The sequence below is a fragment of the Colias eurytheme genome, chromosome 24 (assembly GCF_061535395.1).
Source record: "Colias eurytheme isolate Ceu_HAF_F1 chromosome 24, ilColEury1 Martin Lab GWU primary, whole genome shotgun sequence".
NCBI lineage: Eukaryota > Metazoa > Arthropoda > Insecta > Lepidoptera > Pieridae > Colias > Colias eurytheme.
Window position 1 is genome coordinate 1440028 of NC_143003.1, and position 51181 is coordinate 1491208.

Below are 51181 nucleotides of genomic sequence, written 5' to 3' on the forward strand. Positions count from 1 at the left end.
AATCTAGTTTTAAATGATTTTAATAACTAGGTACTTATCTTTGTTTTCAAATACATAATTATGCAGACCGTATTTAAAGTAGTAGATAATATTTAGTACGTTCGTACTGAATACAAATAATATGTTAATATTTATTATTCCAAACTATAGGTCTTTCCCTGTGGTCTTTCCAATGTAATAGATAATTACATAAATCATCTCAATGGAATTCATAAAAAGTAGTAGTAAAGTCTACTTTTTTGCCATTTTAAAATATGATTTGACGTTAATCTTCAATTAATATCAGTTAGTAGTTGTGAAGAGATAAGCCTTTCCCATGGGCTCAGCTCGCCTGTCAACAACTTCGATTCATAGACTCTAGAACTTTCCAGGATTGTTCATTCGAGCTTACAGTTTGAATTAGGTTTTACTTGTTAGTCTTTGGAAAAATTAAGTTTTGTTTTTCAAAATGCATTTAAGTTGTAAAAATGTTGGGGATTGGAAAATTAAGAGGTGAGGCGGTTAGAGATTCTGAATATTGCATTAAAGTGATTATTATTCAGATCAGATTGATCAAAATTATATCTACGATGAACAATGTAACATTGGATATTTGTAGATTTATTCATAAGAACATAAAAGGAGAATTAGGTATAACTATTGCAATACCGTCACGTCATGGAGTAAGACGAAAATATATGGTATCTTTGCATCTTGCCAAAGAAGTTTCACTTCTGACACGTGTGCTCAGCAAACACGCTCTTTTTATATGGTTAAATGAAAAGATGAAACCAATATTTTTCCGTATTTAAATTTTATATTTAAACCATTCTTATCTACAGGATAATATAACAAGTTACAAGTAAAATGACTTGGATTCGCAAAAAATCGTAATATAAAATAATTGTTATAAGGCCGGAGTCCCCGGGCGAGTCGTAATGATGTGACAGTTTTGAGCTGACTTTGATAAATCTTGTGATAACATCCCTTGGGAGTTGGGACTGTTCCTTGTTTTAGTTAAATTATTATTGTTTTACTTATTTTTAAACGAGGTTGTTAATTATTTTTTGCGCAGACAGGACAGACAGTGAATTATTTTTATTAGAATTAAATAGTTTTCTTTCTTCTGGGTTGCTATTATTTCTTTATTACTAAAATCTATAGCTTTTACCTCTTTTTATCGAGTTTAAAGTTTTGGTTGGTTCTCTGTAGTAACCGATGTCCACAAGTTGTAAGATAAATAGGCATAGGTAGATGTTATGTGCAAAACATTAAAACAATACTAATAATTCTTTAAAAATCAATTAATTTATGTGCATGAACACTACCTCATTCTGTTGTGAGTACATAAGGTAATCACTTAAATTAATCTCGTTTTAAAACCTCCTAAAGCCCGCTATTTATCCACCCCCTTTCACAAAGCTCTAAAATCCTTTTTTCAGAGGCTCTTATTAGTTTTTACGAGTGCAAAAACAGTCGCTATCAGCTCTCCCCTCCCAAAAGATTTCCCCTTTCGTAATCTAAAGGGACAATATACACTTAAAAAGTTCTATTTAAGTCATTTTTGCACCTTAACAAAAGGTTTTCTTTTAATGAATGCGAGGCTAACGAGCGCCCTGAGACCCCCCGCGATGAATATTTTGACAGCTTCCAACTTGTCCGTCTTATTATCTTTTTTAATGATTGAAAATTTAGTCTATTGTAATGTGGAGTTGGGTTGTTATTGCAGACGTTAACCGCCGTTCCTTTTACAAATGGTTATAAAGCGTACGTAGTTCGGTCTATAAGCTTTTGACTTTTATATACTTAAGTTTAACAACAACTCAACTCGAAAATTTTCATTATAACCTTTGTTTGTTCGTTTGTCAATAAATACGTTTTTCGCCCGCATGTACCTACTGTATTGTTGATACTTTGTTATGTAATTTTAGTAAGATAATAGTTGTTTATGAAATTAGTGACATAGGCATAACTTTAGGCTTCCATGTTATGCATTAGGTACCAATGCAAAAAGCAGAGTTTATTGTCTATCTTAGTCTAATGTATGTGTTATACCAATCCTTATTTTCTTTCTCTTTCCTATCCTAGCTAGTTAATAACCGCAATGCAACCGTTTCCACAATATCTCATGAATAAGCGAAGGGATTTCGGCGCCATGACAGTTTGAATCCGCATCCAATGCCCTTTATACACCCTAATTAACATTTTTATAAGGTCTCCTTTGAAACAGTTCTCAGCAATTGAAGGATAATTGCTTCATTAAAATTAAAACTAGGCGTTTCTGGGCCTTTGTCCCGTAACGAGCAAGGTTCTGTATTGTTGCGTCTTTATAATGTCGGCGCGCAATTGTTTAAATTCTTGAAATATACCGGCTCAAGGTGCCAGCCTGAGATTGCTATTGTCCGAGCTGACGAGACCGAATGCGGGGAAAATTGCAGGCTTTCTGGATCACCTCATCAGATAAGAAAAGGTTGGATTTGATTTCGTATTCGGTTTAAGTATTAAGTTTTCATTGCGTGATTTGCAGGAGTATTTGTTTGGTGTAGGTAAGATTAGGTGTTGGTACGAGCTACATAATTATGGAATTTGGCATGATAGTTTTATAACGATGTTTTCCTTCATCAATTTGAGAATTTATTCTACTTCCTGAATTGAGTTACTATGTACTACGTACTAGAGAGGACATCGCTACTACATTATGTGTAACACGAGTTAGAGACAATCGTCTCAAACCAATATTTATATTTTGTTACATTGATTAGTTTTAATTTATAAGTAATAAGAGGCAGAATATCTCAATGACTTCCTGATATAATTTTTTCACAGTTCTATATTTTAGTAGGTAGGTACGAGTATATAAACCTCGATTTCAAATTGAGTTGAATTCAAATTCAAATCAAAAATTCAAGCAAATCAAATTGAACTGCTGCTACTTTTAATATTGATTTTATAAATATCTTAATAAACACATTCTTTGCTAATGAAACGAAAACATCGTCACCGATATGCCTTTAATGTGGCGATACGCATTATTTTATATCGTTTCCCATTTTGGTATTAGTAACGCTAAATTTGACCTAGATTTGTGTAATATTTTGTTTTATAAAATATTTTAAACAAAGACGTGTGGCACTCGGGGACTGCCGCGGAGCTATTGCATAGCATGCCTTCAAGCCACATCTCGGCCGTGTCCGTGCGAGTGGGGAGCGTGAGATTTTTTCGTTACGGAATTTCTCGATTCGGTCCCCGCGCTCAAGGCCCGCGATAGAAGTTATGCAATAGCTTAAAAATAATACTTAACTACCCACTCATTAAGTAGAGACAATCTACTAAAAACTTAATATATTATTTTACAACAATAATTACAATTTTCTATCCACTTTGCTCTCCATAAAGAAAAAATCATAAACATCGGTCAAGCCGTTTCGGAGAACTTTGAGAAGTTTAGACACAAACACTGACATAAAAATATCTTCTATCTTATATCCCAGCACCTTGTAAAATCTTTTGATAACCAACAAGCATGAATATGAACAAAGCTACCAGCGGAAATTAATATAAAATCATAAATAGAAATCGCAGATATGTCAAGCGCTTTTCATTCCTTGTTTTGCGACTACCCTCCATATTGCAATATTCAAAATTAATAATTTCCATTCGACAAATGATAAAATGTATTGTTCCTCATATTGGATAATATTTGACGACTCGTAGTCCAAATTAACATGGCCGGAGGCTGTTTCCATTGATCCCGTAATTTGTTAGGCTTGAATTATTTCGATAAAGGAAATGAAGTTAATTTATCTACTTATATTATACTAAGATGAGGATTTATGTTTGTTTGTGTATAATCAACTCGATATTTTATTTATTAATAATTATTAATACAGAGAAGAGCCCACACGCATCTCTACCTACCTATAGTCTAAAAAAATATATAATAATGAATCCCTATTTCCATTGATCACAGCATCCTGCATCACGCGTGAACGGGTGGACCAATTTTGATATTTTTTTGTAATATTCCTTGAAGTACGAGGATGGTTCTTATGGAGAGAAAACGTAAACAAGTACCACGGGCGAAGCCGGGGCGGATCGCTAATATATAATAAATATATATTATATTTCTTTCTATTAATTTCTATTCTAATATATTATATTATAAAGGCGAAAGTTTGTAAGGATGTAAGGATGTATGGATGTATGGATGTTTGTTACTCTTTCACGTAAAAACTACTGAACCGATTACAATGAAATTTAGCACACATATAGAGGGTAACTTGGATTAACACATAGGATAGTTTTTATCCCGGAAATCCCACGGGAACGGGAACTATGCGTGTTTTCCTTTGCAAACGCGGGCGAAGCCGCGGGCGGAAATCTAGTAAATTATATATAGAGCGTATGGCTTTATTGCAAACGCCAACGAGCCATATGAATTTGAATATTATATTTTATATTATTATTATAACACAATAATATGTTATTATATTCAGACATAAAAATCTTTAAGTGGAACTACTCAAGTTAAAAGACCATACACGTCAAGGAGCTGCCATAAAACATGTAATCAAAAATATTGCACCATTATTTCAATTTAATGACGTCTTATTCCATAAATATGAATAAGTTATGGTGTAAATAACATAATATTTAACTATCAAGCTCTATATTATAATTTATACTTTTACGTCTTGCCTTAAAATCGTATTAAGTTAGTTGATCATTTGCAAATGGTTTTTTTTTTGATGTGACAACGTCTTATAATTCGATAGAGCACTCACGAAAAAACATGACTCATGCTGCGTTACCTCGCTCTGAGGCGTTCCATGTAAGGCTTGAAGTGCAAGCGAGAGCGCGGAACGAGCGACAAAGAAGCACAATCGGACGTTGTCACGTTCAACTATCGTCAGTAAACCGACTTTATAGACAACCAATTTTTTTTATATTTTCGGCACAGTTTTAATATGGTTTTAATAAATCATTCATATTCTGGAGAATGCATAATGCTATTTTTCTTTTAATATTTTAGTATTTTTATGAAAAAATCATACCATGCGTATTTTTTGCTTTAGCAAAAAACACGATTGAACCTAGATTTAGACCACCTAGATTTCAATGAAAGTAAGGACAAAATATCCCTTCACTCATAGAGCATACAGGCCAAGCTAAAATAAAACCAGTGAAAACATTGTAAAAACACAAGACCATTTCTATTCAACAATCAACAATACAGTTTACAATCCCCAAATTGAACCCCAAAAACCGTGTGACAATGGACACAGTCACCCATTTCCATATTATTTTGATAGTTTTTCAACATTTTGTCCCGGGCTATTGAAACCGTTTTCGGTTTACGATGGTCCCTAACAAAACGCCTCTTATCTCAGATATCTCCCCTCCACTTTATTTTACTGCTTTCTGACGGTGGATAGCAAATTGATTCCTGTTTAAGGGACTATGGTATACGCGTGGGTGAGGCGGGTTTTAAAATTGACGTTATGTTCTATTGTGTCTTTAATGTGTCTCTGAGGTTGGAAGAAGTTTGATTTGAAAGAATAATGCAAGTAACCATATTTAATACTTATAATGTGATGAAAACGTTATGTGATGTATCAACACTTAAACATTAGATAGGTAACTGTTCTAATAGCTAAGTAATTTTACAATTAATGTCAGTTAAATGCAATAATTGTACACCGTACCCATATTTAATGTCATACTGAAAATACGCTCTTTTCAATGATTGTACAAATAAATAATCAAACATCCCCATTATATCTTCTTATATATAAAATTCTCGTGTCACAGTGTTAGTCTGCATACTCCTCCGAAACGGGTGGACCGATTCTCATGAAATTTTCTGTGCATATCGGGTAAGTCTGTGAATCGGCCAACATCTATTTTTCATAATGTACCACGGGCGAAGCCGGGGCGGGCCGCTGGTCTTATATATAAAATTCTCGTGTCACAATGTTAGTCTGCATACTCATCCGAAACGGGTGGACCGATTCTCATGAAATTTTCTGTGCATATCGGGTAAGTCTGAGAATCGGCCAACATCTATTTTTCATATGTAGGTACCACGGGCGAAGCCGGGGCGGGCCGCTAGTTTTGATCTAATAAACACAGATACGTTACAACAACTAAAATATACTTACCAAAAATACCAACCATTACAAACAACGTAGATATTAATTTACAAGAAGTACATGATAACGGCTTTCACGAAAACTTTGTGTTATTAATTATTACTAGCTTTCCGCCCGCGGCTTTGCCCGCATTTTCAAAGATAAAAAAAAATCTTTATTGACATAATAATTATACAGGTCTAGATAATGAATCCTTCGACTCCTGAACTAGTTAAAACTGTGTCTCAGGAGCCAGAGGCTTCTCCCAATATTGATCATAGTATTATGTCTATAAACTAAAACCCGCATAGTTCCCGTTCCTGTGGGATTTCCGGGATAAAACCTATTCTATGTGTTAATCCAAGTTACCTCTCTCTGTGTCTCTATATGTGTGCTAAAATTCATTGTAATCGGTTCAGTAGTTTTTGCGTGAAAGAGTAACAAACATCCATACAAACTTTCACATTTATAATATTAATAGGATTTTCTATATTACGAAATTAAAGACTCGACTCGAAACTAAGTTATAAGCAAACTGTGAGGTTTGCTATTATGTATTCGATTAGGATAAAATCACTACATAGTATAAAACAAAGTCGCTTTCTCTGTCCCTATGCCCCTATGTACCTATGCTTAAATCTTTAAAACTACGCAACGGATTTTGATGCGGTTTTTTTTAATAGGCAGAGTGATTCAAGAGGAAGGTTTTAGTATATAATTTATTATGTTTTAGACAATGCGGGCGAAGCCGCGGGCGGAAAGCTAGTATATTATAATGTTTGAACATGTATCTAATGAATATTTAATTAATTTGTTTACAATTTCTTTAAGAAAATTTATTAATATTTATGCGTAGTTTTTAGTGTTTAGTTTTTAGTGTACATAGCGACGGACGGACAGTATAAACAACTTGTTTTATACTATGTAATGATTAGAAAGATAATAAATTCCGCTCTCTCTTACAATAAAACCGCTATCTAAAACAAGAACATTGAAAGCACTCGTACATTCGTCGCGATTTCAGTTATGGCATATCGAGGGTTACTTACGAGCTGAATGTATGGCCTTATTCCTTTTTCTTTATTTACGGTGTCATTAAAATTGATGGGCCAACTTGCTAACTCGCGCTTTTCTCATTTCAGTATTAGGTTTTATATAACTAGACTTCCTAGAAAATTTTTATATCATAATCTACAATTTGATATTTTTGGTTTAATGGCATTCAAATGCTTTATAAATATAAATTTATAAAGAATAGAATAAATCGATCGCTCTGGCGGGTCACGAGTGGTTGAATTATGGTCAGGCATCCATCCGCCCCGGTTTGGCGCGAAAGGATGCGGGTTTGAGTCCCGGCTCGTGCTCGATTTTTTCTAGTCTTTATAAATTTATGTCATAATCTATACTATTTTTGTAGTTTGTTTGTTTGAACGCACTAATCACGGGAACTACTGGTTTGATTTGAAAAATTCCTTCAGTGTTTGATAGCCCATTTATCGAGGAAGGCTATAGGCTATATATTATCATCACGCTAAGACCAATAGGAGTGTTGCACTGCGGGTAAAACAATAGGGCTAGTGTTCGATAAAAAAGCAAGGAGTTTCTTGCCAGTTATTCTCCATAAATACTGATTTCCGGTGGTAAATGTTTAAAAAAACGTTATGACGATTCAAAAATGCTTCTTCAAGAGGTCTAATAAAGCTTCATGATGGACGATTAATTGTCTCATTGTGAGAGTGACATGTATAAAAATTGTAAAATATAATGGCGCATTTAACTTCAAGAGTCATAGCTGTAGTCAGATGCCTAGTTTCTTTTTTTCTTCGGATTAAACTTAGGATAAAATATGCGATGTTTTCCTCCAATTTTCCAGCTATTATAATATTATATTATATAATTTCTGCATAAGTATAACCTAAAATCACCCGATTCAGTAGTGAAAACATAATATCAAACCTTCAGACGGATTAATATATTCACATTAGTAATACAGATTTACAAGTAAAATTCATATAAATTAAGCGCATTAGCTATACAACGTAATCAAAACTTTTATTAGTTCATTTGTACGTTTTTTTATCTTTAATTACCTATTATGTTTCCATAAATTTATTTTTAAGTAATTTACGTCTTAGATTTTTATGTTTTACGCGTTAGGATACGCTAATAAATTTCAACAGAAGCGTCATTGTAATCATGTGATTGATGTATCTGAAACTTTGCTTACGTCACTATAATAAATACATATATACGGTAATCGATTTGTTTGTACTTTTGTTCGTAATTAAAAAGATTTTTTTCTTTTTATAAAATTTTCTTCAATCGTTTCCTTTAATTCAATTTATTTTAGGGGAAAACTTTTGAAACATTCTAATTATTGTTTCACAAATGAGTGCCACGCGGTTTTATCCGCATTGCTCCACTCATATTGGTCATAGTGTGATGATAAACAGGGTGTAATCGTTAAGTGTGCACAGGCGATTATTCCGTAACTATGACAGATATCAAAAATCTTTAAATATCTGATATCGAAAGTACTTAACCTGAGTAAATTTTTAAAAATAAAACTAGAAATAACGAGATACAATTTTTCAAATCACACCAGTGGTTCCTGAGATTAGCGCGTCAAACAAACACACTCTTCAGCATTATAATATAAATAAAGATTTAGCAATATTCGATGGTCATAAAGACATCTCCGTCCCTTTGCTGGTCCATGAAAAGGTATTTCCAGAAATCCCATGTAAATCCCTGTTCTTTCATAGAATACCATAAAAGATGCTTCAAGCTATTTCCTTAGAGTCGTGAATTTTAATGCATATTACTGGCCCTTTCCAGGAAAACTAGCTTACATGGTAATAACGGTTATGAAGAGAACTAAACTTTATTTAAATGGATCCATCTTATTTGGCGTGATCGAGCGACTGACTTAAAAATTATTTACATATTTCTAGTTTTTCGCAAAGAATAATGATTAGGAATTATTGTATGACAGATTATAATATTAAATAAAAGTTATTTAATAATTAACTATAAAAAATTAGGCCCATATTTTCAAGAATGATATGTCCCCTTAGAAAATATTTGAAGCAAAAATAAGACCTTCATCTCCCTAACAGCTTTTGTAATTTTGTATCACGTATAAATATTCTGATAATTTTATACCTATACTTAATATGTTTTCTTCTAACTCTGCGATTTAATTATATTTCTTATGAGTAAAGATAGTATAAATAAAGATAAATTGCTATTTTATGAAAGGGAAAGTTCAAAGGTAATGTTCGGTAATTAATTTTATTTTGGTTAAAGGTTTATACCTCTATAGTTTAGAATATTATTAGCTCTTGAAAAAGTCCCATGTCCCCTAGTGGGGTAAGGGGCAGATGAATTATACATCAGTTGCACTGATCGGTTTTCTTTAGGGACAAGTAGGTGATCAGCCTTCTGTGTCCTGCCAGACTGAGACATTTTTTTTTTCGTCTCCATCGGGAATCGAACCCAGGACCCATCGGCTCTACGCTCATGCGTCAACTACTGTACCAAGGAGGCAGTCAAAGACAGTCAAGCTCCTGAAACTAAATGTTATAATGTACATTATGTACGTATGTACATTTTATGTATCATGTACAGTGTTATGTATTATGTACGTATGTACATTTTAGTTGATTTCTCTATTTCATACACGTGTCAGAGTTTTAAAGTTTTAATCATTCTCGATTTTAATTATCTAGACTTAAATGCTAAATACACTCACCTTCAATTCTCGGAAAAACAATAGGGAATAATAATTTTGCTATGGAATTTCTTGGTATTCCCGTTTATGCAGGAATTTCTTCATTATAAGTATTTTTATAAGAAAAGTTGATGCTTGAGCTTTGCAACGTTGTTCTTAATTTTTTTACATTTTTTCAAATATCTTGACGCATGTGCTGCAAAATGTTTTAATTGTACTTATATTATTTTGCATTAAAAATTATTTAAATTATTGATTCGACACGATTTTAATATTTGATACCACGGTTATTATATTGATTGCGAAAATTTAAATTTTTCGACTTATTTTCAAGCCCAAAATAAAGGAGTGTGTTGTTTATGAATTAGGTATGAAGTAACAAAATGGATAAAGGAGTGTGTTGTTTATGAATTAGGTATGAAGTAACAAAATGGATGAGGTTTTTAGGGAAGGTGCAATCTGTTGAAATAGTTATTATACGTTTCATTCGTGCTTAATTTGATATTAAAAATAATAATAAACTTAATGCCTATAATGATATAATATACATACTTTCATTTGTTGATATTTTATATGTCAATTTAATGCGACAATGATTTATGCAACTGTTGATGTATTGAAAAGTTAAAATTATGTTATGTTTATTTCAATAATAGAGCCTTAATAGAGGCTAGAGCTACATTTCATCGGAATAATTTTCTATAACAATTATTATATTTTTGTTTTACTTTGAACAATTAAAGAGTAAACAATAATATGTAGTTTATAGATTTTACTAGCTTTCCGTCCGCGGCTACGCCCGCGTTTTCAAAGAAAAACCCGCGTTGATCCCGTTCCCGTGGGATTTCTGGGATAAAACCTATCCTATGTGTTAATTCAAGTTACCCTCTATTTGTGTGCTAAAGTTAATTATAATCGGTTTTGTAGTATTTGCGTGAAAACTGAAAGAGTAACAAACACACGCACACACGTCCTCACAAACTTTCGCATAATTATAATATTAGGTAGTATGATTATATTTTACTTGTTTAATTTTACCTAAAACAAAATGAATAGGTACATAGAAAATTCATATTACGCTTGTCCAAATAAATGTAGTTGTTGCCAAAATCTGTTGACTTTTCATAACCAAATAAATACATTTTTATAGATCTTTATTTTTAAAGCATCATAAGCTCGATTAAGTTTAATTGAAATTAGGGCCGATTTTTCAATGCTTGGATAAAAACATAGAAATCTAAATAACAAGACACTAGAAGTCGTAAGCGCGCGTGACCTTGTCGCCACTCAGGTGACTTTCACAACACCAGCGTGTTCGTCACTGTTCAGTTGCTCTGGAGACGTATGTGTATAAACATGGTGTGTTTCAGCATATCCCATTGCGGAAATTCTTCCACAAGTTGTAATTATACTAATAAAGGAATAATATTTCATCGGTAAATACCTATTTCTTTTTTAGAAATAATGCCGTTTTTCCTTAAAATTATAGAATATTTACAAGTATTACGAGTGTCACCATAGTAATCGAAATAACAATGATGATATCATTGATATTAATAATACCTCTCTCCGAACTGTTCGTAAATTGTTTGTATGTAAGCTTAATGGATAGCATGTAGTCATAGTTATTAAAAATTATATTATGTTCTTAGCCTTATGTTCTAACACCAAAATAGCAATTTATTATAGTTATGTGTTAGTAATGAGACGCAACTATTTATTGTTTTTATTATATACAGGTAAATTAGCTTGGAGAAATTTTTGCGTTTGTAGTAGTGTATGGTCAGCAAATAAAATAAAACAACATTTTATTTTTAGTTTTTATTTTATATATATAAGGGATTTTAAATTAAACTATATGTGTTTCTCCTCTGAAAAAGATGAGACTTTATTTTAATATTTGCACATTTTAACATACGTATAACTTTTACATTAACTAGACCGGGAGATATTGACACAAAATTTCGAGTCATTTGTAACAGGATGGCGGTTCTACAGGGGTCTTAGTACGCAATGACAAAAAGAAAAACGATGGTGTGAACGCTGGTACCGGCGGCTTAGTCGCGTGGGCGTTAATCGAACTCGTCGGAAAAATAGCGAAGTCAAACAATTTGTAACACAAAAATTTTATAATTTACCGATAGCCCATAAAAAAGAAGTAGGCGGTAGTGTCATGCCATACTTTTCCGGTGTGACTTACAGCCCGCCATACCGACGCGAATGTGTTGATTTAAAAAAAAAACAATTCAACCATTTGTACCAGGCTAACTTTTGCACAGGTAACCATCGTCGTGCAGCCATTTACGAAAATCGCCATGCCATACTTTTCGGACGATTCCAAATGGTCGCCATACCGCCGAAAATCTGCAAATTTTTTTTTTCGCCGAACCATTTGTACCACCCTAAATTTTTTTTTTCAACAACTCCTGAATGATTATAAATAGAAGTGTGATAATGCCATACCTGTGGGAGGTGGCGAATGTGTATAAGATTTTTTTTTATTGTAAGATTTTATTCGTATTTTGAACGATTAGTAACAGTATGGCACTAATTTTTCCTGTAAGTTTGAGGTTCAACGAATATAAATACAAAATTTCAAAGATCTAGGTGGTGGAAATCTTCACTTATATAAATTAATACTAAATTAATTTTTTAAGTATGGCAGCACTTTTTCCCCCGACTAGAAGTATGGTAAATATAATAATGGTCACATTTTATCAAATACTCTCCAAAAATCCAAATGCAATACTGGTACAAAAAGTTTGGCGAAAAAAAAAAATTTGCAGATTTTCGGCGGTATGGCGACCATTTGGAATCGTCCGAAAAGTATGGCATGGCGATTTTCGTAAATAGCTGCACGACGATGGTTACCTGTGCAAAAGTTAGCCTGGTACAAATAGTTGAATTGTTTTTTTTTTAATCAACACATTCGCGTCGGTATGGCGGGCTGTAAGTCACACCGGAAAAGTATGGCATGACACTACCGCCTACTTCTTTTTATGGGCTATCGGTAAATTCTAAAATTTTTGTGTTACAAATCGTTTGACTTTCGCTATTTTTCCGACGAGTTTGACTAACGCCCACGCGACTAAGCCGCCGGTACCAGTGTTCACACCATCGTTTTTCTTTTTGTCATTGCGTACTAAGACCCCTGTAGAACCGCCATCCTGTTACAAATGACTCGAAATTTTGTGTCAATATCTCCCGGTATATAAGTACGTAATAATTATAATTTTTGAATGAAATGTGTGCTTTATGTTCTAACGGTACCAAATGACTGCACGTGGCACCTGCGGACAGCGTAAACTGGTTTATTCTGGTTTTGTGCGTGTTTCCACTTTCCACTATCAAGTGACGATTTATTTATTTGTTTTGTTTCGTAATTATTATGGTCAAATATTAATTATGAAACAAATTATTATGGACACGATATTTTATTGTTTCACGGTAGTCGCCTTGTCGTTTGCTCAAGGACGTGAAATTGAATGATATATTTTTTTTTATAAAGTCAAAACCATTTTCTTTCAAATAAAAACTTGTTTTTATTGAAAACAAAAGTGTTGCTAGGAATAAGACGTATAAAATTAAATAGTAATGTTAGGATATCGAAACATTTTTGTATAGGCCAGAATGATATAGTGGAAACGCGCTCTAAGATCTGAGTAATATACACACCACTACATATGCAAAAATTTCTCCAAGCTAATTTACCTGTACATTTTCCTTTGTTCTCTTTATAATGTAATGTTGTTTTTTCTCTTCTCGCTGTTGAGTTTACAATTAAAAATTGTCAGTTTGTGTAATTTATATTTGCATGTTGTGAATACCTATAATTGTTTGTTACATTTAGAAGAATACAATAATTCTGTAATTAATAATTAATGAAACAATGTAAACAAACGTTGGTATTTCTAATAAATAAATAAATAAATGACACAGTCTAGCATTCTTATTATCACGTTTAACACAAATTTCAACCTTATTTCTATGAGTTTATGTTCAAAGTTATATCTATTGAAAATTGACAACTTCTGTTGTAGAAAAGCCGAATTTTTTCGTATTGGAACAAAAAGAAACAAAACGTCTCATATACTTAGGGATATTATTCTAAAATAAACCGTAAATTCGTGCGTTAGGATACATATTAAAAAGCTTAATTTAATATTTAAGTTAGTTTTCACTAAAATCAAGCTGTCCAATAAAAGGCATAGTTTACTTGTGTGTACTGTTTAGCTATCGGTTTAAATGTGTTGATTTTGGCGACAGCGGTTTTCATATGAATTATGACAATTATGGCACTTCTATGTGTCTTGTTATTTAGATTTCTATGGATAAAAATTATCCGTCCAATAAAGTATTCCACGATAATATTAAAATGTCATGTAAACTGTCAAATACGGGCAATTAGAATACGTTTTTAAAATAGTAGTTTTATACATTATTCAACGAATAAGCATTGAAAAATCGGCCCTTATAGCTATTATTTTGACATATCTACGTATAACAAAAAAATATTAATTGATCATTATCCTTTTCCTTTTTTTTCAATTTATCTGCGCATGTTGTAACATCACCACTGCTCGAACGGTGAAGGAAAACATCGTGAGGAAACCGACATGTCGAAGAATCAAAAGTTCGACGATATGTGTCATCCGCCAACCCGCACTTGGCCAGCGTGGTGGATTATGGCCTGTACCCTCATAGGAGGTCCGTGTCCCAGCAGTGGGAACGTATATGGGCTGATAATGATGATCCTTTTCCTACGAGATATAGTTCGCTAGATTTCTTATCGTAGCAATTCAAAATTTAACAATATGTACCTCTGTGCATACTTATGGTTGTTTATCGATATATATTCAGCTAACTATTCTGATTTTTATGATATTAAAATTTTGTATTTGATTTTCGACATAAAAACTATCCTTTGTGTCAATCCACGTTACCCACTATGTGTGTGCCAAATTTCATGAATTCGGTTCAGCAATTTTTACGTGAAGGAGTGGCAAACAAACAAACATAATATGTATAAACTTTCGCATTTATAATATTAGTAGGAGTATTTATCTATACACGCATGGAATAAAACTACAATTTTCATACCACATTGTCAATTATTCTCATAATAAATCACTCCTCCAATAAACAAGTACATTGAAATAATAAAATATTTCTAATACAGTTGAAAAATTAAATTATATCTCAAACAGAAACACATCATGAGCTTGTATATAAATATAATTATATAGAGAGGCGTTAAGATTCCATTAGTCACATTACATTTAGTTCGTGTGTTTGTTAACATGTGCAAGTGTGTGCTGGTTCTGTTCGCTTTGTTTATTTCTTCTTTTTGTGAAGATGATAAACCAGGTTAGTGTTGCATCGGATAAAATACATAGGTTTATCTATTTAAGGTAGAGCTTTGCGGTGCTGTTTTGTTACAAACAAACATGTTATTTTATATCGGCAAGGATTTTCAATGAAAATATATTTTGAGAAAAAATAAATAAAAAGACTGTGGCACTCGGGGACTGCCGTGGTAAAGCTATTGCATGCTATGCCTTCAAGCCACACCTCCGTGCCCGTCGGAGTGAGGAGCGTGAGGTTTTTTGGTTACGGAATTTCTGGATTCGGTCCCCGCGCTCAAGGATAGAAGCTATGCAATAGCTTAACTGTAACCTTTTCCAGTTATTTTTTATCGGAAACATAAAGGTAAAGTAATATTTTAAGGAAATAACACTTAAAATAACACATAAGAAACTTAACACAATTCGTATATTACCAATTATCAGTAGTATATCAAAATAACAAAAAAGATTGTTATATTGGTATTTTTTAATATCCACAGTTCCCGAATACCGCGGTCTCCTCACACCAGAATGTGTCAGAAAGTACCACGGGCTGTACATCTCCCGCTACGTCCCCCCGCGCACCTACCGCTACTACCACGAGGTCAACTCGCCGGCCTTGTATGATCAGGAGGACAGTGATGAACGGACTGTTGATGTAAGTTTTTTGGTTATAGTGGAAATTTATTTAGTCGTAGAAAAGGTTGTTTACTTCTACTCTGTACTTAAGTAAATACTCAAAACTCGAACTCAAACATTTATTTATTTAATTGATTTACTTTTGAACTGTCATAACTTATTTTTAAAATTTACCACCGACTCGGAAAGCAGTTTTAATCGTATATCAAACAATTGAATTACCTGAAGATACAAAATATTTCAATAAAATTTGTGCGGGCGTATAACACAGAAGAAATACATTTTTACATAGATATATTTATGTCATTGTGCCTCCTAATTTTACCGGTAAAGTAGGTAACTGCAAAATCGGAATTGCGATTGACCAACCAAGAAAATATGGGGATAAGTCAGTCATAAATCCTTATGAATAATGACGAAGATGATTTAATGATTTCCTATTATTATAACTTAATTATTGTAACTAATATAATACGAATCTGATTAATTATGTACGTGGGCGTGAAATTAGATTTGAATAATTAAAACGACGTTACATTGATGATTACAATTTAACGTGTAAATATTATGTATATACTTAAGCATAATATTTGGTAATGACAAACAATGGTTCAGTTTAGGTGAATTTTTGTATGAAATAGATATCTATTATTAAGCTTTTTTCAGAGTATGAAAAATCTGCGTGAAATTGTATAATAAATAAACGGTACAAACACTACATCAAGTTTTACTTTTGGGTCATTGCGTAAGTACTAAGTCCCCTGTAGAACCGCCATCCTGTTACAAATGACCCGAAATTATACGATTTTAATATATTTAAAGATAACGCTATGAAACAAAAAAATATTATGTTACAGATTGGTTGGAGGATAGTGGGAGGTCGGTTTGCGAGAATCCAGGAGGTGCCCTTCCAAGTCCTGTATGGGAAGTACTGTGGAGGGGCGCTCATAGCACCCGAATGGGTTATCACAGCTGCACATTGTAAGTAAGTATAGTATATCAAACATAGTATGAAGAAATACTTTTTAAAATTTTAAGACATATAAAATGTATTTGTCCTGAATGATCCCGCTGTGCACGATCTAGATTACTTTCATAACTTAACAGAATGTAATATGGTGTTGTACTATATTCTACAATATTAAAAAAAAACCTGTTAAAATATATAGATGGGATCTTATATTCAAAGGAATTTGATAAAGAAACATCTATTGCACAAATAAATCACAAATGTTATTATTTTACTAATATTTGGAAATTTTATTTATTCATACTTCCGATTTGAACGGAGAATAAACTTACCAAATAATATTTTAAAGGATACATAGAACTAAGAAAAATGGTGTCAAATTTTCAATCCAAATCCTTTATCTGTTCATAATATATTTTTCTACACATAATCATATCCATCCACAGGTCTTACGAGAAATACGTCTACATCGGTTCCACGCAACGAAGCGAGGCAGCCCCCTTCAAGGTCTGCGCACACTTCATACACCCCATGTGGAACGTCTCCAGGCTCCACAGCCACGACTTCGACTACCAGCTCATACTCCTTGAGACATCTGTTCCAGTTACTGACAGTTCCAGGCCCATCGCGATTGGAAGTATCGAGGATGTGAAGCCAGGGGTAATGGTGTCGATCAGTGGATGGGGACATTTGCAGTATAAGGTATGTTGATTTACTATGTAAAATAGCAGTGTTGCATTTGATGGTAATTGACGCTAACGCTACGCTTAACAGTTAATGCTTGCTGATAAACACTGGGCCGATTTTTCAATCCTTAAAATGTTTCCGTCTAATAATGTATTACACGAACATATTAAAATGTCACCTGTAAACTGTTATATACGCTCAATCAGAATACATTTTTAAATGGTAGTTTAATAGATTATTCGACGAATAAATTTTAACCAAGGATTGAAAAATCAACCCTAAATTGTACGTACGCAATTGTACATCTGGACACCAGTGCAGATCAAACCCATGGGTTAGGGTGTTGCAAGCGCTCCATTCTGACCTGAAATGCTAAAAAACTCTAGGTACTAACTATTAAACATAATATCCGTAAGAAAATTCCTACTCGATTCTCCAAAGTCGTTTTAGAGTCGTTTTGTCGTGTCAGAACTCAGAATTAACGTTCCTCTATCAGCGAGTACCTAGTTAAGTATTGCTTAGAATGAAGATGGATGGATTATCGATATGACATTGAATTATTTATGACAAGCTCTTCTAGATTTTGATATTTTTAACGTAAAACTAACTCGTGACAAGATTTAAAATTCATTTTCTTAACCCATTGACCACCGAGCGCCCCAATAAACTTATTCATCGAATAACGTAATAAACTACCACATCAAAAATGTATTCTAATTGCCCGTATAATATAAATTATGACAGGTGACATTTTAAAATGTTCGTGTAATAATTTATTTGACGGATAAATTTTAACCAAGGATTGAAAAATCGACCCTTAAAATAATTCGATTCCAATATTTCACTACATACATTTCAAATAATTTAATAATAAAGCCATTTTTTTAAGCTATTGCATAGCTTCAAAGAGTAAAGTAATTTAAGGGGAACATAGCTTCTATCGCGTGCCTTGAGCGCGGGGACCGAATCGAGAAATTCCCCCACTCCGACGGGCTCGGCTTGTGGCATGCTATGTGTGGCTTGAAGGCATGCTATGCAATAGCTTTACCGTGGCAGTCCCCGAGTGCCACACGTCTTTTTTTTCTTCAATAATCTAAGAGATAACCTCTTGTCACGATTTTTTGAACTTTTTTGAATCTTCAGATTAACCACTTGTCACGATTTTTTGAACAATAACGGGTTCTTCAATCTTAAAATTTACTATAAAATTTTAATTAATAGAAAAGCAAAATGCAAGAGTACCTACGCCGTGCCTACGTGCCTGTCATGGCAGACGAAACTTGCCGGACGATGCCAGATGGAAACTATGACAAGATCACACCCAGAATGTTCTGTGCGGGTTATGTTAATGGTACTAAGGATTCTTGTCAGGTAAATACCTACTATTTTATCCTACTAATATTATAAATTGCAAGTTTGTCTATTTGTTTGTACTCCTTCACGTAAAAACTGCGGAACCGATTTTCATTGAATTTAGCGTATTATTATAAATAAGAAAATGTCTGTGCCTCTTCGTCTCTTGCGCCTAAACAACTGAATTGGTTTGCACTTTGCATATAAAAATTTCTACTAAATATAGTTTAGGGTTGTTGAGGAAGTGATTAGGAGGAAGAGGAATTTTCCCACGCAAATTTAGGGGATGCGGATGAGGAAGAGGATATTTTTTTGAGGAAGAGGATGCGGATGAGGAAGCGGAAGAGGAAGCGGATGAGGACGAGGATGAAAATTTTTAAAATAAAAACAAAAGCCACTCTCCTGTCTGTACATATTGATATTCTAAATACTAGCAAAATTGCCCGTTTGGTATTATACTACAAAAAGCATCTTACTCAATGTTCATATTCAATAAAATATATTAATTTACAAAGCCTATACCTGTGCCTATAGGTGTTTATGCATATTACTCGACAAAACCTAATCTATCTCAGAAAAAAAAGTGACTCAAATGGATTAGCTTTTGTCAAGATATTATCAAACATTACCTACATACAAACAAAACCTAGCCGAGTAGAGACTAAAGCGCGTCACACACGGTGAAGATGCTATATACCCGAAATTTTGTGTCAGTGTTTCGGGTCATTTGTAACAGGATGGCGGTTCTACAGGGGTCTTAGTACGCAATGACAAAAAGAAAAATGATGGTCAGAACGCTGATACCGGAAACCTTAAGATACTGTAATATTTTATATTAGAGAATCTTAACATAAAATATTATAGTATCTTCACCGTGTGTGACGCGCTTTACCGCCATATTTATATCTGCGTTCTCTGTCTTCTGATAACATATTCTGTAATCTTAATATGTTACTTTTTGTCGAGTAATATGCATAAACAAAAGCTCATCTATTAGAGTCCGAATCGTGACTCAAATAGTATATAATATAGGTTTTGTAAATTCGCCGCCCGATCCGGCCGCGGCATCGCACTGCAGCAAGTGCGTAGATACGGCATCCTCATAAATTTCCTCTAAATTTTGAGGAAGCGATAGCGGAAGAGGATTTTTTTATTTCTATTTTTGAGGATGCGGTAACGGTTGAGGAACCCAAAATATTGCGGAACTTCCGCATTATGAGGAAGCGGAAGAGGAATCCTCAACAACCCTAATATAGTTTGATGTCTAGGATATAGGATATATTATATTTTTCCCGGTTTTTATTTTTTTAATGATTTATTACTATTTGTGATACGTCAACGCCATCTACAATTGAATTAAATGTTAAACGTTTACTGCTAAATGTAAACATTTGCTAATGATTATGTAAATTATTGTTAACATAATTAAAGTAATTAGTATAACAGTAAATAATTTATATTATGCGAATTAATTGTTTATAAATAATGCAATTATACTATTATTTGTAATGAATATAAAATCTTCAATTTAGATTCGAAGAATTGTAATAAAATAAGAAATACTTTTAATAATATATTTTTCGTTCCTGGAATCATAATACAATATTACTCTCGGTAAGTTCCATTGTTGATCAATGTCCTATAATATCAAAGCTTGCTTACATTTTAATCCTCAATTTAGATTAGATTCACATAAAATCTTTACAAATTGGTATTTTATATAATTAAGTAAAATAATGATTAACTAGGTACCTATAATTTTGTAAAAAAAAAATTGATTGTCTGTAAAGTCGGTTTACTGACGATAGTTGAACGTGACAACGTCCGATTGTGCTTCTTTGTCGCTCGTTCCGCGCTCTCGCTTGCACTTCAAGCATTACATGGAACGCCTCAGAGCGAGGTAACGCCGCATGAGTCATGTTTTTTCGTGCGTGCAGCCGGCTATCGAATTATAAGACGTTGTCACGTCAATAATGAAATTTATCCACGTATACCTAAGTAGGTAATCCATTAAAATTATGAAACCTACTGCAATAATATGTAAAACTGTCTACTTCTGATTTAAAATATTATGCTCTTGTTATTTTAAAACATACTTATAACTCATTATAATTAGCAGCAAACAATACAGTACTGATGAAACTGTAAACTTTCAACGTCAGTTGCGGCTTCACATTTCGTCTTAATTTATTCCAAAATGTTAAACATTACTGAAATATTACCTCGTGACCTATACAATAACATACATGATATAATTTAAGTGTTGAATAAACTGAAGTTTTTAACAAATGTAGACAGTGACGTATTTATGAGTAGCAGTTAAGGGCGACAGATTTTAGGGGCGTGGGAATAAGAGGCGGTAAATTTGAAGCTATTTTTTACCTCAAATAAAGAATTAAGAAACGTTTTACGATATTGTAGAATTTAAAAGTTCTTTAGTAGGATCTGACAATTGTAGAAAGGTCATCGAAACATTTTGGACGACGAAAAGAGTATATTTGATATCAATCCGGTACTGCGGTAAAAACAATACAAAATTTTGGTAATACATGTCACCGTGTCCCAGGCTGACCTACATTTTTATAGCAATCCAATTAATGAACAAACACAACTAATTATACTCCGAACAATCCCGTATGTAATTAAACTATGCTCCGAATAAAATTGCAGGGAAAATATGAATAATGCAACTGTGAGATTCTCCTGTTTTGTTTGAGAAAGTTTAATCGTGTTTTATCATTTGCGGAATTGTTATTGTGAATTCAGATTTTGATGGGATGAGTGCAACTTGAAGCTAATGCTTCAAGATTTTGCGGTCGGCTTCGCGGTTGAAATGTTTAAAATAGGCATTAAAAGAGTAAATTCTGTTTTATATTTCGAAGGAATATTTGGCCAATTTTTTGTCACAGCACATGGCTTGATGAATTAATAATATGAGTTCAAATATTATTATCTTCTTAACAGTTTTAAGCTATTGCATAGCTTTTATTTTATTGCATAGCTTTGAAGTTTGAGCGCGGCGACCGAATGTAAAAATTCCGTAACGATAAAACCTAACACCCCCCACTCCAACCGGCACAGCGATGCGATGCTATGCAATAGCTTCACCGCGGCAGTCCTCGAGTGCCGCAATATTATGTATTTTTTTTATAAATGAGTTCTTTTAATCAAAAATAGACTCCATGACCTCTGGATAAGATTGATTTTAAAGCCTTTTAAATTCACAGAAATTGGTCTAGATAATATGTGAAAATTAATTATAAAACGAATACCTTGACCCATAAAAGAATTTTGAACTTTACTGGGGCGAAAAGCTTGGAATTTTTATCTTTATTAGACGAGTATTATAATTATGTATTTAACCTGCAGTTGCGATGAATTATTTTTTGAAAAATAATTAAAATGCACATGAGTTACCATGTTGATAACCGCTGGCGGTTCGTTTTCATAACGATTCAGTATTGATATTATTTTAATATGTTAAGTATAATATTTTAGAGTTAATTATAATATTTTAGAGAGAAAAGTTAATTAATCTTTAAATCTATTTTATCATATTATAGATTGAGACGGACATCTCGATCTTCATGTTTCAATTTCATGTTATGTTAGAAATGTTAATTCCTAACTTGGTCTATCATCACTACATAGTATAAAATAAAGTCGCTTTCCCTGTCCCTATGTCCCTATGTCCCTTTGTACGCTTAAATCTTTGAAACTACGCAACGGATTTTGTTGCGGTTTTTTTTAATAGATAGAGTGATTCAAGAGGAAGGTTTATATGTATAATAACATCCATTAAATAGTGGAGAAGTACTGTTATTTTTGAGGTTTCTAATGTGATGTCGTAAAAAATTACATTGTTTCCGCTTATATTGCAAACGCAGGCTGAACCCTACGAGTTTTATCAAAATAATGTACTAAGTATTATACACATTGAAAAGGTCTACAGAAAAGTCTGCGATGGTATATGTCTATCTCTTATGGATAACCCACAATAACATTTTTTTGTCATTTACTTTTTACGACAAGTAATAGCTAATTTTCGAAGCGATTTTCACCAATACACCATATCCTTAACCAATTAAATACCTAGAATACATTGTTCATTTAATATAGATCTATATGGCACTTTACACCGTATGATTTAAGTGAATATTTTCGAAGATATTACAGATTTAAAAATTGCGGGACGTACCTACCGTAGCGTTTGCGGCGCGGCGGTACCGGCCGGCCGGGCCGCTATGTTTTTATATACAACGTTCACAGTTTTTCTGTAGTGTATTTTAGTATCAGCATTGCACCCGTGCGAAGCCGGGGCGGGTCGCTAGTTCATTCATATAATTAACCTATGACGTCACAAAATGACCCAGAATTATTAAAATCCCACTATTTGTTGAATCGCATACTTTCATATATCTTTATATATAAAAATGAATCGCAAAATGTGTTGGTAAGCGCATAACTCGAGAACGGCTGAACCGATTTCGATAATTCTTTTTTAAATTAAACTAATTGAATTAATGTTTGAAGATTTTTACAGATTTTTTGTCTCCCAACGTTTAAATTCACCATTTTATTTCCAGGGTGACTCTGGTGGCCCAGCGGTGGTGAACGGTCGTCTCGTGGGGATGGTATCGTATGGCGTGGGGTGTGGTGGGGCCCAACACCCTGGGGTCTACAGTTTGGTGCCGAGGGCCAGGGACTGGATTCGATCTGTTACTGGACTGCCTTTGTAATAAATTTTATGAAAAGATGGGTGTTTTATTTGGCATGGTTGAACTAATTTAAGAAAAGTAGTATTTAGAAGATATATAAGCTATTCTTTTAGGTTGAACCGGAAAAAATTGAAGTATGTAAATAGACATTAGGCACTTACTAAATTTTTTTTTAATGTACCTTCAATTTTTGCAGTTCTTTAAAATTATCGTCCTACCTACTTTATTTTATTTACAATAGTAGTTTCTATAGTTTCTAATCGAAACTATTGTAACATTTCGATAGCAATTTTAACAAGAATTGAAGTATCCTTTTAGCAGAAAGACGAGAACAAACTCGATCACTGATATAAGTTGATACACGTAGCTGGCCATGACGACACAGCAAGCGAAACAATATTATTTCTTCTTCTTATTCCTTTTTAATGTCAGTACAGAAAAGAATAAAGCCTGCACTGCTTAATAAAGGCGACGAAATTAAAAAATGCTACGTAAACTTAATTGAATCAAGTTCATAATGAAGTAAGGCTTTATGAGACTTCCACGAACACAATATTATTTATCTCTCGTCGGGAATCGTATTAACATCTTTTAAAAAATTAAATTGGTTCCCTCGCTTCATTAAGATAGCTATTGTGGAGGAAATTGTGTCATATTATTTTGCTAGCGAGTTTTTACTGTGTAAGGGAAATAATGTTAGTGGAGCGGGATTTATGTATCTAGTGTGTGTGTGTTTCTCGTATTTGAGTTAGGTACGGTAGTGGTGGAATCAGTAATGGTATTTAAACAGTAGCATATTGCGGCTTAACTCGTTTGGTTCCTGGTTGAAAAATAATGTTATTTTTATCTCAAAAAAGTAAAGACTCATAGATGAAGCCTTTTTTATGCAATAGGGGGCAACAGAGCAGACCCGTCACCTGGTGGTAAGTGCTCCACGTCGCCCATATGTACGCACAGTGTCAGAGACATTGTGAGTATGTTGCCGGCCTTTCAAGTAGGAATATGCTCTTTTCTTGAAGGTCCCCAGTTCATAGCCGTTTGGAAAAGCGACTTATGTCTATGATGAATTTAATCCAGATACAATGAGTCGATTTGCCAGGAAGAGTAATAAACTGTGTTCCACTTTCAGTAAATACATAATACAATATTGATGTTGCTAATAAAAATGTATTATTTAGGAGCTCAAAATAAAGAGTAATATGAGGTCATATTATAATCCACGACCTTTTAACGTATAATATAGTAAGTACATATTTAGCAGTATGAAGGGTATTCCTAAAATAATCCAATAACAAAAAATCCAATATTTTGCGTGTAGAAATACTGTCCATTTCTAAAGGCTTGTGATGGATCTCTATGTATAGGCTATAACAGATCACACTTAATTCTTATATATAAAAATGAATCGCAAAATGTGTTGGTAAGCGCATAACTCGAGAACGGCTGAACCGATTTCGATAATTCTTTTTTTATTATATTCCTTGAAGTACGAGGATGGTTTTTATGTAGAGAAAACGTAAATATGTACCACGGGCGAAGCCGGGGCGGACCGCTAGTTCATTATAAAGCTTTTATTAGAAAGCGTAAAAGGGCATGCAAACTTTCATTGCTTGTAAGTGCAAATATTGTAGTTAGATCTTTGTTCTTCTACTTTTTAAATTTAAATTCATCTAGAAAAGAAACATCGATATTCAATAACCCCTAGTAACAAGGAAAAAAACACCCATAAATAATTACATCAGCAACCTTTCGACTCCGACCTTGGCGCAAACATCACTCGATACATCAAATACTTCCAAAGGTTATCAATCACTGTCAAAAATATGAAAATAACTAGCCCTTTACAAGATCTCAGACGATATTTCATGGCATTGTCGAATCAGAGATAAATAACAACGGAGAGACACCCCCCCTCCCCCTAGATAAATCATGGTCACGTGTGCGCATACAGAATGTTATTCGGAGCGTAAATGTTAGGAAAACACTCGATCGGACTCTTTGTGAATGCAGATAGCTTTGACGATGTATGGACAGGTAAAAAGCGGTGGGACGCCGCGTTTTTTGTTAAATTTTAAGTATGGTTTATGCTATAGATCCTGTGAGGAAATATCAAAGTTAAACGTAAAATTCAGATATAAATATTATGTTTTAGTAAAGTTTAGGCAGCACGTTTTAGATCACGCTTTGTATTGTTTCTGTATTTAGACATTTTATACACTTCTTGTTTTTGTTTGCGTATAATTATTCATTTTCGTAGTACAAATTTTAAAGCTCTTTGAAATATTTAATGTTCAATCATGCAGATGAACGTTTTTCGTAACGTAACGTCCATTGTTGCGTAAATTCATGAACGTATCTTCGTCTTACCAACTTGGAAATTTATTAAAAGAGCGTAGGTTTGTTCGATTTGTTAATTTAATGGTTAGTTTCAATTTACTTGTGCTTTCATTACAAATAAGAAAAAAATCACAAATAAAATTAATAGATTGAACGCGTCGTTACCGTGTCAAACATTCTCCCCTGTGTTTCTGCAACAACCAACAAGGCTTCGACGCTTGAATATGTGAATGTGTCGATAATAGGAAAAATCAACTTTTGATCGCTCCTGGGATTCACTGCGTTGACTGTGATTGTATGTACAATAGATAAGTATGGTTGTACTGTAAAATAGTTTTGCTTATGTTTTTAACGAATAGGATAGGTAAAGTATAGACTTAGAGCAAAAGGTTAAGGTTCGATTCTTATTAGCCACAGTATCTTTAAGATGAAAATTGTGGTTATTAGATAACTTATTATATTTGACACTTAGATTTTAAGTGTGTATGTCGCAGTCATCTCATTCAATCCGCTATTTGATTGAATGACTAGCGCCTTCATTAAATGACGACATTGAATTGAATAGGTAAAGGACAACTCGTCAAGTTGTTGAATACAACGTTCAACGTCTTCACTGAACATCATTTAGTTTAGCATAGATGTTGGTTGGGAAAAGGGGGGGGGGGGTTAGGGTTAGGTTAGTTATTAAATATATCTTAGCAAAATTAGAATAGAAAGAAAAAATGTTACTAGAGCGGTATTATTTTTTCCATTGTTACAAATGTTACATTATTCTGTAACGATGTATACACACTCATACATTTTTACTCTCATGCTATTATCTTTACCATTGTTTGCAGTAATTTTATTTTTACATTATATTGTGTTAAAGAAAGGGGAATATTGTGTCACACGCATAATATATGAGCCACAAGATATATCTATCCCACAAGATATTTTCTTTGAACGCGCTAATCTTAGGAACTTGCTGGTTCGATTTGAAAAATTCATTCGGTGTTATATTATAGTCAATTTGTCGAGAAAAGTTATAGGCTATATATTATCACGTTAAGACCAACAGCAGCGGAGCACTGCAGGTAAAACCACACAGCACAGTACCTACATTATAATTATATGCAAAATTATTGAAATTTTAATTTAATTATGTTACGATAATTTTGAATGGTGTTCATAAAGTCGGATTCCGTGAGCGGTCCGACTCTCCACAATGTCCTTATGAGACGGGAACACGGTCATCAATCTTTGAATATTGCTTTCACGGCCCGTGTAACGTGTTGCGGTCATTGTGGAAACGCTTTTTAGCTTGATTGAAATTTGACTTCGAAATAACAAAGTTTTTGAGATAAATTAAAAATAAGTAAAGTATTAATTAAGATCGTAATTAACTAGTTCCTGCTATTTAATAATTACTTACGCACACAATATCATCTGCTATCAAACTATTCTTTTTTGCAATGATTGACATTTTTGCTCCGATTGTATCGTGATTCGTGAATTTATAACTTATAATAAAGAGTTTTATTTCCTTCCTTTCAATGGAAAATACGATAATTTTTCAATTCAAACCAGTAGTTCCTGGGATACGTTTATTTCAACAGAAGCAGATTACTTTCGACGTATTATTATCAGACAGAAAAAGAATATGGCCGTACTTTTGTATTAATAATCCATGAAAGATGTATAAATTAACTGTTTCGAATTGCATATAATTTGAATCACCTGCAAAAATTAAAAAGCATTTGCCCTAATACCTTTTAATTTCAAATCATGCATCGGAAATTAATATTTACATACAGACACTTTACAAAACGCCCACTTTTCACAACATACCTGCAACATGAATATATAAATAGCTTGATATTAATACATCGCGGTCCGGCTCCCGGGGGTCCACCCGGCTAAATTAAAAACTCCTCAAGCGATCCCTTGTCCCGGATCTATCAGGGAATATTACATTTAAATACAACCTTTATGTTGGTTCAGTTAATTTCGTATATGCGCCTCGTTTAATTGATTTTGAGAATCAGATAATTTAATTAATAAAAAAGACGTGTGGCACTCGGGGACTGCCGCGGTAAAGCTTGCATGCTATGCCTTCAAGCCACACCTCCGTGCCCGTCGGAGTGAGGTTTTTTCGGTACGGAATTTCTGGATTCGGTCCCCGTGCTCAAGGCCCGCGATAGAAGCTATGCAATAGCTTAAAAATTAAGTTGTATAATATGATCAGATTGAAAAAATCTTTAGCTTCCTAATAATCCGTAATACAAAATATATTTATTGCGTTTGTATAAATAATGCGTATTTTTTAATGTTATGTCCTTTGTATAACTACCATAAATTTAATTTACAATACTGATTTTCTTCCTGCTCAAAGAAATAATAAATTTCCCGTAGAAGCATAAGACTTCTACGCACTAGAATTAATCGAAATTTGATTAACAGTTCCTACATCAAGTTACAAACAAAACAGTAGTTCAACTCCAAAGCCTTGAAAATATATTTCCCACCTGCAGTAATACATTAAAAACTTACTGAAAGTGCAGTTTTTATCGTAAATCAAATAAATAGCACATGCTGAAGTGTTTATTGTTGGCCCCATCTCCAAACGGTATATAAATAGTATTTGTGGTATTATGTGCTTTTCTTTGAGTACCCTCTTTTAGTATAAATCCTTTTTGAAATATATTTTTAAATAACTTGAGAGTTGGAAGAATCGGTTGATTGTCAGTTCAATATTATTAATGTTTATAAAAGTAGTAATATTATGATACATACCAAATATTTACATACCTACCATAGTCTATCTTTATGCAAAATTTCATTCAGATATGAACCGCCATTTTGCTAATACTATATGGGTTTTGTGGCCTGAAATAAATGAATTTTAATCTATCGCATAGCTTGTATCGCGGGCCTTGAGCGCGGGGACCGAATCGAGAAATTCCGTAACAAAAAAACCTCACGCTCCCCACTCCGACGGACACGGAGGTGTGGCTTGAAGGCATGCTATGCAATAGCTTTACCGCGGCAGTCCCCGAGTGCCACACGTCTTTTTATTTATTTATTTATTACTAGCGGTCCGCCCCGGCTTCGCCCGTGGTACATATTTACGTTTTCTCTACATAAGAACCATCCTCGTACTTCAAGGAATATAATAGAAAAGAATTATCGAAATCGGTTCAGCCGTTCACACGTGATGCCGTGACAACGCGAAACGGGTGCGGACCCGCCGCCTTTTTATAGCTCCCGCCGCGGCCGCGAAGCGCGTCGAACGCGGCAACTGATACACAAAAATAATCCTTATGGCATGATTCTGTAATTCACGCGCGATGACTTATAGCGTATTTCATGTATAACTTTGGTGTTTCTACACCGATTTACATGATTCTTTTACTATAACCTGCCCAGGAGTATGAAGAATAATTGTGCCAAATTTCGTTAAAATCCGTCGTGTAGTTTTTTTTTCTATAACGAATATACAGACAGACAGACAGACAGACAGACAGACAGACAGACAGACAGACAAAAATTTTACTGATTGCATTTTTGGCATCAGTAGCGATCCCTTATCACCCCTTCATAGTTTTTTTTTAAATATATTTCATGTACAGAATTGGCCTCTCTACAGATTTATTATAAATAAATATAAATAATAAATAATAATAAATATTATAGGACATTATTAGGGTAGACTGGGTACGATTGAAACAAAGGACGGTTGAAACAACACGAATATCTCGCAAACCGTTGGTGGGGGGGTTAGGGGTCCAAGGGGAAAATGAAGCGCACAACTGTTCTAAAAACGAACCACAATGTTGCGTCGATCTCCGCGCGCTTCAGCTGATTTTATAAGACCCTATTGTGTTTTTATGACCAAAAGTAAGTATTTATGCTTGGAGATGATTCCAATTATTGGCGTTTCTATTTAAGTGACAGTATTAAGTGTGCGTTTTTGTTTGAAGTGAATCTTGTGGAATATGACATTGTGACTAGTTTTTGTGTATCATTGTTGTTACAATTACTATAACTGTATTTTACCTAAAGTAGGAGTTGGGGACGGTTGAAACATTTTTTTTGGGTACGGTTGAAACATTGTTTTAATTATTTTTTGGTTTTTTAGATGCCGATAGTACGTGTAAGAGAGATTTCGGGAAGATAAATAGACTTATCCAAGTACAAAGACGCATATGAGGAGGTTAAAACCAGAAAATCATTGCGAGAAGCGGCAGAGAAGCACGATTATTCGCTTCTTAGGTAAATTCGAATGCGAAATGACTCTGGCGAGCAAGAAAATCAAAAAATGGGATCTAATAGAGGATATAACAATAGAAGGTATAATAATAGAGGGCGAAAAATCAGGAAGTCTACTATTTACACTGACACACCAGATAAGGAAGAGATAAGAAAAGAGCAAGAATTAATATTGGAACGAACAAGAGCTAAGCAAGTGAAGAAACGATTGGATAGAGGAAAAAGGAAGAAATTTGATGAAAGAAAATGTAAAAGAAACACCACAAAAGCAAAAAAGAAACATGTACAAGAGGAGATATCATCAGAAGATGAGAAGTAGGTACTTCTGTCTTGTTTGTATGTCACCATATTAAGAGAGCAGACCTTATTGTAAAAGAGATACTTAATTATTGTTAGTTTTAAAATAAGCAATCAATAAAACATATTTTAATGCTATATTTTGTATTATTCACATATTTTTCAACTGACCCCAATCACTGTTTCAACCGCCCCTGGTATGGGGACGGTTGAAACAAATCGGATTCTTTTTTTTAATTTGATCTGCTATAAAAAATAATACACATGGAACTAAAATCATAGCGCCTATTAGTAGACAGATACATGCTCTTTTATTTAACATATATTTTTCATCGCTCGGGTTATAAAGAGCAAAGTTATGATCGTTATAAGTGAAATTGTTTCAACCGTACCCAGTCTACCCTACACAAATCGACCTAGTCCCACAGTAAGCTCAATTAAGGCTTGTGTTGTGGGTACTAGGCGACGATAAATATAATATTTAATAAATACATATATAGATAATAACACCCAGACCCAAGAACAAATAATTGAGTTCATCACACAAATATTTGCCCTGACCGGGGATCGAACCCGGGACCGTCGGCTCAGTAGGCAGTTGCTTTACCACTGCGCCAACCGCGTCGTCGTATAAGTATAGATTTGGCATGAAAGTGTAACATTCATCCATTTTATCATCCAGCTTAAATTAAAATTCTTCGTAATCCTGCGTTTTTTCTCGCGTGTTCTTAACTTTATTTTAGTATCACAGCATAATATTTTCACAATAGATTTCTGCTATTAATTAAATTAGAAAATTACCTACCTACTTACCTAGGTACTTGCTTTAAGTTTTGTTATCCACAAAGATCTAGATATGTTCTCGCTTAGGTTAAATAAATTTAAGTACCTTGTCCATCACTTAGTTTAAGTTTTTAGATAAGTTTTTTGTTTCCTGTATAAAACCTTTTAAAATTTAAATGTATGCATGTGGTGTTTACCTACCTTAAATTGTACACTTAGTTTTAAGATTAATTTCATATATTATATACTTGTTTATTTTGTGTAACAATTACTGGTAAACCTAATAAATAAATAAATAAATTTCAACTTTGATCAAAACAAAATAAAGTCAATCTCTTTGTTTTAGCGTTATGGAAGGACACACAAACAACACCTTTAAAATACTCAAGCGTAAGAGAAAAAAAAAGACTCGATTAGTAAAGTATTTCGGTCGCTATCGTGTTAACAAGAAAAAGGATCCGCACATACAGACACACGGACGTCCAAGACAGAACTTTTTTAAACTGTTTTTTAGGGTTCCGTAGCCAAAATGGCAAAAACGGAACCCTTATAGTTTCGTCATGTCCGTCTGTCCGTCTGTCCGTCTGTCCGTCTGTCACAGCCGATTTACTCGGAAACTATAAGTACTACAGTGATGAAATTTGATGGGAATATGTGTTGTATGAACCGCTACAAAAATATGACACTAAATAGTAAAAAAAAGAATTGGGGGTGGGGCCCCCCATACATGTAACTGAGGGATGAAATTTTTTTTTTCGATGTACATACCCGTGTGGGGTATCAATGGAAAGGTCTTTTAAAATGATATAAAGTTTTCTAAAAAACATTTTTCTTAAAGTGAACGGTTTTTGAGATATCAGCTCTCAAAGTCGTAAAAAGTATGTCCCCCCCCCTCTATTTTTATAACTACGGGGTATAAAATTCTAAAAAAAATAGAGGTGATGCATGCTAATTAACTCTTTCAACGATTTTTGGTTTGATCAAAGTATCTCTTATAGTTTTTGAGATAGGTTGATTTAACTGTAATTTATTATATTTGCTGCTACGGAACCCTTTGTGCGCGAGCCCGACTCGCACTTGGCCGGTTTTTTGTTAACTAGTTTAAATAACAAAAATGACATCAAAAATATCATAAACGTTAAAAATAGTGTTTTTTCTTAATATGTGTGTGTATGTATTATCTTACAAGTGCAATGTATGATACATAAAGACATTTTAAGTTTGAAAAATCAGATGTTTTGCGCGAAGTGACAGTATAGTACTTACCCACCTCAACGCTTCGCTTATGAGGCGTGCAATATAACTAAAGTTTTATAAAACTCTGCATTAAAATAAAGAATGAATATAAATAAACAATACAAATAATTTGCGTACAACGCGCCGTCAGGTGGCGCGTCCCGCGCATCCGTCGCAATTAATGGCCGCTTGTCGCCTGTGGGCCACGAAATTCGCGGTTTTTATTAATTTTCATAAAGAAATGAGTATCGTATTAGGTGAAGATTATTTTGTGAATTAGGGAAGTAACTTATAATTATTATTAAACTTATTTTTAATGAGTTCCTAGGTTTCGTATCTAATGGTTAACTTGACAAATAAAATGGAAACCTATTTATTTTATTTTCACATTTCTGATCGATCAGCTGGTACTTAACATTGAGATTTAGTGTTATTGATTGAATGAAGATTTTAATGTTAATTTTTATAAATTTGTGGTCTAGCTATTTTTATAGAATATGCATTAAACACTTTGTTAATTCGTGTAATGAATGCAATCGCGCAAAGCTAAAAAGCTTAGCCGCTTGGCACCGCAAATTTGTTAACACAATTAGATTGTGTCGAAGGATAGATTATAATCTAACTGTTTTTAAAATCTTACAGCAACACACATATGGATGGTCTACATATTCACACGACGGATATTAGTAGGCTAGTTAAGTTAAACTTTGTTCATATACTATGGGACTGATATGGTCATTGCTGACTCAAGGTCCTTAGATTAAATTAGAATAAAAAAAAATGGTTGTTTGTAAAGTAGGTTTACGATCGAGATGTTTACGTGATAACGTCTTATTGGTGGCAGCGCTCGAGATGAGACGGGAGATCGGTCCGTCTCTCTCTCGTTATACCTGCGATCGCGCTCTGAGGTTTTGGTGTGACACAAGTTTCTGAACATGTCATCCGACTAAAACGATTTAAAAAACGTTATCACGTTAAAAACACACATATTATAGCGAATTTCGCTCGCTTCGTGCCCAACAAAGTTATTAATGAAACTAGTGTCGGAATTGTTTGTGCACTGACCGGCCCTCTGTCACGCGACGCGTCACACGCGTCTCGCGACGTGTCGTTATAAAAGTATTTGTCACGTTGTTCGTACAGCTCATACGGTTTGTGTTAACCTTTTTGATGATACATAGTTTGCTAAGCGATCTTGATTGTTCGATTTGACTAGACGATATTTAATTAACATTGTGAACATTTTTGAATAGATGAAAAAATTCAATCGATTGGCGGGATTCGAACCTGCTTCTTTTCGCAGTTATAAAACTAAATTTTGTATTTGAAGGGAAACAGTTATTGGTTAAAATCGTTCTAGAAGTAAGTATAACTAATACCTACTAACATTACTTAATGTGATAGTAGCAATGTCAGTCTATCTCTTCTTCATGCATTAACCACTAAACGTTTTGGATAAAATTTGCTAAAAAATAGCTCTAATCAACAGGTTACATCTTCTGGCGAAATATCTGATAACAAAATATTATCACGAATTAACACAATTGTATTAAAAAAAGACGGGTTGCACTCCGGGAGTGCCGGCAGAAGTGAACACTTGATTATTAACGTTGAGCATGTTTGATATTTTGGAATGGTATCCGTCTTACGCTTTTTCGATCAGGTCACGTGTCCTGACGCAAGTTTAAGATTTTATACCCATTACAGAAAAAGTGCTCAACGCCGCTAAAGAGGTTTTCACTTCAAAATATTGAAATAATATCTAATTTTGCACCCCTTGCATATTCTCAGCATAACTTCGCATGAGTTCCCAAGCAATAAATTACAGAACATTATTATCTCTTTTATAGAATATGTTGCAAATGAGAATTATTACCAAATTATATTTACATTATACGAAGCGAAATGAACATCTTTTCAACGCAATAAGATTAAATTGCGCTTTTGTGATGAAATATTAAAATATTTTAATTATATCTAAGTAATTCGTTTGTAAAATATTATTATGTTTGCGTTTTTATTAACTGTTACCATTTGTATAAGTATTTCAATTCATATTATTAAAGCGAAACTTCTTTATCGGGGTTGGAAAAAAATTTAGTGTAACATCTTTTCGTTACGCGTGACATTTTTACGTTACGCGCCATCTTTTTCTTATCCCTACCACGCGTGATTCGACGTATTTCTGTAAAGTTGCATATAGTAAATTATTTTATGAAAAATAAGGACATAAAGAAGTTTCACTTCTTACGTGTGTACACCAGTAAGTACACGCACACATTTTTTTATTTAACTTATATTTATCTTATCGTTGTTTACTTTATAATATGAATACAATTAATAAATTAATACCTATGATTTTATATTGTGTGCAAAGTTCAATGAAATGTTTGCATAATTTAATCCTATTAGTATTATAAATGCGAAAGTTTGTGAGGATGTGTGTGTGTGTGTGTGTGTGTTTGTTACTCTTTCGCGCTAATTCTACTGAACTGATTATAATTAAACTAGGTGCTCCGCGCGGTTTCACCCCCGTGGCTCCACCCCTGTTGGTCGTAGCGTGATAATAAATAGCCTATAGCCTTCCTCGATAAATGGGCTATCTAACACCGAAGAATTTTTCAAATCGGACCAGTAGTTCCCGAGATTAGCGCGTTCAAACAAACAAACAAACTCTGCAGCTTTATAATATTAGTATAGATTTAACACACATATAGAGGATAACTTGGATTAACACATAGGATAGTATTTATACCGGAAATCCGGTAACCTATTAAAAACTCGAATTTCTATTACCCGAATCTTAAAACCCCGAAAACGGTTGTTAGAACTTTTAAAAGACAGATGTAATGAATGACAAATTTTTAAAATTCCTTTTTTAATTTCCCAGATGAATCAATTTCCAGATGCACCAAAACCAGATTTTTAAAAAGTATTTTTTTGTTTCCCGTATTCTCATAATACAGATCTCATTATACCAGATTCTCAGAATACTTTTTTTTGTTTCCCATCGTACCATTTTCCAAATAAACTATTGCCAAATTTTCATAATCTTTTTATTTGGTTCCCATATAATCATATAACAGATAAACTATTGCCAGATTTTCATAAACTTTTTATTTGATTTCCATACAATCGTGATTATACCTTTACTATCGACTGAAAATAAACATTGTTAGTAAGTAAATTTATTGTTTTACTTGTCCATTACAGACCGGTTTTAGTGTCAAAGTCGACTCAGTAGGTTAGGTTTGAACTACGACCCCCACGCTAGAACTGACTCGCTATTGTTTTACTTGCCCATTACAGAAAGCTTTAAGTGTCAAATTCGACTCAGTAGGTTAGGTTAGGTTTGAACTGTGACCCCCCATGCACGAGCCGAGCGAGCGAAGCGAGCGTGCCGCGGCAGCGGCCGGCGAGTGCCAGAACCGACTCGCTATTGTTTTACTTGCCCATTACAGAAAGGTTTAAGTGTCAAATTCGACTCAGTAGGTTAGGTTAGGTTTGAACTGTGACCCCCCATGCACGAGCCGAGCGAGCGAAGCGAGCGTGCCGCGGCAGCGGCCGGCGAGTGCCAGAACCGACTCGCTATTATTTTACTTGCCCATTACAGAAAGGTTAAAGTGTTAAAATCTATTCAGTAGGTTAGGTTAGGTTCGTGCTGCGACCCCCTGGAAGGATTTCGTTTTGCTGGATATCGTTTATTTGAATTTCAAAAATCTGGACATTGTTTGTCTGGATATCAATTAACTGTATTTCAAAAATTTGTGTTTTAAAAATCTGGCTTTCGTGCATATGGATTACGGTCATCTGGATTTTGTGCATTTAGATTTCGTGTGTCTGGAACTCATTCGTCTGGATTGTAAAACGTCGTACAAATAAAGAAATGGGCAAATGAAATTCGGAGTTGCGATTATATGGCAAACAAAACTTCGAAATTTTAAAATTCGGGGTTATGAAAAAATGTCCAAACGTTTTCTGGATTATGATATTCGGAATATTAAAATTCGAGATTAAGATAGGTAACCCGGAAATCCCATGGGAACGGTATCTATGCGGGTTTTCCTTTAAAAACGCGGGCGGAAAGCTAGTATACAAATAAATAAAATAGTGTTAGGTATTTTCTATTCATATTTTACTAACAATTTAAACCTAAAACTAATACAAATTGAGTTCATTCCATTAAATCACTAAGTTTATGAAAATGGCGGCAAATCGCAAATTAACTCCATGCGAATACTGAATGTATAATTTGACTCCATTCAATTTGATTGAAAATCACGATAGATAAATTATGTAACTGATTTGAATTTACTTCTCCGTGATAATCTTATTTCATTATTTTAGCAATATCGTATTAAATAATTAATTTAAAGCCTAAAGTGAAATTATGTATACGGAATAATCGTTTATTGTGCTATTTTAGTTCGTTTATTCAGTTTCAAAAGACAATTTTAACTCGTTTATTAATTCATGTATTCTTTTGAAAGTAGATACCCACTATTTGGCGTATCACAAAAACTTCGTTCTGTGAAATAAAATTTTCATATCAATTAGAACAATTTAAATTTATTACTAAACGCGTCATCCTTGTGACAATAGTATCAAGCTTAAATAAAAAGAAAACCAGAACCATAACGCATTCCTGTTTTTGGAAGAACGATGTCTTTTAGTCAGCTGATTTGTACCAATATTTTAAACGCTTATAAATGTTTGTTATCTAGTTTAGGCTAAACTTTAGGCTAATTAGGCGATTCGATTAAAATTAAAATTACTTAATAAAATTAATTAAAATAGTTGAAAACAAGACAAGGACACTATTTTAAAAAGCAGCAAAGTGATGAACAAGGCACCGAAATATTCCTTTGTTTGCACAGGTGAAACTGCGGGGCATAGCTAGTTAGAAATAAAACATGGAGATGGACATTGCAAAATGCATTAACAGTATTGATAGTCTCTGATTGAAAACATCGGATCAGCGGATTATCCAGGTGATCCAGACATATTACGGAAATATCCAATTTTTCATTGGATTGCCATGTATCTGGATTATTAAATCTATACTTATATTATAAAGTGGAACAGTTTGTTTGTTTGAACGCGCTAATCTTAGGAACTACTGGTCCAAATTGAAAGGATTGTATGTAATTTATTTTTCCTTTTATTTTTATCATATTCCCCTCCTTTTGTAATGGGTTTCATCCTACTGGGATTTTTTTTTGTTTCAAAAATTATCTACCCTGGTCTATTTAGTTTGTGTGGTGCTAACAATTGATATAAGGCTCTATATCGTCGCAAAATTAAGTTCATTACAAATAGTGAACTGAAAAACATACATATCTGCTTTTATAAGAAAATTTATTTAAAACATAAATATGCACAGAACTAAATATACGATATGCTTGCCATTTTGCAATATTTTTCCAATAATAAAAATCAAATTCAAATAACTTATGTAATAGAAACACATTTTTGCACTCAAAATCATCTTTACCTTTCAAACATCATCTTGATCACTTTCATCATAAAGGGTTTACTTCTAAACCCCGTAAATATAACACAAACAACATAAGACCCGGTCTGTTTGTCCGTACGTATCCGCAATGCCTTGATTAAATTGTCGATGTCCTGCAGCGTGAGTAAACACGAGTGATTGAACTAGTATCGGTCAATACTATACTATGACAATATTTGCTGGACTGCGGTTACGTTTTATGTAGGTAAATGTTTCCTGTTAATTGATGTTTTTTAGATAAGACGGTTTAGGTAGATGAAAGAGAAGGAAAAGAAAAAAAGACTAATTATTATATATTTCGCAATAAAAAGTAGCCTATGTCCTTTCTCGGGTATCAAAATATCTCCATACCAAATTTCATGCAAATTGGTTCAGTATCGTGATTGAGTAACAGACAGACAGAGTTACTTTCGCATTTATAACATTAGTATGGATTATTCTAAATCTTTATTATTGATTCAACAATATCGTATCTATTTTATAAAACTACTAGCTTTTCGCCCGCAGCTTCACCCGAGCAGTTAAAAGAAAACCCGCATAGTTCTCTTTTTCATAAGATTTTCGGGTTAAAATAATATCATACGTGTTAATCTAAATTACTTACCCTCTATGTGTGTACCAAATTTCATGAATATCGGTTGAGCAGTTTTCGCCTAAACGAGTAACAAACAAACAAAATATACACATCTATAATTTTAATAAAACATACAAACCAACACCGCAAAATCACCATGAATACATATAGTGTTAAAACGAGGGCGCTACGATAGGGCTGGCACACATCGTTAAATAAAACATAAGTTGATGCCAATTTGCGAATGAGCCCGCCCTAAGTGATGGCAGGAATCCTGTATGAAGTCGTGGTGAAAATATTGGCCATGCATTATGCAACACTGCGTATTATGTTTTGCTAGGCCGCGTTCACACCGGAGCGTAATGGTGCGGATAATCCGCTCGAATTCTGTCGCTAGAAAACAGGTTGTTCTGCGCATTTGTTAATAGTATTTCTATTTACGGATTTTATTCAGGAACAGAATTAAATTATTAAATATAAATTGTAATTTACCTTAATTGTTAAACTGTATCGTAATGTTGTAATAATTGTTCACATTTTGCGATCTGTTCCCTAAAATGTTATGAAACGCCTATAGGCCCAACAATATCGTGATCTGTTGGGTGTATTTAATATAAATCAATAAATAACAACATACTGGTATCTTGTACCTTATAGTTAGAAGGTAGCATCAAATAAATATAGTCAAAGTACAATTTCATAGCAAGTTTTCGTAGTATACTGTTATAGCTGTCTTATGTCTGTATTGAAAGATTCGCACAACATTCGTTCTATAGCTCGTAAGTACATAATATAATTCATTAATAACCTTGTTAAATTAACTTCTGTAGCGATTCGCGTGTTGCGGTAAACCATGGATCAGTTATTAATTATTGTTATGTGTAAAATAAATTGGCAATAATTATTTCTATGAATAGGTACATAAATTATTTATTCCATTGTCAACAAAATGGAGACATAAAACTAACTACAATTAAAAACGAAATTAAAAATGTAATTATTTAACATTGAAGTGATTAAGTAGGTAACTAATATAAATTAATGAAAAGCTTTCATCTTTGCAACAATAACCAGTTTCCCAAGTTTCACAACAACACGAAAGCTCAAAATTCAAACAACGATACGGTGTAACAGTCAGCCCGCATAGTTCTCTAATGAAATTGTCCATAAATCTGTAATATTGGACTGGCGACATGCCTAACTACTGTGTTTTCCTGCTCCCCTCCCCTCCACACTCCCGCCCCCGCGCCTCCGAAACGTTTACATAAAAATACGTCGCCGAAAGAAATAAGGCATATATTTGAGCTTTATTCCATTTGTATTAAAATGCGTGATATATTTGCGTTTTAATTTAGAGCCAACGTTTTACGTAAGCTAAAGATTTTAAATAGCTGGGTCCACACCGGATGATCCAGTGATCCCGCGATCCGCGATCCAGGATCGCGGAGCATGGATCGTGGATCATGTTAGGCCGATCCACTTTAAAAACTTGCGATCCCAAATATGCGCTCCAAGTGATCCTAAGGCGATCCGTGATTCAGCCAGTCTAACTCTTGTACAATATGGAGTCACACGTACAACGGCGGCGTCTTGCCGTTGCAGCAGTAACTTTTATTATACTGAAATGTTTGCGCAAAAAATAAAAAAAAAAAGAAATCGACGGTTTTGGGTGAAACAATTTTATAAAAATCGATTGGCATCTGGGACTCAGCTGTACGGAGAGTTAGTTTCAGATGAAGTTGAACACAATTTTGCAAGAATGAATGCTATTCAATTTGAGATATTCGACTTTCTGAGATGTCCATGGTGAGGTGGATCGCGCGATCCAACACAACCGTCCACACCGCGCGCATCACGCAACTGAGGCACCTTTGAAGCGGGTACAAAAACCGCCCGCTAACGGATCGCACGAGGTAGGGATCGCGCGCGGCAAAACGCGTGCATGGATCGCGCGCGGCACGTCCACACCGCCCGCATCTTTGGATCGCGCGCCTGCCGCGCGCGATCGGATCGCGGTGGATCGGCCGGTGTGGACCCAGCTAATTTAAGCAACTTAAATCGAGCAATTCAAAAGTTCACATGGTACAGATTATTATTTTTTATGTATGATCATAATATTACGATATTGTAAAAGTGAAATGAAATAAAAATTAATTTTATATCTATACAAATATTATAAAGAGGAAAGGTTTGATTTTTTGTTTGTTTGTTTGTATGAATTGAATAGGCTCCGAAACTACTTGGCAGATTTGAAAAATTCTTTCACTGTTGGAAAGCTACATCATTTCTGAGTGACATAGGCTAGGTTTTATCCCGGAAATCCCACGGGAACGGGAACTATGCGGGTTTTTTTTTTTGAAAATGCGGGCGAAGCCGCAGGCGGAAAGCTAGTGTGTTTAATAAATCGTTTCTCAAATCCGTTTCCTTGACCCTGACTTCGTCCGTCTTGAGTGACATATTCAAAGAGATTTCAGTACATTGATCCAGGTTATAAATTACTACATAGTATAAAACAAAGTCACTTTCTCTGTCCCTATGTTCCTATGTCCCTTTGTGTGCTTAAATCTTTAAAACTACGCAACGGATTTTGATGCGGTTTATTTTAATAGATAGAGTGATTCAAGAGGAAGATTTTAGTATATAATTTATTAGGTTTTAGACAAAGCGGGCGAAGCCGCGGGCGGTAAGCTAGTAGTATATGTAGTAGTCTTCATTCTCATAGTCATTATTTTTGATACATGCAATTCAAAATAATACAAATATTTCTTACTAGCTTTCCACCCGCAGCTTCGCCCGCGCAGTCAAAGAAAAACCCGCATAGTTCCCGTTCCCATGGGATTTCCGGGATAAAACCTATCCTATTTCCCGGGATAAAAAGTAGCCTATGCCCTTTCTCGGATATCAAAATATCACTATACCAAATTTCATGCAAATTGGTTCAGTAGTTAAGGCGTGATTGAGTAACAGACAGACAGACAGAGTTACTTTCGCATTTATAATATTAGTATGGATAGTGAATTTTAAAGGTGGCGGGTAGTTATATAAAACTGTAGCTATACAGTGAAGGGTTAACAGGGCTGTGCACTCAGGCAAGTGAGCTTACGGAGCAATTAATAAATTGCGTCACGTTAATAAGTGCAGCGGATTATCCTTGGCCGCTGTAGGGCTGTCACACGCGTAGAAATAAGTTATTTTTGTATTTGGTTTTTAGAAATTTTGAATAGAAATGATATTTTCATTGGATGATAATGGAATGTTACTCAATAAATGGATAATATGACTAGTCCGGGATCCATCGCCCATTTTTGCAAGTGATTACTATCAAGCTAACTCGCAAAAATGGGCGATGGATCCCGGACTAGAAAACTTTCTTAGTTTTAAAAAACTCAGAAGTAGAGTTTATGTATTGAATCGCATAATACTGTTGCAGTTGTTAAAAGTTACACATTATTTGGTTGTATACGTATAGCCTCCCAATGTTGTAATGAAATATTAACATTACCATAAATTAAATAAATTTCAAGTATTAGATAATACATAACTGTAGTAAACATAATTTTAGATTTCAGTTAGCCTGAAATTATTGTTACATTAATAGCAACTGAAATCAAAGCATAATTCATTTTCTTTATATTCAATACATTTTCTAGTAATTTCTCTTCTTTACAAAAATTATGATAACATACGTGACAGCCCTACTCCCGTCTCTCCTGTGCTTCGTTGATCCAATCCTCACTCTATTTGCTCCATTCAAAGGGCTTTAGTGCGCTATATTTTTACCCTGAAGCGAAGGCAGACCCTTTGCGATGCCCACATAATTTCAATATTCTTATCTTCTTATATATAAAAATGAATCGCAAAATGTGTTGGTAAGCGCATAACTCGAGAACGGCTGAACCGATTTCGATAATTCTTTTTTTATTATATTCCTTGAAGTACGATGATGGTTTTTATGTAGAGAAAACGTAAATATGTACCACGGGCGAAGCCGGGGCGGTCCGCTAGTCTCTTATATATAAAAATGAATCGCAAAATGTGTTGGTAAGCGCATAACTCGAGAACGGCTGAACCGATTTCGATAATTCTTTTTTTATTATATTCCTGGAAGTACGAGGATGGTTTTTATGTAGAGAAAATGTAAACATGTACCACGGGCGAAGCCGGGGCGGACCGCTAGTTTATTATGAAAATATACAGAAAATACTTAAGTAGGAAACAACGCAAACGGATTATTGTATTATTATTGATTATTGTTCTTATTGTATTTACAAGAATCAAATACATACTAGCTATTTCCCTTATAATAATGGCGGAAATTGGAGACAGCTAATTGCTGGACTGTAACTTAATATTCGTATTATTGTAGTAAATGTTTTGTGTTTATGTATAACTAGATTTCCGCCCGCGGCTTCGCCCGCGTTTTCAAAGGAAAACCCGCATAGTTCCCGTTCCCGTGGGATTTCCGGGATAAAACCTATCCTATGTGTTAATCCAAGTTACCCTCTATATGTGGGCTAAATTTCATTGTAATCGGTTCAGTAGTTTTTACGTGAAAGAGTAACAAACATCCATATTACATCCATACATCCATACATCCATACATCCATACATCCTTACAAACTTTCGCCTTTATAATATATATTAGATTTACCTCTATATGTTTTACTAGATGTGTTTAATTGTAAATTTACCAGTAAGACTGCTATAGCAGGACTTGTGCATCTTCCCAGAGAACAGCTCCAGGCCGATGATGGCGTATATGATGATCACGAAGATCACCAGCAATGCTATGTGGAGTAACGGCACCATGGCCTTGAGGATCGAGTTGAGAACTATTTGGAGACCTGGACATGTTTTGGTAGTTTTAGAAAATATTTTTAAGCTATTGCATAGCTTCTATCGCGGGCCTTGAGCGCGGGGACCGAATCCAGAAATTAGTAACGAAAAACCTCACGCTCCCCACGGGGACGGGCGCGGAGGTGTGGCTTGAAGGCATAGCATGCAATAACTTTACCGCGGCAGTCCCCGAGTGCCACACGTCTTTTTAATTTAATTAATTGGTAAATTTTGCATCGATAAAAATGTATTCAATGTTAGTTATTCTGTTATTGGAATTGCATATACTTACGAATCAAAAATCGTATTAATATAAATACTGACGGATGTAAACACATATAATTTTTTTTACACTATCACATACTTAGTAAAGAAAATTTATTCACACTGTTCACTTCTAAAATCGTGCGTATTTAATATGTATATGTTTTGTAATAAATAAATGAACCGTTAGAGAAAATGCATTAGTACTTTATTAAAATTACATGATACACTGTAAATTTAAACTGAGAAGTTTTTCATAATAAGTAATAAGTTTAAAAAAAATACAATACTTACCTTACTGGGCACTCCCGACACGAGCCTCAAAGGGCGAAGCACCCTGAACGCTCTCAGCGCTTTTACGTCGAACGCGTCCTTGAATATACTCGATAACACCGTGCTTACCATACTGAAATAATTAAAACAATTATAAATAAATAATTAAATTAATGGAAACATTTTTTTAGAGATTTCAATTTGAGCGGGCATTCCGCTACACTCTGTGTACTGGTTTAATTTTATCTTTGTAGACTGTATAATTATTGTGGTTAATTGCAATCTCCGATTTTAACAACATAAACTTATGATGAAATTAAAAATAGGACATATTCGGCATAGCAAATTGTACGAATGCTAATTGCTAAATTCTAACGATGAACTGAATGTCTGAAACATTCATTTTTATATACATAATTTACTTATTATGTATTTCAATAACTTGGTTCAGAAGTTTTTACTTTTTTATCAATCAAATCTACATATTATAAGAAATTCAACTTAAAATGTTTTGCCTATTTTAAACGTCTATAAAATCAGTAAAGTAAACTTACCCTATAACAACTATAGTAAAATCCAGCAAATTCCACCCGTTTCTGAGGTACGAGCCAGGATGCATAACAAATCCATACGCAATAATCTTCATAACACATTCTCCCGTAAATATTACCAGAAATATGTATTCGATTTTTTCCTGTAATTAAAAAGATTCTCACAATAAATGGGAAAACTTTACTAAAAAAATTATACACTATACGGACGTAATGATTGTAAATCAAACCATGAAAAGTTTCTTCCTCTGATCAGGTTATGAATTTTCACATAATAATTTAACATTTAACTTTTATGAATGCCATTAAACTGCAACTTGTTTTAATTAATCAAATAATATTGAAAATAAAAGCGCGCCAATATGTATTGTTATTAATAATTCAATATAGAAATTCGGAAGAACGGCGCGGCGGGAATCACATTTGAATTTAGAACGCGAATGTAGTTTTTTTTCTGATACCATAGACGAACTTTTAATGTTTCCTCGTGTTATTTTATTGTGATACTTAAACACAGTGATTATATATCCTCTTTGGTAATACTGGCAGGTTTTCGACAGTATTAAAAAAAATGTGTAATATATATTTTTTTTCATTTAGTAGATACTGTAGATACTGTTTCTATCATGCTATTTAGAAAAATAATTTACTCGTTTTCGAAAAAAATGAGGTAAGTAGGTAACTGATATTCGCTGTTGCAAGATAAATTTCATTTAAATAAAAAGTTATAACAAATACATTATATTCAAAAATATTCCTTACCAGAACCCAATTAGTGTAGTTCGAGTCCCCGCTGGGGTATGGTGTGTACACTGCAAGCGCTATACAGTTCGCAAAAATTGTCGTCAAAATCATCCATTCGAAGGGTCTGTTCTGAGTTTAGGATATTAATTACGGTATAAAACAATACTTAATTTATATATTTTGTAAAATAGAATATGGTTATAAAGGTATTGATAAAAAATATATTTTAATTGTTTATTTTATGTAGAAGATAAGGTCTACCGTCAATTAAATGAAGTCAACTCAACTTTTAATTACTTAAATATACAGGGTGTCCCAAAAAGTAGTGATATACTGAAGCTGGGAGGTAGAGGACTTAGAGGGCTATCCGAATCACCCCCATTTATGTTATGCGATTTTTCGTAATTTCGGAGTTATGACGTTTTTTTCAATTTTTCATCTATCGCCGAGTACGATGAGATTTTTATTTATGGTGACGTGAATTATTGCGCTAGATGCTTGATTTTTTTTGTGTGCTAAGCTGAAAGATAGGCCAATTCAGTATGGTAACATTTACTATCGTTAGATCTTCGAATAGAATAAAAAAAAGAATTAAATGCCAAGAAAGATAAAATTACCCAGTATGTTCATAACTTCAAGGGCTCATAAAAAAATAAAATCACATAAAAAAGGTTTTCCATTTGGCTTTTAAAAACTTGCTCTATCGATCAGATAGCTACCCTAAAAATTTCATTTTATTATTCAGAAGGCTTCAATCGAAAAATTGAAATCTAAATGTGGTAAGTGCAAAATTTTTATTAACATGATGATCATTAAAACCAATAAATAGGTGTTTAATTACCAGAATTTTTTTAAAATAGCCCCGCCGTTGCTCAATGCAAGTGCGACATCACCGTTAAAAGTTGTCTTTTAAATGTCTGAATGCTCTTTTATCATTTTTAATGGTTTCTTCTGCTACTATGAATTTCCGGGTTATTTCGTCCAAATTGTGGCAGTCTCTCGTCTTTGTAGTATCCCCACAGAAAAAAATCAATAGGGTTTATGTCCGGAGACCGTGGAGGCCAGGCTAAAGGGCAAAAATACCCTGAAAGATGGATTGGTCGTTGCAGCTTGCGCATGCGCCGGTGACGCCTGCTTTAAAGCCTGGCCTCCACGGTCCCTCGACCTAAACCCCATTGATTTGTTTCAATGGGGATACTAAAAAGACCTCGGCTACTTGAGAGAATGCCACAATTTGGACGAAATAACCCGGAAATTCATAGTATCAGAAGAAACCATTAGAAATGATAAAAGAGCATTTAGACATTAAAAAGACAACTTTTTACGGTGATTTCGCACTTGCATTGAGCAACAGCGGGGCTATTTTAAAAAAATTCTGGTAATTTAACACCTATTTATTGGTTTTAATGATCATCATGTTAATAAAAATTTTGCACTTACCACATTTAGATTTCAATTTTTCGATTGAAGCCTTCTGAATAATAAAATGAAATTTTTGGAGTAGCTACCTGATCGATAGAGCAAGTTTTTAAAAGCCAAATGGAAAACCTTTTTTATGTGATTTTATTTTTTTATGGGCTCTTGAAGTTATGAACATACTGGGTAATTTTATCTTTCTCGACATTTAATTCTTTTTTTTATTCCATTCGAAGATCTAACGATAGTAAATGTTACCATACTGAATTGGCCTATCTTTCAGCTTAGCACACAAAAAAAAATCAAGCATCTATCGCAATAATTCACGTCACCATAAATAAAAATCGCATCGTACTCGGCGATAGATGAAAAATTGAAAAAAATGTAATAACTCCGAAAATACGAAAAATCGCATAACACACATGGGGGTGATTCGGATAGCCCTCTTGGTCCTCTACCTCCCAGCTTCCGTTCATCACTACTTTTTGGGACACCCTGTATAATATATATCAAACTAGATGATATGTGGGGTGTCATGGCCATATAACACCTATTGGCCAAAGCCAACCTCACCTGCTCGTGGTGCACCCTGCTGGTCTACAAACGAGGCTCTGGCGATTAGTTTAGAGTGGTAGAACTACAGCTGCATACAGTCTCTGTATGTAGCACGAACGGGCTGTAGTTCGTCCGGGGCAGGACCACTACCTCACAGGAAACCGGCGTGAAGCATAAATTTGCGTTTCGCATTGGGTAAGTGAGGCATCCGGAAGCCCATCTCCCCCCCCCCCCCCTTTAAGCATCATGGCAGCGGTTTTAAACAGACATTTACCCCAGGAGGGTACCAGCTCCATCGATGCTGGAGAATCCCTCCCTGAGCAATCTTGTTCAGGCCGCCCTACGTATTCTGGGGAGGGCAAAATACCGCTCGTTACTTCCCTACCAGGCAAAAAGAGCAGAAAGACCAGCGCACCCCTCTCCACGCTCCGCGTTAACTTCTGCAATATCAGGGGTATTCACTCTAACATCAACGCCGTGCATTACCACCTCGAAACGGCGAAGCCGGCCTTACTGTTTCTAACCGAAACTCAGATATCTTCACCGTCAGATGCATCATACCTTAGTTACCCTGGCTTCAGCCTGGAGCACAATTTTTTACCCCGCGCTGGTGTATGCGCATATATCCGGGAAGATATCTGCTTTCGTCGCCTTGGTCATCTTGAAGGTATGGACCTTTCCATCCTTTGGCTACGTGTAGAATGCGACGACCACCCGCGCATCTATGCGTGCCTTTATAGGTCCCATAGCGGAAATGACGAATCGGACCGACTCTTTGAGCACATTCAGTCGTCGGTTGACACCGTGCTTAATCAGACTCCTGCTGCAGAAATTGTTGTCCTTGGTGACTTCAATGCTCATCATGCTGAATTTCTCAAGTCACGAACAACCGACCACGCGGGTAGATCTGTACACGACTTCGCTCTTGCCTATAACCTCACGCAATTGGTATCATCGCCCACGCGAATTCCAGACATTGAGGATCATACGCCTTCTTTGTTGGACCTTCTGCTGACTTCCCACCCGGAAGGCTACCAGGTAAATGTCGATGCTCCTATGGGCTCTTCCGACCACTGCCTAGTCCGGAGTTCAGTGCCAATCTTGCGCTTACCTCGGCCTCCACGTGCAGGCCACCGTCGCGTTTGGCACTATAAGTCGGCAGATTGGGATGGGATGCGTACTTTCTTCTCATCTTATCCCTGGAGCCGAGTTTGTTTCTCCGCGAGTGATCCTAGTGCGTGTGCTGACTCTGTCGCCCATGTGGTGCTTCAGGGAATGGAGCTCTTTGTTCCAAACTCTGTTGTTCCCGTGGGTGGCAAGTCCCAGCCTTGGTTTGGTCGCTCTTGCAAATCGGCATCGCGCCGTAAACAAGATTGCTTCCAGGCCTGGGCCAATGCACTCGCGTCTAGTGATCCAAACGCCCGTACATTGAAAAGAGAATTGAACTCGGCCTCTAGGTCCTTCAAGAAGGCTATAGCAAGAGCGAAAGCAGAGCACATTGCTAAGCTTGGCGAAAGACTTGCCCTACTTCCTTCGGGAACTCGAGCCTTTTGGGCCCTCGCTAAAGCTGTGCAAGGGAATTTTTGTCAGCCGTCCCTACCATCTCTGCGCAGGGAGAATGACTCGTTGGCCCACACAGCAAAAGAGAAAGCCGACCTTCTTGGCTCTCTTTTTGCTGCTAATTCGACGTTGGACGATACAGGGTTCTTGCCACCTACCATCCCACGATGTGAAGCATCCATGCCTGACATTCGTTTTAGTCAGAGAGCAGTGCGTAAAGCACTCCTTTCCCTGGACGTCCATAAGTCAAGTGGCCCTGACGGTATTCCTCCCATTGTGCTTAAGATGTGCGCACCTGAGTTGGCTCTGGTTCTGACGCGACTTTTCCGGTACTCCTACTCTACAGGCGTTGTCCCGAACTCATGGAAGACGGCTTTAGTGCATCCGATCCCGAAAAAGGGCGATCGCTCGGACCCGTCCAATTATCGACCCATAGCTATCACTTCTTTGCTCTCCAAGATAATGGAAACCATTATCAATCGCCAGTTGCTGAAATATCTGGAGGAGCATCAGCTGATCTGTGACCGTCAGTATGGATTCCGTCACGGACGATCGGCTGGTGATCTTCTAGTATATTTAACACATCGTTGGGCGGAGGCGATAGAGAGCAAGGGTGAAGCATTGGCGGTCAGTTTGGACATAGCGAAAGCCTTTGATCGGGTCTGGCACAAAGCGCTTCTTTCGAAGCTTTCTTCCTATGGGCTTCCCGAGGAATTTTGCCGATGGGTCGCCAGTTTTCTCACTGAGCGTAGTATGAAAGTCGTGGTCGACGGTTCATGCTCCGAACCTAAGCTCGTGAATGCTGGTGTACCACAAGGCTGCGTTCTGTCTCCCACACTGTTTCTTCTGCATATCAATGATTTGCTGCGCGTTAGCAGCATTCATTGCTATGCAGATGACAGTACGTGTGATGCAGTTTATGCCGGCCGAAGCAATATTTCTCGGGATCGCGTCATTGAGTGCCGGAACGATCTTGTGTCCGAAATCGAAACTTCCTTAGATGAAGTCTCGAATTGGGGTCGAATTAACCTGGTCCAATTTAACCCCAATAAGACACAAGTCTGCGCATTTACCGCTAAGAAGAATCCCTTTATCGCGACTCCCATTTTTCAAAGTACTCCCCTTAAAGCCACAGCCAGTATCGGAATTCTTGGTCTCGAAATCACGAGTGATGTGCAGTTCTCTTGTCATCTGGAAGGAAAAGCTAAGTTAGCTTCCCAGAAATTAGGTGTACTCTGTAGAGCGGGGCAGTATTTCACTCCGAGCCATCGCCTTAATCTTTATAAGGCGCAAGTCAGGCCGCATATGGAATACTGCTCCCATCTCTGGGCCGGTGCACCTCAACAGTATCTCCTTCCATTTGACCGAATCCAACGGAGAGCTGTGCGCCTCGTTGGCGAGCCAAGTCTAACCGATCGGCTTGATTCTTTAGCACTGCGTAGAGAAGTCGCCTCATTATGCGTCTTCTACCGCATTTATCATGGGGAGTGCTCTGAAGAACTGTTTGGAACACTGCCTGCGGCTGAATTCCACCACCGTACAGCACGTCACAAGCTCAAATTCCATCCATACCATCTGGACAGCTGGCGATCAACAACAGTTCGCTTTAAAAGAAGCTTTTTGCCTCGTGCTACGGAAATTTGGAATCTGCTCCCGCGGGCAGTGTTTCCAATGAGATACGATTTGGGGACCTTCAAGAAAAGAGCGTACACTTACCTTAAAGGCCGGCAACACACTCGCCATACCCCTGGTATTGTGGGTGCAAGTGGGCGACGATGTTCACTTAACATCAGGTGACCCGTCTGCTCGTTTGCCTGCTATTAACATAAAAAAAAAAAAAAAAAAAAAAAAAAATATGTTCAACGATTCTGTTTAATCAAAAACATAAAATATTAAAATTGACTTGATAAAAAAAAATCACCAAGTTAGCTCTAATTTTCACACTTTTACGTTTTCTACTTGACATGGTAATACTTATTATGATTTTTTTTCATAAACAATTATATTAAAACATTTGCAAGATATTTGTCAGAGCATTTTGTGTAATTACTTTTAGTTTTGGTTTTATCTGCGATAAACCACTTTTATCGTGACAAAACCAAACGTTTATCTCGAGAAAAAAAGAGCGCCATGTAAACGGTTCAGTAGTTTTTACGTGAAAGAGTAACAAACATCCATACATCCATACATCCATACATCCTTACAAACTTTCGCCTTTATAATATATATTAGAATGGCAGTTTGGAATATAAATTTTCAGCTTTACAATATTAGTATAGATTTTAGTTAAATCTGATATCCGCAACCATTGATCGTAAGTATTAGAAACCTGTTAATTCGAAATAATTACGCAGGACATAAACCGGAAAGTGCAGATAATAATATAGTACCTAATCCTGTCTCTATAATGGTCAAAGTATGGCAGCGGGGGGAC

At 35.0% G+C, this 51181-nt stretch overlaps 2 protein-coding genes across 2 annotated transcripts; one reads left to right on the forward strand and one right to left on the reverse strand.

Moving 5' to 3' along the window:
* Positions 1-15143: 15143 nt before the first annotated feature.
* LOC149897872 (trypsin-7-like) lies at positions 15144-23576 on the forward strand. The gene is made up of 6 exons (XM_090115913.1): positions 15144-15210; positions 15689-15846; positions 16685-16812; positions 17244-17499; positions 18706-18855; positions 23424-23576. The coding sequence occupies exons 1-6, from the start codon at positions 15144-15146 to the stop codon at positions 23574-23576; spliced, it is 912 nt and encodes a 303-aa protein (XP_089972039.1).
* A 19637-nt stretch (positions 23577-43213) lies between these two features.
* LOC149897873 (muscle calcium channel subunit alpha-1-like) lies at positions 43214-44540 on the reverse strand. Its single transcript, XM_090115676.1, has 3 exons — positions 44476-44540; positions 43948-44054; positions 43214-43392 (listed from the first exon to the last, which is right to left on the reverse strand). The coding sequence occupies exons 1-3, from the start codon at positions 44538-44540 to the stop codon at positions 43214-43216; spliced, it is 351 nt and encodes a 116-aa protein (XP_089971802.1).
* Between the last annotated feature and the right edge of the window lie 6641 nt (positions 44541-51181).

Coding starts and splice junctions, on each gene's coding strand:
- LOC149897872 (XM_090115913.1), top strand. CDS start 15,144: ATGTGCAAGTGTGTGCTGGTTCTGTTCGCTTTGTTTATTTCTTCTTTT. Junction 16,813..17,243: donor ATCACAGCTGCACATTGTAA/GTAAGTATAGTA, acceptor ATCCATCCACAG/GTCTTACGAGAAATACGTCT. Junction 18,856..23,423: donor GTACTAAGGATTCTTGTCAG/GTAAATACCTAC, acceptor TTTTATTTCCAG/GGTGACTCTGGTGGCCCAGC.
- LOC149897873 (XM_090115676.1), bottom strand. CDS start 44,540: ATGCATCCTGGCTCGTACCTCAGAAACGGGTGGAATTTGCTGGATTTT. Junction 44,055..44,475: donor TTTACTATAGTTGTTATAGG/GTAAGTTTACTT, acceptor TAATTATTTCAG/TATGGTAAGCACGGTGTTAT. Junction 43,393..43,947: donor GCTCGTGTCGGGAGTGCCCA/GTAAGGTAAGTA, acceptor AAACATGTCCAG/GTCTCCAAATAGTTCTCAAC.